Genomic DNA, 71,523 nt, shown 5'->3' with positions numbered 1-71,523 from the left:
TTCGCCACTTTACAAACCAGACACATCACTCACCCTTAGCCACACTACTGTAGAGGTCCCGGGATGTTAGTTAAAACCTCCACACCATCTATAAAGTAAGTAGGAAATGGCATTAAAAATATTCACCCTTAAGTGGTGCCAGTGGTTCACACCTATAATCCTAGCTACTCAGGAGGCCGAGATCTGAGGATCTCAGCTTGAAGCCATCACCGGCAGGCAAGTACATGAGACTTTTTTTCTCTAGTTAAGCACCAAAAAATAAATAAATAAATAAATCTGGAATTGAAGGTGTGGGTTAAGTGATTCAATACCAGCTTTGAGTAGAAAAGCTAAGGGAGAGTGCCCCGGCAGTAAGTTCAAGTCCCAGTTCTGACACAAACCATCCCTACTGCCCATGAGCCCAAAATAGGGCTTTGTACCTATTCCTTTCTTACACATATTTCTGTGATGAGGAGTGTGAAACTGTGATGGATTCTTTGACTCCAGTCAAAATGTTCAGAATTCAAGCATATGGTGGAATGGAGGAGCAGGAAGCATGGCAATTACTGTTGAATAACCTCCCCTCTTCCATTCCCCAACTTCTATGAAAGATGGCCACCTTTAGAGAAGGTTGCAAAAGAACTAAGCAAAAACATCTGGGAGAAGCAATGGAGGTTGCTTATTTTTTCAATGTCCAGGCTGCATCCCTTATCTAACATTCCAGGTTGTAATCAAGCATGCTGATTTTGAACTTATCCTCTGTGCTTTTTTACCATGTTCAGGGAAAAGAGCGTCAAAAGTTTTCTTCTCCACCTTCACCTTGGACTATGTCATTCAGACACATAAGGGTATTGCTGGGAGGAGAGCAGGAAGTTCCCTGTTTACTCTGTGTGTGTGTGTGTGTGTGTGTGTGTGTGTGTGTGTGTGTGTGTGTGTGTGTGTGTGTGTGTGTGTGTGTGTGTGTGTGTGTGTGTGTGTGTGCAGGTACTGGGACTTGAATTCCAGGCTTGGATGTGCAATCCATTAGCATTTTCATTTAAGGCTGGAGCTATACCACTTGAGTCACAGATCCACTTCCAGCTTTTTGGTGTTTAATTGTAGGTCAGAGTCTCAGACTTTCCTGCTCAGGCTGGCTTTAAACCTCAATCATCACTTATCGGCCTCCAAAGTAACTGGGATTACAAGTGTAAGACATAGATGCCCTGCTTCCCATATACTACTGATTAGTGAATACTAAGCTACCCTTTCCAATAAAAGAAACATCGTAAAAGGTACAGTAGCATTTAGCATTTTCTTGGACATTAATCACAATTTTTAACAGCTTTATAGAGGTGAAATATAGATGACATACAGATAACCTCCCATGCTTAAAAGTGTGAAGTAATTTTTTTTTTGTCAGTCATGGAGCTTGAACTCTGGGCTTGAGCATTTTCCCTGCACTCTTCAGCTCAAGGCAAGCGCTCTACCACTTGAGCCACAGCACCACTTCCGGTTTTCTAGTGGTTTATTGGAGATAAGAGGCTCACAGACTTTACTGCCCGGGCTGGCTTTGAACCATGATTCTCAGATCTCAGCCTCCTGAGTAGCTAGGATGAAATAATTTTTGACAACACATACACACCCATGACCACTATCAAAATACTGAACACATCCATCACCCTTATTAAAGCCTCTTTCTCCCTTCTCCTCTTTTGCCTCCGTCCTCCATCCCCAGGCAAACATAATTTGCTCTCTGTCACTACAGATTGCTTCCCATTTTCTGAAATTGGATATAAATGGAATCCTACAGTATAGACTATTTATTTTTGTCTGGCTTCTTTCATTCAACATAAATGTTTTTATATCCATTCATGATGCTGCATATATCAGTAGTTTGTTCCTTTTTATTGCTTAGTTTATTTCATTTATGAATGTAAGACAATTTATCTATCCACTCACCTGTTGATGGATATTTACACTGCTGTGAACCTTGTGTAAAAATCTTTGTGTATACATAGACTTTAATCTTAGTTACTGTGGGATCCAACCAAAGAAAATATTTCTTCAGCATTTTTCTAGATGGCTATTCTGAGAAACTGAAGACAATACCAACTCTGAAAAACTGCCTTTGTGGGGCTGGGAAGGTGGCTCAGTGGTAGAGTGCTTGCCTTGCATGCATGAGGCCCTGGGTTTGATTCCTCAGCACTGTATAAGCAGAAAAAAGCCAGAGGTGGTGTTATGGCTCAACTGGTAGAGTGCTAGCTTTAAGCTGAAGAGCTGAGGGACAATGTCCAGGTCAGAGTTAGGCCCCACAACCGACAAAAAACAACACAACAACAAAACAAAACTGCCTTTGTGTGCAAGAAATTCACATCTCTTTCCAGGTGCTAGTAACTCAATCCTAGCTACTTAGGAGGCTGAGATCTAAGGATCAAGGTTCAAAGCCAGCATGAGCAGACTAAGTTCATGAGATTCTTATCTCCAGTTAACCAACAAAAAGCTGGAACTGGAGGTGTAGTTCAAGTGGTAGAGTACCAGTCTTGAGCAAAAGAGCCAGGCAGGAGCATGAGGCATTAAATTCAAACTCCAGTACTGTCCCTCCGTGAAAAAAAGGAAATCCACCTCTATAAGGAAATCTACTATTTGTGAAGTACACAGCCAGAGGATATGTCCCAAGGCTTTTCACTCTGCTAGCCTCCTTTCTGCAAAAGAAAGCTCTTTTCACAGAAAAAGGCTGTTGTGGGATCTGACAGCTGGCCCAGACAGAAGTTACCACAAGAAGCTGTTACCTGGAGGCTTCATCCACATAACATAACAGCTCTTGTTCTCCTCATACCTGTTCCCCTTTCCTTCCCTTGAGAAGCCCAAGCACCTATCCCTTTGCTTTGTTTTATATAAGCTTCAACTGTATAGCCCTCCTCCTTGGAGTATTTTTCTTTTCTTTCTTTTTATTTTTTGTGGACAGGGCCTTGCTATGAAGACCAGGTTGCCCTCCAACTCAAGATCTTCCTGCCTCAGTCTCCTGAGTGCTAGAATTACAAGCATGTGCCACCATGCCCAGCTTCCTTTGAGTCTTACTTTGTGCCTGGCTCTTGGATTTCTGCACACTAATAAATCTGTTATTCTTCCTCTATTACACTGTTGACCAATTATTTTAAATTTCATATACTGAACGTTGAAGCTTGTGAGTGAAAAGGATAAACTTAAAACTTCCCATGCTGACCATCATATTGAGTGTAGGCTTACCTAGTCAAGAAATTGCCATACTTTTCCCAAAATGGTTGTTGCATTTTGTAATAGGAACTCAAAGGCCATACTAACTGTTCTCATAACGTGCAGATACCCAATGGATAACTGAGAGCTAGATAAGAACTCAGCATTCTGCCTTCATTTCTTCATTTCTCCTTGGTTATCTTAAACTTTGGAATTAATTCCTGCTCAGTTTTATATGTAGGCATATTAATCACTTTAAAAGTATATTAAAAACTGGTAATACAAGGTTGATTAGCCCTAGATTTGCCTAACTTTTTTGATCCTTTTCCAAAACTGAGGGCCAAGGGAAGATAACTAAAGTATTTTGAAGAGGTGCATAAGCATCATAAAACAACAGACTACCATCCGCCAGCTTTTGCAGTCTCCTGTTCTAGGCCTCTAGAGCAGCACCTTGAAATCTCAGGTCATTGCTTTAAACCTGCCAGGACAGCCAGCTTGCAGGAATCACTCCATGATGAACTGACTCCCCACAATGAGAACTATTACCCCAAGACTGGAGCTGAGGCTTCCCTCAAAGAGGCAGCAACCAGATCAGACCCTCTTAGTGATGACAGCTTCTCTGGTGCCATCACCTTGCAGACTTGAGATAATAATCAGCTAGTCCACAATTCAACCAAAATGACTTAATTATGCACATCTCTTGTCCCTGCCCTAATTCTTCCTCTAGGTAAGCATGAAGCCTCAAGTACAGTGCTGAGTATATTGGTTCTCTTGTCTTCCTGGAATTCACTACACCGAAAAGGGTTTCTTTCCTGTTTTTTTTCTGCTGTCTTTTTCATTGGCGACTTGGGATGGACAGAACCTAATCTATTGGGACCCCCAAAGTTTGGACCTTTGTCCTAAAAACCTTTGCAAGTGCAAAATCATTCCTTACTTGAGTCTATGAATTAGCTGAAAGCAGATTAAAAACTTGGTATCCCAACCTCTTTTTAATTTTTTTAAATTGCTTTTATGATTTTGGACAGAAGGGTTACCAGTTACAGAAGGGTTACCAGTTCATAACTCAGGTAATGAGTAATGTTTCCTCCTCCTGTCCCTCCTGCCATCCTGCATTTTGTATGTGTATCCTTTGCTCTGAACCATTTTCTCTGGCAGCCATCTTGGAATCCAGGAAAAGCAGGACTGATGGGTAAGCTTGCTGAGATAGGAGACAAAGCTATACCCTACAAAGCAGTAATGACTGTAACAACCAATACCCCACAATCCTGCAACAATGAGAAATTAGACCAACTGTGACTACCACCTATGACCATCAGACATACACCTGCGATTGAGACTGTTTAATAATTTTCCTCCCTTGCTCCTAATGCCTTCTAATATTTAGATCTAAAGCAAATGCCTGCATGAGGAAGATTAGTTGAAATATATGCCTTCCTTTCCTCTTCCCCTGGTGCTGCATCAAGTAAGTCTTTGTCTCACCTTCACCATTATTTGTCTTTTTATTTGCCTTTTGGGGGGAATAACCAGACCTGCCATATGAAACATTGGAGTTGAGGCCAGTGACCTAAAACATCTATAAAAATTTTACATTTTCACATACAAGGTAGGAGAGTTTCATTGATTCTATAACCTCATTACCATTGGTATGATCAGGTTTTTATTGTTGTGATTGTTTGTTGGTCTAGTTTTGCTTTGCTGGGGATTGAACCCAGTGCCTTGTGCATGCAAATTGTGCATTTTATGGTACTGCTGAGCTATATCCTCAACCTCTGCCTTTTGAATTCTAGACATTTTAACAGTGCACTGTAGTGTCTTCTGGTTGTAATTAGTGTTTTCCTAATGACTAATGGATCATCATCTTTCCACATGTTTATTTGCCATCATAAATCTTCTCTGTAAAGGATTCTTCAAACCTTTCTCTCATTTTTTTATTGGCTTGTTTTCCTTTGAAATTTTGATAGTTCTTTACAAATACTGGGTTTGCAAGTATTTTCTCCTAGTCTATGACTTGACTTTTTGCTCTTTTATCAGTGACTTTCTTTCTTTTTCTTTTTCTTTTTTTTTTTTTTTTTGTCAGTAGTGGGGCATGAACTCTGGGCCTGGGTGCTGTCCCACGGCTCTTCAGCTCAAGGCTCAAGCGGTAGAGCATCACTTCCGGTTTTTCTAGTGGTTATTGGAGATAAGAATTTCATGAACTTTCCTGCCCAGGCTGGCTTTGAACCTCAGATCTCAGCCTCCTGAGTAGCTAGGATTACAGGCATAAACCACCGGCGCCTGGCTAGTGTCTTTCTTTTAAGAATAAAAGCTTTCAATTTTGATAAAGTCTAAGTTCTTAATATTATCTTTTATATAAATTGTACCTTTGGAATCATACCAAGTCCTTGCCCAAACTAACCTGTTGAAGATTTTTTTCAACTATTTTTCTCTTTTAGAAATTTTTATAACTTTTATTGTTTACCCAAAGATTGTTGAATACTACACATGAAAATATATTTTGTATTTAGACTCTCAAATATCTCTGTCTCTGTGGATGGATGGATAGGTAGGTATAATCCCCTTAGGTAAGCCTTCTATTCTGAGCCATACTTCCAGCCAAATTATTATCATGGCCAACTTCTGTATTTCTCCTCCCCAAACCTCTGCTATTAGATTTAAGTATCAACATCCTGGTAGAACAATGGAAATTCTTCCATAAATATTTCATTTGGCAACAATCATTAATATGTGGTTTGTAAGTCCCAAACTTTATTGGTGTTCTAAGTCACTTAAATGCTGCTGCTCTCTTTCGCCCTCTCTCTTTTTAGCTTCACTCTACCCTTGGCTAATTCTTCTCATTCTAGTAATAGGTGACATTTATCCTAAATCCGTACTCTTTCAAATTTGGTTTGCTATTTAATAATTGTCAACGTTCAAATGTCTCTACAATGTTTGATGTCAGTAATCACCATGATATCTATGTCAAATTTCCTAACTAAAATATTCTAGTCACAGGAAATCTTAAAAATTAAAATTACAACGTCTTCATATATTTTAGTTGCAGAGAAACATGGTGGAGTGAAGAACAAAAGAATTTCAAACTTAAAGACATATTGTGTCAGGAGGGCAAAGTAGAATGATCCACGAGTTCAGAGTGAATGAAACAGTATGCATTTTTACAATTGTTTGAAGAATTCATTCTGTATTTTTTCAGTGCTGTGCCTTTTCTATTCTATTGGCCTCATTTAAAAGAACAATTTTGGTTTTTTTTAATGTCGGTATTTACAATATGCCAGAAATTACATCATTTGCAGCTCTTTCAACTATGATGAAAATATGCAGATGTCAACGTAAAAATAGGGTATAACTTCAAAATCTGAAACGATTTCTTTAATCTTTTCAGAAAATGTGTGGTAAAAAGCATGTAACAATAACAATAATAAAAGCCACTGCTCTGCTGCACAGTCTTCCTATAAAAGAATGAGCAGAAATATGTATGGTGCTGGCTGAGAGCTGAGGACCTCTTCTGTAGGAGGCAGGATTTCAGGGGACTGGCTTTATCTTAGCACCATAGACTGCTTTTTTCTGTATGGGGTTCAGGTAGGCCGACAAATGTGTCAGACTCCTCCCTAAGAGGAAGTGGAGAGGTAAAGATCTTAGCTTGAGCCAACCTTGCACACTCTGCTTGAACAGGGTATTGATGTGGAGGAAGAAGTTGGAAGAGAAAACATAGGTTGCTTAGGTTGCTTCCTTCTCTCTTTCTCTCTCTTTCTCTCTCTCTCTCTGTCTCTCTGTGTCTCTTTCTGTGTCTCTCTGTCTACCTCTGTCTGTCTGTCTGTCTCTGTCTCTGTCTCTGTCTCTCTGTCTCTGTCTCTGTCTCTGTCTCTGTCTCTGTCTCTGTCTCTGTCTCTGTCTCTGTCTCTGTCTCTGTCTCTGTCTCTGTCTCTGTCTCTCTCTCTCTCTCTCTCTCTCTCTCTCTCTCTCTCTCTCTCTCTCTCTCTCTCTCTCTCTCTCTTTCTCCTCCTCTCCTCTTTGTGTGCATTTTTCAGTCCAAATCTCACAAAGAACCAATCTGATTGGCCAAGCTAATTTTGTACTAGCTTTTGAGTAGAGTCTGTTATTCATACCAGGCAGATTTGTTCATTGTAATTTTTGCTGGTGGAGGAGGGCTGAGCCTGCAGTGGTAGTGGGAAGACTGTTTCAGAAATGTGGAAATGTAAGACTTGACTGTGACTGAAAGGTTTCCCTCCCCCGCCCCCAAGTGTCTTCTGGGCTGAGTAGAAGTCTGGTCTTCCCCTTGCTTGCTTGTCTCAAACTCCTCCCATTAATCTAGTAGAAATAGCAGCTTCTATACCATATATAGGGACCATGTTCCCATAGAGACATTAAAGTCAAGATCAAGAGAGCACAAGAGACATCTTCTTCCAAAAAGATGCCTTAAACAGGAGAAGGGACCGATTGCCTTTGCTTGGACTACTGATGCTGGTAGCATCTGGACCCAGAGGGGGTCATAGAGGAATTCCTCAAACCCTGGGCCTTTCTCTAACACCTGAGCTAGGGAAAGGATGGAAAAAAGGAGGGTTTTGTGTGCATCCCAGGATTCCAATTGGTAATCATGTCCTAATTGCCTGTATCACTCTCCAGGTTCAAATCTCAAAGGTCCTAGTATCCCTGACTTCTTAAAGTCAAACCCTTTAAGTCTGTACTCTTATGCAGCCAAGCAGTTGCACTTTAGCTGAAATCCGGGCTATCCAATTGGTATTTTAAAGAACAGAGACCAAAAACAAAAACAAAAACTAAACCTAAGGCATCAAACCAGACACGATTTTTTGGTAAGAAGTAGAGGAGTAGTGAGAGCCTCAAGGGACATTTAACCATGTGCCTAGGGATCAGAGAGATTGGGGAAAAAAGGAGTTCCTGGAGAGGAAGGAACCAAAGTCACCTCTGATGATACTTGCTCTTGTTTTCCTAGAATGAGTGGCTCTGCCATTAGGAAAAGATCAAACTCTAAAAAAGAAGATAAAGCTACAAGATGCAATGTGATATGACAATATCACATTGACAATATGGGCAAAGCTAGCAAATTTTGAACTATGGCCAGGCACCGGTGGCTCACGCCTATAATCCTGGCTGCACAAGAGGCTGAGGATCAAAGTTCAAAGTCAACCTGGGCAGGAAAATCTGTGAGACCCTTATCTCCAATTAACCAGCAAAAAGATAGAAATGGAACTGTGACTCAAGTGGTAGAGCACCAACCTTGAATGAAAAAACTAAGGGACAGCCCAGGCTCTGAATTCAAACCCCAGCTCTGGCACACACACACACACACACACACACACACACACACACACACACACACACACACACACACACACACACACACACACACAATTAAAATATGTATACTTTGAATAACTTTACTTTTCAGAATTTATTTGGCCATTATGGATGTATATAGAACAGTCTTTCCAACATCACTTATAATGTGAGATTGAAAACAACCTACAGGTTTATCATTAGGGATTTGGTTAAGTAAATGGTGGGGTAATGTTCCGGGAAAAGACAGTTATAGAACACTCTAAGGACAAATTGGGAAGAGGAAAAGCAGATGTGGAACAGCGGCATAGTGAACATGCTCAGAATACACACTTGGGCAAAGTTAAAACTCAGTGTGGCTGGGCACCTGTGGCTCATGCCTTTAATTTTAGCTACGCAGGAGGCTGAGATCTGAGGACCATGGTTCATAGCCAGCCCTGGCAGGAAAGCCTGTGAGACTCTAATCTCTAATTAACCACTGAAAAGCTGGAAGTGAAGCTGTGGTTCAAGTGATAGAGTGCTAGCCTTGAGAAAACAAACAACTATCACCTCACAGACAGAGCCAGGATTGGAGTTCAAGCTCCAGCCTCAGCACGCATGAGCACACCCTCCCTCCTGCACCCCCAGCCCCAACACACACAAATCAATGTGGGGTTAAAGCTGAGGCCAAGTAGCACCATATCAGAATAAAAGTTCTGGAATGTAAGAATGAACCTAAAATTGATCCCAATGTAATGGAATGATTCTTATAACTTTATTATTAAGATTGCTAAGGGTCTAAGTTTTAGTTGGACATTATTGTACAGCAGTATAATTGTTGGTGGTCTGCTGTAAGATAGCTCTTGTGGTCACCAACTACATAAGAAACAGATCCCTTCCACTGCAAACAGAGAGGAAGCCACATGTTCTTTGCATATTACATTGTCTTATACTTTTTTCTGTTCTGTATTCTTGTACATTCTTTATGATGGATGGATCAAAAGCAATTTAATCATGGATATTGTACATGATTTTGTAATTTTTTTCTACTTATGAAATATTGAAGTAGAAATGCTGATATTCTGTCTTTAATTCATTTTCATAAGATATGAATTCTCAAATATGAAAGGCTCATAACACAAATGGAATTAACCATCCCAAATTAAACGTAATTCTTGAAAGTTATCTTACTTGGCATAATGAATGTAAGATAGACAACAGCTCAGTTGGCAAATATTAGAATTATGATTTAATCAAATCACTATTGTTCTGCCTTGGATAATTGAAAATTATTTAACATATTGACTCACAAAGATTACAGTGTTCTTTCTGAAGTTATCTAGGTAACATTCTTTTAATATTATTTTCCCCAATTCATTTGCTATTTAAAAGTGCTTAATTAGTTGTTTTCTTTTTTCTTGGTGCCAGTCTTATGGCTTGAACTCAGGGCTTTGTCACTGTCTCTGAGCTTTTGTGCACAAGACTAACACTCTACCAGTTGAGCCACAGCTACACTTCCTGCTTTGGGGTGGTTAATTGAAGATGAAAGTCTCCCAGACTTTCCAGCCTAGGCTGACTTCAAACTTTGATCCGCAGATCTCAGCCTCCTGAGTAGCTAGAATTATGTGTTGTGAGCCACAGATACCTAGCTCCTTAATTAGATTTTGGCATTAAAAATAGATAGCTTCATAATCATCATATTGTGGCATTTTCTCTACAGTACTAAACATACATCTGTAGTTTGACTGACTGGTAGAATGTTAACATATGAAGCATAAAAGATTTTCTTTTCAAGATTTGCCAAGACATTTATAGTGAGTATCATTTATTATTATATCTAGGTAGCATGACTTGCTCATATAACTAATGCTGATGTGCTAATTAGATACAAGGATAACCTTTATAACTGTGACTGTAGATTGGGCACAAGCTGAGGGTAGGCATTCAGCTATTTGGACTTCCAAAAGCTGAGAGTGAAGATCAATTTGCAGATTTGGAGCTGAATATCAAGGCCAAAGTGAAACTCTATGGAATCCGATGTATATGTGTACCTCAACACAGATGGTCCCATGATATATCATGGTTTAACTGACAGTGTATTAATATTACAGTGGTATTAGGCAATATAGATTTTGATTCTTCTCCCTGGCTAATGATGAGCAGTATGAGACTCTCAAAATACAGGCAATGATAGCAAGCCACAGCTCCAGACATCCATTCACATGAGATTCTCAGGGCTTCATTAGAAACAAAGCTTTGTGCTAATAGTGTTGCCTGCATGCTTAAGGTAAGTAGGCTAAGCTATGATATTCAGTAAGATACATCATACATGGAGAAGCAACTTGACATATAGAGCTGTAGGCATATGTTCCCTTATCTACCCCAGCTGCCCCAAGGAATGGAGACTTGAGGTTAGGAATAAAAAATGGGAGATTCATATAATGACAATGTCATATATATATATATATATATATATATATATATATATATATGTGCACATGTATAAAAAAGCACATGGCACTCCATAATATACACACTTTGTACATATCAATAAAATAAATTTTAAACATAAGAGACTCAAGGCAGGTACCAGAAGTTCATACTTGTAGGTAAACCTAGCTGCTTTGGAGGCTGAGTTTGGGTCAGTCGCGGTTCAAGGCCAAGCCTGGGCAGAAAAGTTCACAGGACCCCTTTCTCAACTCACAGCTAGGTACACTGGTGTGCCTCTGTCATCCCAAACTACATAGAGGCTGAAATTGGGAAAATCACAGTTCCAGACCAACCAGGGCTGAAGAGTACTCAAGACTCCATCTCCACAAAAAACAAAACAACGACTACAAAAAAAAAAAAAAACCCTGGATGTCCACCTGTGAATCCAGCAACTACAAGAAACCTAAAATTGGCAGGTAGTAGTCCAGGATCCTAGCCTAAGCATAACCAGTGAAAAAGGACTGGAGGTGTGTCTCTGCAGTAGAACTCCTGCCTAGAAATAGCAAGAACAAAGACTGAGTTCCAATTTCCCAGGACTGTGAGAAAAAAAAAACTTTTGCTGTATACATTATGTGTTTATATATATATATATATATATATATATATATATATATATACATATATAACTGTTTACTGTATATTATATACTATTTGATTTTTAGTCTCAGGCGTGCATTTTAAATACTCAGCATTTTCTCATAAGTCCCCTACACCCTAAAAGAGTAAATACAATTATGTTCACTTAAGGATTAGCAGAATACAAATTGAACAGATGAACCAATGTTCTAGGAGGGCGATGCTCAAGGCTGAAACTGTTGTTATGCAGGACTTGGGAGCTACCTGGTCACATTTAGGAGACCTGTGAGCCATGAGCCAACTCCTAGGTGCCTAGATCTCTGTGTCTGTACTTTATTTCACATAAAAAAGAAAACATCTAGATAAATCATGCAACAAACCCCAAAAGGGTTAGCTGAAACTTACACCTAGGTTTTCTAGTCCCCAACTTTTGCACATCTGGTTTCTCCAATTTCTGATTCTTTGTGAAACTTTGAGTACAGGAGGTTTAACCCATATCCACCTACCACAGGACTGTTATTATTTCATCTCTTTATGTCTTCAAGGACAAGTGGTTCTGTCTGTAGGCTGCACATCTACAGACTCAACCAACCAAGGATGGAGAATATTTTAGGGAAAATTATATTTCTCCTGAACATGTAGAGACTTTTTCCCTTGTCATTATTCCCTTAACAATGCAGAACAACACCACTATTCCCAAAGCATCCACAATGCATGAAGTATTTTAGGTTATCTAGAGATTGTTTAAAGCAAACAAGAGGATATGCCTGACTTACATGCAAAAAAAAAACAAAAAAACAAAAACAAAAACCAAAAAACCCCCTTCATTTTATATAAGGGACTTTAAAATCCAGCCTGTGGAATTCACAAGGTGGGGTGGGGAATGGGTCCTAGAACCAATTCCTCAAGAATACTGAGGCACAGTGGCACTATGACTTGGGATTATAGCTACATCCTAGTTTTATTGAAAACAGTGACAGAGCTTTTGTTTTCTATTCCCTTTGCTTTGGGGATGATTTTGAGATAAAGCAAAGAAATATCTTCACCCTGCATCCTGGTCTCTGCCTTATAATCATGGTAATATTATAATGCATGGTAAGACTATAAGATATTTGACTTCCTCTATCTTCTAAATTCTTTGCAATGAATATGTATAATTTAAAAAAAAATAAGAAAGCACAGCCAGGAGCCAGTGGCTTATGCCTTTAATCTTAGCTACTCAAGAGGCTGAGATCTGAGGACTGTAGTTTAAAGCCAACCCTGGCAGGAAAAATTCACGAGACTCTAAAGTCAAATCAACCAGCAAAAATCTGGAAGTAGAGCTGTGGTTCAAGTGGTAGAGCACCAGCTCTAAGTGAAAAAAACTGAAGAACAATGCGTAGGCCTTGAGTTCAAGCCTCAGTACTGGTACACACAGGCACACACACTCCCACACATCCCTACAGACATTATTTAAGTACAAAAGAGTTCAAGAAGACCTGGAGCTTCCGTTCCCACGTTGTCTACCCTCACTAAGCCATCTGCACGGAGGAAGCCTCCTCCCTTTCCATACATACTCTCTGACGCACCATACCCTCCTTGTCAGTGGAGCAGTTTTAGGGTCCTCAGCTCTGGGCTAGAGCTAGTCAACAGTCCTCACCATGCCTGCTCCTGGTGTGCAGTGTGGCACCTTCTGTGCATTCTGAATGTTTACCTCCAAAGCCACACATTTTTTATAAAAAGAGAAGTGTCGGGGGAGGTGTTGAGAAACCAAGGATCTCATTTCTGGTGATACCATTACCTGGGATTCCCCATGACCACTTGCCTTAGACCTGTCCACTCCTTCCACTTAGACATAACCAATGACCTTCAAGAGGTTGAGGCAGACACCCTGTGTGTCCTGGAACACTCTTGAACTTCATTGGTTCCATGAGGCTCAAGGGAATCTGAGACTCCAGGATTTAAAACGCCTCACTGGCCTCCATGAGCTCTAGACTTGAGAAGCTGATGGGAACCAATCAGGAATCCCAGACTACAAATATTCACATTTGAGCTCTGATTGGACTCTACCTTGGCCTAGGGACACTGACATTTTAGTTGTCTCAAGCCAAGATTCCAGGCCGGTTCTGTTCCTCCTTCTCCTCCTTCCTTCCAGGCATCTTCAGGTTTCAAGTACTTCTTCCACTCCTCAAGATCCTCTTCTTCCTCTACCACTCAGATCATACAGGCCTTATAGCCTAACTACAATTAAACTCTGCTGGTAATCTTACAAAAATTGATCCACCCAATTACATTAGGAAATTGCTCTCTCAGTTTAACATGTCTATCAATCTTGTCTAAAATGGCAGCATTGATTTCATGGGCTAAAGCTTTGAGGTTATTTTTATTTAATTCAGCAGAAACCACATTAGGCCTCCCCCACCTCACACGTTCACTCATTTTTCAATCTGGGTTTTATTAAACAGCATCCAAAATATCTCATAAATTACTCTCATCAATACTCTTCTGCTACATTCTTCCGTCTTCACCCTAAAGTTGTTGCCAAGACCCACTGCTCTGGAAACAGGTACAAATCTCTCCTGTTGTGTTGCTGTTGGTATACCTTGGGTCTCCACTTACAAATCTGTTTATCCCCAACTTTTCAGAAAAGGGACTAGGGCAAAATGTGTATACATGCATATAAACCCACACATGGGATGAAATCCTCTATTAAAGTCAGACTCAACTTGGATCATTTCCTCCACCTTGAGAAACCATCTGTTACCCCAGGGTATTGCTCAGATGGACTACATTGTGCCAAGAGGGGCCCACACACATATGCACCAAGACAGTTACATTTGGAGACTCGATATCATCTTTAATTAATAATGCCACAGCTTAACATCCTTTCTGTTGCTGCAGCAGATGGTGTGTGTGTGTGTGTGTGTGTGTGTGTGTGTTTGTGTGTGTGTGTGTGTGTGTGTGTGTGTGTGTGTGTGTTTGTGTCTTCCTGAATAGATGAGGGGCCAGCAAAAACTCCCAGGCAGGTCTCAGCCAACAACTCTGGTGAGCAGCAACTGGAATAGAGTCTCCATTGAGAAATGGAGGCCAGACTCTGCCTCCTATGGTCTTAGCCTTCCTGGGTTACCTTTCAAGCATTTGGAGCATGAGGCTAATGTTTGTTCCAGGTCAGATTAAAGGGCTTCTTGGCAAAGATGAGTCTTATCTCCAGTTCCCAATACTCACTTCCTCTGACCAGAGGAAAATCCTTGGGTGACATACAGATTACTAGGAAGAGGTGGACAATCTGGACCCGCATTGGTCCCCTATGCCACATGGCTCAGCACCACAATGGTCCATCCCTGGGCAGAGGTCCAGAGTTACTGAGCCGTTTATTTAGTTCCATCAGAGACCAGCTGGATCCATCTCAGGCCTTTCTTGGGGTCAGCCAGAGGGGGGGGGGTATTTGGCTGATGATGCCCCTGGAAGTCATTTCCAACCTCAATCTAAGAGGCTGCTCTCCTGTCAACTCTATTCTCCAATTCTTCACAGGCCCAGAAAGTCCACAGCTCAGATGTGGCAGGGGAGGGTGAGCCTGATGGTGGGTCTCAACGAGGCCATGAGAGACCTGGGCTGAGCTGGGTCCACAGCCATATGCCAGCCTGAAGTCAGTCCTCTCCCCCATGGTCACCAACAGCCAGAGCTCTCTGATGCTGATGGGATCTCCACAGGCCAGGCAACAAGTTTTTGGCCCAGTACAGAGGGAGAAAACCAAAGTGACTCCACTGTCCGATCTCCACTGCTCTGTGCCTTGGAAAGGCAAGGAGCCCAAGTCCCAGGATGGTGGGATCAGCTGTTGGGGAAGCACCGCTGTCCAGGTGAGGCCTCGGACCGAAAGCTGGGCTTGTTCAGCGGGCTGGGGTAGTAGGTGGTCGTGTATACATTGGTCTGCTGCAATGGGTAGAAGTTGGCTCTGTCATCAGGAATCAGGTTATTCTTATTCAGGGTCTGTGTGAGGAAGAAGAAACCAGAGAGAAAGGAATGAAGGGAGAGATAGGAAAGGGGGTTAGCCTAGCCAGCTTGTGAAGGAACATTCCAGATGCCATTCCATTATGCCACGACTCTTCACCCTGCTCTGTGCTAAAGTAAGAGGATTCCCACCTTGAACTCCATGGGTGTGTACTTCTCATTCTTAGGGGTGCCTCCGCCCTTATAGTGCAGGTGGTTGGGGGTGGCAGGATGGACAACGGTGGACTCCTGGGACTGGCGCTGGCAGTGATGGCAAGACAGGTACACTGCCAAGGTCAGGAGTCCCGAGCCGAGGAAGCAGGAGACGCCTGTGGCCACCAGGTGGATAAGATTGAACCCTGCAAGACAACAGATATCTGGTAACAAAGAGCCACTGTGAAGAAGGTGGGTTCTTGACTGCCTCCTTGGGAACACAGACAGCAAGAGGAGAGTCTGGGACATGAAGAAAAGACAGGGCTTTGGGCCAGCCAAAAGAAACAGGGAAGGCAGGCAGTCTGTCACTAAGGCCTCTCTCAGCCTGTGGCTTGAGTCAGAGGGAGCAATCTTAGGTACAGACTGCTGATGGCTCAGCTGGAGGACCCGGATAGAATTGCCAAGATCTCCCTGCACACAGCCCAAAGCAGGTGAAGACCCCTACCTCCCACCAAGGTTTGGCTGCTTGAAGCGGAAGTGAGAAGAATCCGGACATGGGAGTGGGTGGAGAAACGGTAGAAGGACAGTCTCAGGAGTGGCTCTTTTTACCTGCACAGCTGGTGGCCTCTTCCATGCTGGAGGCAGGCAGGATGACTGCAGGAAGACAAGTGCATTGAGTGTTAGGGTAGCATGGAGAGGGAACAGCTCTCTCCTGGGCTGCTGTGGTCTGCAGGACCCCTGGGTCAAGCAGTGAGTTGCATGTGGGTCTGGGGCCTTTCCTCTCCTATGTCTACTGGCAGACCTCTTTTATGAGGGGCCCTTCCTCCATGAAGAACAGCCCTTTCATGAGGTAGGGCCCCAAAGCCCTAAGTGTGTGCCAGGGGTAAAGGTGTGGCTTTTGTCCGTCATTCTGCACTAGGACCCTAGCCCCAGGGACACAAGTTTCCAGAAGGGAAGGATACTAAAGGCAGAGCACGTTGGTGAACAGCTATTACCATAAGAACCTACCAGGAATCTCACTGTATGGGCAGGGGCGACTCTGGCTGCTGTTGCCAGCACAGGCCCCGGGTCCTGGGACCAGCTCTTCACAGTGCCGGCTCCGGCTTTGGGTTCCATCCTCAGTGCAGACACCCCACTCAGACCACGGTGACCAGCCTTCTGTGGGTGGGAGGTGGAATGAGGTGGAGTGCCTCAGGCTCTCTCCTGGGGACCAGAGGCTCCACGATGCTCCCCGGCCCTAATGGACGCACTCAGTACCTGGGCAGGCCTGTGTGGCACATAATGCTTCCTCCGTGTGCAGCCCCAGACAGATGTCCTCACCTGGGGAGGGCGCCGGGCTGGTGCAGGAACGAGTGCGTTGATAGTGGCCCCCACCGCAGGAGGCTGAGCACTGGGACCACGCGGTCCAGCAGGACCAAGCACCCCGCACTGCAAGTGGATGGCATGAGGAGGGACCCCATCTCCACTCAACAGACCACAAGAAGGGAGGGTCCCCAGGGGAAGCCAGGGAAATACAGGCAGCAGCTGAGACCAGGAGGGAGAGGAACTGAGAAACCAAGTTCTTTCTTTAACCCACTAGGGGAGAGAAAACAGTGAGGCAGGCTTAAGAAATGGCCACCAGAGTAGCCACGTCCTCCACGGTCAGGGTAAGGAACTGCTCTGGCTAGCCAGGCTCTGGTGGCTCACGCCTGTAATCCTGACTACTGGGGAGGCTGAGATTTGAGGATGGAGGCTCTCAAGGCAGTGCGGGCAGGGAGGGGAGGTGCTGGGGCCAGGCCTGTGCGCCCCTGGGGCACAGGGTTACCTGGGCAGGCCTGGGGGTTGCAGTCCTGGTAGTCAGCGGCGTCGCCCACGCAGGGCAAACCCCCGTTTCGGGGCTCGGGGTTGGTGCACGTTCTCTTGCGGACGCGGAAGCCCAGTTCGCAGTCCCGGGAGCAGGCCGACCAGGGACCCCAGGCGGCCCAGCCTCCGCTCAGCGTGTGCGGGGAGGTGTTCCCGCTGCGCAGGAGATCCTCCACCAGGCCTGGGGAGGTCGGTGGGGACGGTGGAGCTCAGCGATGGGGGGGGGGGCAGGAGGCCCAGCCCGCCCGGGGTGGGGGGTCTCACCTGGGGATCCCGCGCCACCCCTCACCCCCTCCCTCGCTTCCCACCCGCGCCCCCAGGCCCGCAGCGCCGGCAGTCAGGGAGGGAGGGTCCTGCGGGGTACCATCGGTGTCGCAGGCCCCGGAGCCATCGGGCGGGCAGGTTCGGGTCTCCGTCCTCCTCTTTCCAAACTGCAGGCCGTGGGGGTCGGGCAGGGGCGCGCGGCAGGTGAAGCGGAAGCGCTGCTCCTGCCGCGCGCCGCCCCGCGTCACGTTCACCGGCAGCCACGGGGTCCAGGGCGTGTTGCGCCGCACCTCGGGGCAGCCCTCGGGGTTGCACGTCTTGAACTCCTTGGGAGGGGGGGGTGGGGGTGTCAGAGCCCCAGGGCCTGCAGGCCTGCCCCTGCCCGCGGGGGGGAGGTCTCCACACTCCCCCCCGCACGGCCGCACTCCCCCCTCCCGGGACCCTCACCACGCCGCAGCCTGGGCACGAGTTGCCATTCTCACAAGCCCGACGCCGCGATTGCACGCCACCCCCACAGTTGCTGCTGCACTTGCTCCAGGAACCCCACGTGGCCCAGAAGATGGGCACGGGGCAAGGCGTGTTCTCATTGCAGAACCTGGGGGGGGGGGGGAAGAGCAGGAGCGTCACTCTAGGGAGGGGTAGATCCCTGGGGGGGGGGGTCACAGGGTCAGCTGGTCCAGCAAGGACAAGTCCCCTGGGTCACCCTGAGAATTCATTTCGAGGAGGTTCTGGAAGTCTGGGATCCCGCCCCCCCACACCGCACCACACACACACACACACACACACACACGCACGCATGCACGCACGCACGCACGCACAGCCACGCGCTAGCTCACCGCTCCTCCCTGCTCTTGCCCACGCAGATGCGGCCCCCGTGGCGGGGCACAGGGTTACTGCAGCTTCGCTGGCGGACCTGGAAGCCAATCCCACAGGATGTACTGCACTGTGCCCACGATGACCACGAGGTCCACGCCCCATTCCTGGTGGGGTGGGAGGGGACGGAGACACAGATGTCCCTCTGAGCCCTAGCTCCTTAGATCTGGTCTGCATCTGGGCAGATGGCTTTTTGGATTGTTTTCAGGAAGGAGCAGATAGTGACAGAAAAGAGCAGCTCCTAACCAGGTCATCATCTCAACCATACTTGGGATTCATCCGTTTGTTCATTCATGCCTCGAATCTGTACTGAGAGCCTCCTCCATACATCAGGCTGTGTCCAGGGCAAAGAACACACTCTTTAGATGAGGAGGGTCTGGGCACCTTGCCAACTTGCCACCTGTCTTTTCCCTCTTTTTCGTTAGCCAGTACTTAACATGCAACCTTGAACTGGCACGAGCAAATGCTACACTCTCTTGTCCACTTTGTCTCAAGGGATCAGAATTGGGCTCTATAACTTACTTTAAGACAAATGACTGCATTCCTACCCCTTGAGGTGGTTGTGAACATTACATTAGGGAACATATATGACATCAAAGATGCTTTAAAAGTATGGGTTGGTTGCTCTGACCATTGAGCAGTATGCAAGCACTCTGCACACCTATCTCCTTTCATCTCAATCACTCTCTGGTTGGTATTATAATCCACACTTAGAGAAATGCAGAATGGGTAGGTGCTGGCCAAGGTCACGCTTATAGGCTGTGTAATAGAGGACTGCCACCATCCCATGCGGAACCTCAAGTCTGGACAACCAGGCTGATTGTAGCTAGTCATTGGAAGTGATTACCATGCCTGCTTAACCTTTCTTCTTTGCATCAGTGCATTGCATCAATGGCCTGTGAGGCAGAAAGTTCTCTCCCCCTTGTGTGAAAACTCTCCTAGGGTACATGTTTCCTGCCTTAGACATCAGCCACTTGTCTAGTCCCCAGCACTTCCCAGGGGCAGTTTTCTAGTCCTCAATTTAAACACCTGGGTGGGGATGCCCTATTTCTCCAATTCTCCCTCTACACCCTAGAAACACACCCATCCAAGCCCTGTCCTCACCTACCTGGAGCAGTTGGCTATGTGGATGGCTGGCCCCAGGCACTCCAGGCCCCCACAGCGGGGCCGGGGAGAGTCACAGGATCGGGCTCGGCATAGACAAGAGCCTGAGTTGTCTCCATCTAAGTGCTCACATGGTTGCCATGAGGACCATGGGCCAAAGCCTCCATCCTGGGTCACATTCCGAACCTGCAGGCCCACATACAGGGAAAGGCCTCTGTCATATGGGGCAGGGACAGGGGTAGAAAGAGACCCAGAGGGGGACTTGGGGAATTATGCTAGGATTGAAGGGAAGGGCTGAAGAGGAAAGGGACATGAAGGGTTTCTCACAGGACAGGCTGTGATGTTCTGGGTCCAGAGGCTCATGTTGGTACTGTCCTCAAGTGTGCTGCAACGCTGCTGCTTCCCATCCCAGCCGCAGTATGGGTCTCGTGCCCCTAGGCATGTCCTGCCAAGATGGAGGTCCTGAGACTTAACCAAGCCCATTGGCTTACCAGTCTCAGCTTCATCTCAACAACATACCTGAACATACCCCTCCAGGTACCCCTTCCCGTCCAGTTGCCCCCCCCATAACTTGCTGTGTGTCCAGTATCATTTTAAGCACTTTACAAGCATGAATTAATGAATGTAGCATCCAGTGAAGTGTGTGCATCATCATCTCCAGATTTATAGAGGAAACCAAAGAGCCACCAAGGTCTACAAACCCTCCAGAAACTGTAACTTAACCAAGAGACTGACCTGCTTTCCCCGAGAATGAGTACTTCGTAGTCCTTATACAGGGCCACAGGAAATATGGGCCATAGAAAAATTCAAAGAGCTCCTGATTGTCAGATTCTCTGATTACATATGGAGAACACCTTAAAAGTGGTTCTCAGCTTGGTGCTGGTGGCTCACGCCTGTAATCCTAGTACTCAGGAGGCTGAGATCTGACGATCATGGTCTGAAGCCAGCCCAGGCTGAAAAGTCTATGAGACCCTTACCTCCAGTTACACACACACACACACACACACACACACACACACACACACACACACACACACACACACACACACACACACACACACACAGAAGTGGAGCTATAGCTAAAGTGGTAAATCACTAGCCTTGAGCACAAAAGTTTAGGGACAGTGCCCAGACCTCGAGTTCAAGACCCATGACTGACACCAAAAAATGGGGGAGAGGGGAGAATTCTTGACTCTGGCTCACATGAGAATCTCCAGAAAAGCCTTTAAAAATCCATACCTGGACAAGAATGGTAGGGTGATTTTTAAAACTCTGGGCGATTCAAAAGGGAGCCAAGGTGAGAGTCACTGGTATTTGTAATGCAGGCTTTTTATTGTATAAAGGAGAGGAGAGACTAGTTTTCCTCTGCGATCACACAAACTGTACTAGATAGAGCTGGGGCCAGACCTAAGCTTCTCTCACCATCTGCCTTACAGCTGGCGTCATATCTAACTTCACACCATAAGTGAATGTGGGCCCATCCTGCAAAACCCAGGTCAGATGTGAGGCTTGGGTACAGTGTAAGGTACACAGTGCAAGCTGTTCAGTAGGGAAAAAAAGCAGAGTCCAGTGCCTTAGTAGCATATGAATAAGCTCAGCTGCCAGAAGAAGGTCACATCCCAGGTCCCCCATTTCCTGATCTCACAGTTGGTTTCTCTATAGTGGCCAACAAAAGATAATGGTTCACACATCAATGCATGCCCCAGATGCCCTCACTTCTCATGTTCCAGGATTCCTTTCTTCCTTCACTTCTTTTGATTTAATCATATAATGTGTCCTTTACATTTTGAAATAAGAAATATTAATTTCCCCTAGCAGGACTTTAAGGCAGACTATTGTGGGGATTATGGAGTTAAGATTGGCTGTCCCTTGTTAAATAAAGAAGGGTATCCAAACCTGGAGATGGAACAAGGGACATTCCAACCCTTAGAGAACCCCCTGCCCGTCCCACAGGATGCCTGATCTCTTCTACCCCTTCCTTCAGCTTTCCCCTCCGTGACCAGATCTCCTGGAGAGGATATAGAAAGCAAGGGGGCAGGTGTGAAAATACACCTGAGAAGATAGTCTGGACTGAAAAGAAGGTAGGGGTGACCATTAGGAGAGTCCATGTCATTAAGTAACCATGCTGAGGGATTTTCCCCTGGCCAAAGGGGCCTAAGATGCTGGCAAATATGGGGATAGAGACAAGAGCCCCAGGTTTAGCTTTGCATGGCTCCAGGATGGATGCTGACTTTTCTCTTGAGACTTCAATATAGTCTCCTGTCAGATGAGTTCTTTATTTTCAGTATGCTCAACAGGTTATGGGCCCTAGAGATAAAAGAATTTCAGTGAGAAGCCTTATGATGTCTTGAAGGGACTGAAGAAAACAATATTGCCCTCTGTACTAGGCTAACTCATGATCTTTTTTCCTCTACCTCTAGCTCCACCACCCATTCCGTGTTGCTTTTAGTTTGTGTTTCAGACAGGGTGTCTCATTGAACTAACTTTGCCAAGGCTGGCCTCAAACCATAATCCTCCTGCCTCTGCCTCCTGCTGGGCACCACATGTGAGGCACGGAGCCACCATTGAAAGCTTCTTTTTGAGGTAGAATCTAGCTAAATTTTCCCCTCCCCTGATGCTAGCCTGGAATAGTGATCCTCCTATTTCTGCCTTTTGAGTGGCTGGCATTGAAGGCATGTGCCACTGAGTAGCTTAGACCAATGATCTTATATAAGTGAAGTGATGCTTGGCACCCTTAGCGAACCTCAATAACAATACTCTGGTCTACCAAGGAATCCAAAACACCTGTTGCTGTTTCTATATTACTCACTCAAAGGACAATTTGCGTGAGCCATACAATGAAAGTGTGCTTCCATTTTCCTCCGGGGTTAACAGTTTGATCCAATGGTGTTTCAACAGCAGAAGCTATCAAAGCAGACATCATGGGGCTCAATATAATCCATGTGCACAGAAGTTCCAGCCAGCATGGCTTTGAGATTCTGCTGAACGGCAGATGTTTAGACCAAGAAGACTGCTATCATAGTCAACTGAGCAGAAATCAAAGCCCATACCTGAGTTTATTTCTCCCTACCCTCCAAAAAGGGACATCAAAATTCAAGAGGCAACTGATAGGGTATTGATAAATGCAGTAAATTCACTAGGCAAGAAAGAATTAACCATGACTTCTAATGGATAATAATGAGATATGACTCTACCCACCAAAAACAAGTGCTGGCCAGTAAATAGTTAAGGACAGAAAATTTGCCTCTGCTTCTATAAGACTAAAGCAGAAAAAAAAGATTCTGGAGGAAGCCAGGCTGCTTTGTGCTACTTACTCCTCAGGGCCTAACTAGTTCTAGAGAAGTTGTTCAAGGTCTTCACTGCAAATCAGAATTTCCTGGGCACCTTTCAAAACTCTTAAGCTAACAGAACAAACAGCTTACCTACCTTTGGGCCTTTGGGGACTAGAAGAGGCCCAGACACTAGAATTTGTAAATAGTACCCCACCCTCATGCTCCGTGACTCCAGTGATGAGCCACAGTTGGGAACTGCTGTTCCAGGGCCACTTTTGTCAGGAACCCGAGCCAAGTGACAAAATGCCTTGTTTTTCCAATCAGTGAGAGAATAGGAAAAGAAGGAAGAAAGATTGGAGGCTGGCCCCAGCCTCCCCTTTAAGGCCCCTTCATTCTCTCCTGTGTCGTTTAAGCCCCAAAGAAGGAAGAGGAGATCGGATTCTCCTGCCCTGCTGCTCCTGCCCCTGTCTCTGCCCCTGTCAGCCTGAGACTCCCTATAGTGTCTATGCTTTCTTGCTGTTACCAACTAAAGGGGATCACTGTTATCCTGGTTCAAGTGGATCACTCTCTCATCTGCCAAAAGGTGCTTCAAAGATAACAGAACAGGGGAACACGCTTAAGAAAATGAAAGCTCCAGGCTGAACAGAGTTACAGTTTGCTTTTGACTATAGAAGCTGGAGTTCTTTTCATAAAAGGAGCCATCCAGACAAGAATAAATCACCTTTTTTTTTTTTTTACTGTATTGTCTCAAGCAGCCATTACAAAAGTGAACAGGTTTATCCCATGGGCTTGCAGGTAGAATGGAGATGGATGGTAGAGATGTGAGCAGACAGATTCCAGCTCCTTGCAGTGACCACCTCACCATAGGAGCTATCCATCCAGTATGGAAAGGCCACCCTGGTGCTTGAGAGAAAATGGTGATTACTTAACCCTGAGGAAGTATCAGGGGCTTGACTGAGAGGAGATGCTAAATAAGCATGGACCTTTCTGCTCTTTCAGGACAAGCAAGAGGACCTGTGAATGAGCTGATGTTCAGGACACCCTCTGAACGACAGGGCAAAAGGCCTGCTAGACAGAAAAATGAGATGATTCATGCACTGAGCAACTGCTTCATGGAACCCAACAATGGTTCGTTCTCTTGGCTGTTCCTCATGTGTGCCCTGCTTGTCTTTGGCCAGACCAGAGTCTTGGCTAGGCCCTATAGTGCTGAGATTTGCCTGAGTGGAAGAAGACAGCTGGAAATAACTCCCTGATCAGAAGAGGAAACCTAATGGCTGCTCTCTGCTCATCCATCCTTCTCCTCATGCCAGCTTTGGCGAGGATGAAGACATATGCATGAAATGTCTCTCTCAGGACACAATAATACCCTGTGGCACACATCTCACGATAGTACAAATTCTTATATATTATGATTGGCAGTTAGCTTTCAGACACCTGGAATGAATGCTGGCTGCGCATACCTGCTTGTGTCATTTTATTAACCTTGTAATAATGTGACTTTGCGTTTTTATAAATTTTAGATCCACCTGGCAAGGATTTCATTATCCATTCCAAGCTCCTATCCCAAACTCATGAAACAAGAAAGGACAAAAGTGTCAGAATACAACCAACTTCCTGACACCTTACTCCATGGTACGTGTGCACTGAACACAATACCAACCTCCTTGTCCCCTCTGCAGAACTGTGTTGGGAGTCAGCTGCCCACATCAAGACTGCTAGCCACTGTCCAACCGGTCATAGTAAAACACCATTCCATGCAGCCTGAGACTTCACCTCACTGCTTCACAAGCACTTTGCACCCACAGCCACAGAATTAAAGTCAAATTCTTCTCTTAGCTTTCTTAGCTGGCCTTCCATCTATTTTCCAAGCCCATTCCCTATGCCATGCCAAGTATGATGGTGCACACCTGTAATTCCAGCAGTGAAGAGACTGAGGTAAGAGGATTGCAAGATTGAGGCCAGCCTGGGCTACATAGCAAGACCTTGTCATGAAAAATAAAAATAGAAATAGCCAGCCATTCCCCAGACCTCTTCTTTACTAACCTCCTTCTGAGCTAAATAATTAGTCAACTGAAGGATCGGTCCTGTGCGGCAGACCACTTTGTACTTTGAGCTGGGTAAGACTCCCTGATGGGGTATAAATAATCTTGGGCCACTGGGTTTGCCTTTAAGGATTTATGACATCTTTGAGAACAAGGCATATGTGAAATGTTTAATAACAACACAAATGTTAAAGAAGAACACAAGAGATGAGGGAAAAGCTGTCAGCAGCTACTAGCCCCATGATTCATTGCCAGGCAGTGCTATCTGCATTCAACATCACAGATCCTGAGACTCCACAGAACCCAGGAGGCTGGGCTGCTCCTAAATGTGATTGGAAATTTTTTTAAAAAGGAATAAAGACACTAGCTACTGCTTATGATTTGCTAGACTAGGCATGTCACAAATACCATCCTCAATCCTTACAAACTCTGCCTAAACGCAACATCATTTGTTCCACCAATTTCCCCCTATTTTTCTGTTAAGAGAACTGAGGCTCAAAAAGGTTAAGTAATATGCTCAAGATAATACAGCTGGGGGGATGATGGAATGGAGATGGATCCCAAGGTATGCTTAATTTCAGTACATGAATCCTTCCCACTATACACATTGGTCTCTCCCCACATGGTAGCTACAGGTTACCAGACATCCAAGCTCTGTGGCTTGTTCATCTTGCCTCCTTTTACATCAACAACCCTGCAAAAGTGCCCTGAACATAGTAGGGCTTTGTAAATATTGTTTCATTGGCAGAACCATGAGTCCAGGCTGATGGATATTTAAGTGTCAACCCTCTGCCCTGCCCTGCCTGGGCTGCCATACTACCTCCATGCAGCCTCCATCCAGCCCTCCTCCCTGCCCAGCTCCCAGCACACTGGCTAAAGAACAACCCTTGGCAGAGTGGGTAACATTTGTCTCTCAGATCTCTCAGACAGACAGATGGCACAGCCAGAAGTCTCTGTGGCAAAGACTGCAGAAGTCTGCGTGGCTGTGACCGTGCCAGCTTTTGATGATCATGAGGACAGGATGCAGCCTGGGCAATCTCAAGGGCTAGGAATCTGGAATACAGCTTTGCTTCCCCTGCCCCCTAAATAGTGGTGTCACTGGTGCCAAACTGATGTCTCCATTTGACCGTGTGGTATGGATTCTTTATCTCAGAAGCAATGTGAAGCCAGTGCACCTCCTCCACGTGGCGTTGCCACCCAGATTTCTTTGCCTCTAAAAAGAGACAAAAGTTTAGAGTTGACTCAAAGCACACCTGGGCAACAAGGGCTTGCTGTGTCAAAGACAAGGACTTCTCCCTAAACGCAGGGAGCAGAGTCAATCAAATAAGCTAGAAACGGCTGACAGGCGTGAACCACGGGATTGCCACCACCACGATGCCCCCAACCCGGGCCGTGTAAAGTGTTGCAGGTTAAGACATTCGGCGAGGAGGAACCCACGGTTCCGAGAGGTTAAATGACTTGTCCAAAGGCATGCAACTGCAGGCTGTGCAGGGTGACCACCCCGGATGGCCCTGACTCCAAAGCTGCGTCACACCTCCAGGTGTGACTGGCAGGACGCACCTGCCAATCACGGGCGGGCCACGCCCTCGGTGCCGGCCCGGGTGGCTTACCCCTGGCTGCGGTAGGCGGCGCACCTCTCCAGCGGGACGCGCAGGACGCCGTCGCTGAGCCCCACGAAGAGCGCACGCGCGCTGTGCAGGATGCGCAGGCTGCGCAGGGGCTCGCGGCGCGCGGGCGGCAGCACGTGCAGCTCCTCCAGGTAGCAGCCGCGGAGGTGGCGGCTGGCGGTGGACAGCGCCTTTAGGATAGTGCCGGATTCTAGGGGTGGGGTGGTGGAGTGGGCGGGGGGAGGGGGGCACACAGAAGGTGGTCTTGAACCCGTGGAACCTGGAAGCCCCGCTCTGCCCCACCCGGCAATCGCTTCCCCACCTGCAGCCCAGGGCGGGCCGGGGCGGGCTCACCCGTGCCGATGTAGAGCACATGGTAGAGCGTGTCCTTGGCCTGCACCAGGTCCACCACCAGGTGTGAGAAGCGCACGCTGTCCTGCGTGACGCACGGCTCGGGGGTCACCGGCTGCACGGCCTCGCTCATCAGGAACAGGCGCTGCGCATCCTGCAGACTGCGCTCCGTCAGGTTCTCGTTGGGGCCGGTCTCGGGCAGGGTGCCGCACTGCCGCGGGCGGGGGAGCGGCGTCACCCAGCGCCTCCCGTGTGCCCACTTCCACCACGCCGCACCTGCTGCCCTCCCCTCCCACCCGCTGGCCTGGACGGGGTGGGGGGATGCCAGTTCTCCAACACCCTCTCCCCCCTACCCCCAACATCCCTGCCTGGTCCCCTGAACCCTTTCCGTGGGAAAGGATGGCCCTTCTTTGGAAGTGGGACATACAGGAGGGACATGGGGAACAGAGACCTGCCAAGGCTGGGAAAGAAGCGGCAGAAGAGAAGAGGTCTGGACTATCTCCAGTTGAGGGTGAACAGTGCCCTGTAATCAGTCAATCCTTCTCTCCCTCCCTCCTTTCTTCCCTCCCTCTCCCTCTGCCTTTTCTTCCTTCCTTCCTCCTTCCTTCCCTCGTTCCCTCCTTCCTTCCTTCCTCCCTTCCTTCCTCCCTCCCTTCCTTCCTTCCTTCCTTCCTTCCTTCCTTCCTTCCTTCCTTCCTTCCTTCCTTCCTTCCTTCTTCCCCTCTTTCTTTCTCTCTTTCTTTGTCTTGTGCTGATACTGGGGCTTGAATTTGGGGTCCCCAGCTTTCACTTGACTTTTTCACTCAATGTTGGCACTCATCACTTGAGCCATACCTCCAATTCCACCTGGTTAACTGGAGATAAGAGTCTCGTGGACATTCCTGCCCAGGTTGGCTTTGAATCTCAACCCTCAGATCTCAGCCTCCTGAGTAGCTAGGATTACAGGCATGAGCCTATAATCACCTTGGGCTAATCTCTGTTTTCTCTCTCCTGTATCTGTACACCTCAAAGATTTTATGTCTCCTAATCCAAAACTGTAAGGCAATCAATCACTTTTTCTTGGGCACCTAGGACATTCTAAGCATACCAATCTTCGTACATATGTATGCAATATTATCTGTTTGGTATTTCCTTATCTGTTCCAGATAAGGAAAAAGAGACTCAAGGAGATTGGGTGACCACATTCGCACAAAGTCAGGCTAGATGTAGATCAGGATCGCTGGACTGCAAAGCCTTTCACAGCTCCAGACTACTAGTGTACCCAGAGACCATCTAGGCATTCATGCCCATGCTGGACACACTGTGAGAAAACCTTGGCTAAAACTCCTAAATCTGGCCAGAACTTGCTTATGTAGTGCTCCCCTGGTTCCCTAAACTTCATAGAACTGAGGTTCAAACTCTCCACCCTTCTAGAGATAGCTCAGAACTGGTGGACTAGCTCTCTCACCACTATCCCCTCTCACTCATACTCTGAGAGATTATCACACTCTCATGGACCCAGAAGTTAGGCCTGAGAGCAGCAGGCCAGGCCTGATATTCATCTGTGTTGAGCAGTGGGGGATCCGTTTGTGGCTGGTAACCTAGGGATGGGGGCAGAGGAAGAGAAGCTATACCTGGAAATTGGGGATGGGGTTGGCGATGGGGAGCCAGGTGGCCCTGGGATTCTCCTGGTAACGAAATGGGCCGTTGAAAGCCCGGGAGATGGCACTGAGGTTGAAAGCGCAGACAGCTGAAGCAGCAATGCTATTTCTGAAAGGTAAAAGGTGGTGGGTGTCTGCTCTCCCTGGGGTTCAACTCCCTCCTCTGACACCCGCTAACAGGCCTGCCCTTCAATGTAAGATCTCCAGGAAGGAGATTCCCCAGCCTGTGTTTTCCAGGGCAGTCAAGTGGGATGAGGTGGCAGGTTTGCCAGAACAGCCTGCTGGCTTCATTCAGGAGTCATGAAGTACTGAGTTGGGACAGGACTACAGAGAATCCCCAAGCCTCTCAGAGGTGCTGCTGTGGGCTTCTTCCAGGGCCACCACCCCTTCATGCAAGGCACGCTGCTTCCCATTAATAGAACCATAACCCATTCCAGAATGGTAAGCCCCCCAGTACAGGAGGCATAGCAATGCAGACATGAAGAAACAAGGGCTCACCAGGCTGCAACGTCAAGCTAGCATAAGCTCTGCCATGGCAGGAAAGGGAAAGGAATGACAGAGGGCCTGGACTCACACGTTGGTAGTGAAGACACCATAGATGAGGTCCTGCTCAGGCAGGTGGAAGGCACTCTGCAGCTCATTGTAGTAGAAAGGGACCTCGCCGGGGCGGGAGCAGTTGAGTCGAGCCTTCATGAAAGTGGTCCATGTGTCCTCCAGCAGAAAGCGGCCTCCCACATCATTCTTGCACACGCGGGCCACCCGAGAGTACACAGTGCGCCCACAGTCATGCTCCACCGCGTTCTCCCGCAGGAAGAAGTATGCAAACAGCCCGATGTCATAGGCTGCCACAAAGTTTGGCTCTTGAGATGGAGATGCAGAAGAGGAGCAAGGTGTGTGTCAGGCCAGCAAGGAAGAATAGAGGACAGTCAGGAGGATTTGACTCATTCAGTTCTCAAATGTACATCCTACCGCCCCCAACTTGGCAGCCCAGGGGCTTTAATCCTGTTCCCGCCTCCACTACTAAGTGCAGCAATAATAATTCATACCCATTACTCACTATGTACCAGATATGATCATAAGTACTTGAACCCCCACTTAATTCTCACTACAATGTATGAGATATGTGCTAGGACTGACACCACATTACAGATGAGAACATCACAGCCCAGAGAGATTTAAGTGCTTACTCAAGGCCACAGAGCTAGTTAGTGATGAGTAGGGGATTCTCCAAAGGGGGAGGGAGGGAGAGGCAGAGCATTCATATCACTCTCCTAATTTCTTTCCCCTAACCACTTTTTCTAACCAATCTCTATTTCATTTTCTCCAAATATCCTGCCCTTCATATGTCCTGGACATCTGTAATTTCATCTGGGGCCCACCCAACATGCTCCGGTCTTTCAACAGACATCTGCCCTACCTTGGCCCCTTTCGTGACTAAACAAGCCTGAGCCCCATATATAGATGGAGCAGGAACGAACACTGGCGGGGGTCAGAAGGAGGGGAGAACCATCTCGGGCTGTGCCAACTTACCATTGAGCCACTTGGAGTTATACTGGGCAGTACGGAGTGGTGGCCCACTGCCCAGGCTACGATAGATGGCAGGGTCCCGACCTGAGAAGTCGATGACCGTGGCTGCATAAAGCTCCCCTTGGGAGGAGATAACAGCTGTGGAGTTGTGTCTCGGGTCGTAGGGACAGCGAGCCACACCATTGATCTTCTCGATGGTCCGGCTGAGGTTCCCCACCTGTTCATGATGGGAGAAGGGAATGCTTTTCCATGCCTTTTTCACCCCAGAGTTGTTTCCTCTAGTCTCCTTCCCCCCCGCCCCCAGTATCCTCCCCACTGCCCACACACAAAGGGAACTGCCATCATGGAGGAGGAAGCCCTGTACCAACAGATGGACCCTCAAAGCGGACTCATAAAATATAGAGGGCCCCCAAACTCAAATTCCAGATGGAAAATAGTGTTGTTGTTGTTTTTTTAAAAAAATAAGTATGCCTCAAATATTTCATGGACACACTTATATTAAGATACCATTTATTGGCTGGACACGTGGCTCATGCTTATACTTCTACTCAGAAGGCTCAGATCTGAGAATCAGGATTTGAAGCCAGCCCAGGAAGGAAAATCTGTGACTTTTATCCCTAATTAACCAGCAAAAAACCAGAAGTGGTAGTATAGCTTAGAGTAGAGTGCCAACCTTGACCAAAAAAGTCAACCAGGAGCGTGAGACCCCTAGTTGAAGCCCCAGTACCAACCAACACACACACACACACACACACACACACACACACACACAAACACACACACACACACACACACACACACACACACACAGAGATACCATTAATTGTTCACCTGGAATTCAGAGCTAACTGGTCATACTTTTTGTTTTTGTTTTTGTTTTTTCGGTCCCACTCCAACAGGCAAGAGACCTCGTCTTGTGTCCTCTCTAGCTTACCTGCCCTTTTGCCCACTCACCTGTCTGCTGGAGCACACTGGGGAAAAGGCATTGGTGCCACACATAAACACCTTCCGGCCGGCGACAATCAACACTCGCACATAGTTCTGACACTCTTCCTGAGGAGGAAGAAAAGAGAGAGGGGTGGGAGAGAACAGAGAAAGAAAGAGAGAGGGAGACTCTGCAGGTAAAGTGCTGGAGTCTGTCCCCTACAACTCCATGCTAAGGTCCTACAACACCCCTTTGCGGATCTGTGGTGGGGGTGTCTCTTTTCCTCCCTCATCTAGGCCATGCCACTGGGGTAGGTGACCTCACACTCCTCTATCCCACAAACCTAGTGCAATCTGCAACAGGGCCTCCAGGACAGAAAGACACATACCTCAGTCTTCCCTTTGCTCTGGCACGAGCGACGCGTGTCCTCATTGGAGGCCCACTCTGTGGCCTGTGGGAGAAACACAGACATCACATGGCTTTTTCCTGACACTCCCCTCTAAGACAGGATGTGGTTGGCTTCTGGAGTGGATGGGATGCTGAGAGGTAGCAGCAGAAGACTGCGGAGTGTGGTTTCTGCTTACTACATCAGAGGACCAGGAAGGCCTGCCAGATACCCTCACCCCAGAGACTTTTAACAAGAAGATGCTCTTTCAGTCCAGTGCTTTGGCATCTCTACTTGGGGCCAGAGGCCCAGAGTACCCACTCTTGTAAGCTCCATTATCCCACACAGCTGCCCTAGAGAGCTGCAGGTGGCCAAGAAAGTCCTTTTATACTACCCCAGATCCTTTGGTGGGGGCCAGGAAATGTGTTGACATTAAAGTCAGATGTCCCTCATATGAGTACCCAATGGGGAAGGGTGTCTGTAAAGGCTATAGTTTTTAAAACCTTAGAAATAGGAGATTTAGGCCAGGTGCCAGTGGTTCATGACTGTGATCATAGTTATGTGGGAGTCTGAGACCAAGATGATTGTGGTTGGAGACCAGCATGGTCAGAAAACTGCACAAGACCCCATCTCAACCCATAGTGGTATGTGTCTGTCATTCCAAGGTAGGTGGGAGGATGAGATTGGGAGGATCAGGGTTCTAGGCCAGCCTAAGCAGAAAAGTCCTCGACATTCCATCTCCATAGAGAAGCTGGATGCAATGGTGACGGCCTGTGAACCCTATGACAATGGGTAGCCTCAAGTAGGCAGATGCTCAGGTGTATACCTGTTCAGGAAGTGAGACCTTATCCTAAAATAATCAGTAAAAACACGTCTGGGGGCATGGCTCAGTGGTATCTCACCAGCCTAGCTAGTGTGAGGCCCTGAGTTCAAACCTAAATACTGCCACAAAAGAAAAAATGAATGAAGTGAAATGGGAAATTTAATCTTCCCACTACAACCTTGCCAGGTATTGTTTCTCTCCTCCTCTTAATCTCTGAAGAAACTAGGCTTGAGTGGCCATCATGCAGATGGTTCATGGGAGAGCCAGGGCAATGGCTACATGATTTTATTCTTTACTCTACTGCCCTGAGGGGTGAGGATTTCCCTTTCCTCAATAACTTCCCTTCCCATGGCATCTCTGCTTCCCCTGTAGCATCTAGGCTGTCAGTATAGTTTTTGGGATACAACTTGTCTGTGCCCAGGACATTAGGAGATGGCTGTTTGCCATCCAGGTTCCCTGTCCCTTCAGTCTATTCTCTCTTTACCTTCTGAGTAGCTCTGAAGAGAAGCAATGTCTTATCTAAGCAATGTCAACAGCCCTGCTGTTCTATATGTCTGGGTCACATACATAACTATGAGTCTTTAACCTGTTCTGGAGACAAAGCCTGGAGCAAGCAGTTCTCCCAGCCACACCTGTTTTGAATTTCTAACAAAGCTGCTCCCAGCTGTGCAGATGCTGCCAGCACAGGGTAGAGGGAAGCTGGCCCCTGCTATCTCTGGGTTCAGGAGATGCAGGATAGCTTTGGTCAGACCTCCCTTGAGTGGACTAGGTTCGTCCTGCCCTGCTAGCTTGGGGCTCAAGGCCCTGCTTCTCAGCCTTAGAAAAAGGAAGATGACTTATGGCATCTATTACGTTTCATCTGATTGGAAATGACTCAGAACTGCTCAGAAATGGGACTGGGAAGGTATCTCAGTGGTAGAGTGCTTGCCTTGCATGCAGGAGGCCCTGATTCCTTAGCACCACATAAGCAGGAAAAGCCAGAAGTAGTGCTATAGCTCAAGTGGTACAGCGCTAGCCTTGAGCTGAAGAGCTGAAAGACAGTGCCAAGGCCCAGAGTTCATGCCCCACGACTGACAAAAAAAGAAAAAAGAAAAGAAAAGAACTGCTCAGAAATGACTGAATACTGTCATACCCATGAAAGGGAATCTATTAAGAATCCTCATAACCTCTGAGGGCAACAAAGAGCAATAACTCTGTCCTTTCTCACCCTTTGGCCTCCTTGGGATCCCTGAGCATAGGGACACATGGAAGGGCAGCTGTTCCTGAAGGGACAGGAATCCTATGGGAGCAGCGTGTTGCACACTAAAAAAGTCACATTGAGTGCAACAATAGGACAGGCATAGTGCCAGGGACCAGAGACAAGTTCTTTCTTTAATTCTTGAAACAGCCAGTAAAACATACAGCCTTTTTCTCTGTTTAAAGATGAGGAATCAGCAGAACACCACTGGCTCACCCCTATAAGCATAGCTACTTAGAAGGCGGAGATCTGAGGATTATGGTTCAAAGATATATGGCAGGAAAGTCCATGAGACTCTTATCTCCAATTAACCCACCCAAAAGCCAGATGTGAAGCTGTGGCTCAAGTGCTGGAGTGGTAGCCTTGAGCTAAAAAGCTAACAGACAGCACCTAGGCCCTAAGTTGAAGACCCAGGTTGGGGCGCGCGCATGTGCGCGCGCGCACACACACACACACACACTAATAATAGAAGATAAAGTTTATTGCTGGGCACCAGTGTCTCGTGCCTCCAATCCCATCTACTCAGGTAGCTGAGATATGAGGATCTCGGTTCTAAGCTAGCCCAAGCAGGTTATTTTAATTGGCTAGACTAGTTAATTGGTTATCTCCAATTAACCACCAAAAAGCCAGAAGTAGAGATGTAGCTCAAGTGGTAGAGTGCCAGCCATGAGCAACAAAAAAGCTCAGGGACAGGCCAAGCCCCAGGACTGGTACTACACACACACACACACACACACACACACACACACACGCATGCATGCATACACACATGAATGAATACATAAAGTTAAGGAATCTAAGCCCAGAAAGACTAAGCAATTTGCCCAGGGTTACTCACCTAGTAAGCAACAACCCTAGAGGCAAACCCAGACCACTAACATGAGCGCTGAACAGCTCTTTCTGCAGCATCTTGCAGCCTGTCACAGTGAACAGATTCTCTGAACAACAATTAACACCATATGGCCCCCCAAAGAGTATGGGTGTTTGTAATGATAACAGCACAGAATGGGCTTTTGGGAGTCATTTTATTTGAAAACTTATTTTTGTCATGGTAATGATGCACAGAGTTTTTTCAAAATATATGAAAAAAACAGAACCAAAAAAGCTAGAAACCTATTCTTTTTATAACCTAACCCCTTTCCTTTGGACAATGACTTCCACCTCTTTCAGCTGTTTTTCAGTTTCCTTTAATCCAATGTCCCAAAACTAGGCGCCCATCTCAGACCTCATCTGAGTCCTTGTCAGAGATGAAGATTTTCCCCATGTGCCGCTCTTCATTCAACCAGTCTAAAGAACACTCACGTCTCCCTTTTTCCTATTCTCCCATTATAATAATCTCATATTTTTAACTAAAGTCAACATCAGTATCTACATGATTGTAAATATGCAAAAATTGTTCACTGCTACAAGCTAGTACCCCAGATTTCACTGAATGTAAGTTACCATCAAGTTGTAATATGAGCCACAAAGAAAGAAAAGATGCTGTCAATTTTTTATCTAAGTTTTTGATGTAAAGTTATTGAAAGCTTATTTGGACATATTTTTATGACACACAGGTAGTTCTTGTAAATTAACAAGGTAAACAAAATTAAGTATCATTAACCTTCCTTAAATTAAGTGTTCATCTTCTCAGGAACATTTTCCTATTCAGAGCCATCAGTGCCAGCTTTTGTTATTGTCTTTATGTTTGTTTGCTGGTTTATTTAGAATATCTCTTTTTTAATTTCCCAAGTGTCAGACAAGCAGGATTTTTCTTCTTTTTTTCATATTTTTGTGCCAGGTGAGGGGTGTTTGAACTCAGGGGCTGGGCACTGTCCTTGAGCTTCATTTGCTTCTTTTGCTCAAAGCTAGTGCTCTAGACTTGATCCACAGTTCCATTTCCTTTTTTTTTTTTTTAAGTAGTTTACTGAAGATAAGAGTCTTACAGACTTTCCTGCCCAGGCTGGCTTCAAGCAGTAATCCTGAGATCTCAGCCTACTGAGTAGGTAGGATTACAAGTCTGAGTTACTAGAACCTGGCAGGCAGGATTCTTAGAGTGATCCACTCTAGTCTCTAGGACTTTCTTCCAAGCTACTGATCCCACTCTTCAACTTTGGATACAGGAACTTTGCTCTCACCTGAATATTCCCACAGAAGGTGTTCTGACAAACTAGAATTCTTGTTCCTTCTTTATATGATGCTACAATGACTATAAGGTCAAGGGGTTGCTGTGGTCCACTCAGAACAATAGGATTAACCACTAACATCACACCTGACCCAACCATGACAACTTCAACAGGACCAAAGTTGGATCAATAGTGGCTGGAAGATGTTTCCAATAGTACATTATCTGATTTCAGATTCATTAACATGTGCAAATAAAGCTGGGTGATGGTGACTCATGCCTGTAATCCTAGCTACTTAAGAGGCTGAGATATGAGTATCACAGTTCAAAGCCACTGGGGCAGGAAAGTCTGTGAGACTCTTAGCTTCAATAAATTACTCAGAAAAAGCTGGAAGTAGTGCTGTGGCTCCAGTGGTAGAGAGCTAGCCATGAGTACAAAGAGGTTCAGGGACAGTGTTCAGGCCCTGAGTTCAAGCCCCAGGACCAGCAAAAAAAATGTGTAAATGGTCATCCGAGAATCAACAAAATTCATATAATCTTGGGAGATTTCCTTTCTTGGAAAACTTTCTTTTTTTTCTTGTTACTAACAATTGCCTTGCTTTTTTTCATTTGTGTGTACCCATCACTGATTCTTTCTGAATGTCATAAAGATCTTACAAATCTATTCAATGTCTAATTATATGCATGAATGATTCAAATTACCTGTTTTCATTTGTGTTTTCATTCCCCAACCTCCATCTTTCTGTGTCAGTGGACCAGATGCTCTCGGGGCCTTCTGTTGGCTGTTAACTGGGATTTACCTTCTCTTTTCCATCTTTCTTGATTTACTGACTAATTTTAGTAGAATACCTTTCTGGTATCTACGTGAAAATGGTAAATCAAGAAATGTATGCATTATCCTGCCCATGTAATTGTAGCCCCTCTGTACAGTATGTTCTCAAATAAAATAAAATAATATTAAAAAAAAAAGAAAATGGTAAATCAATTTGTGTGTGTGTGTGTGTATGTGTGTGTGTGTTTGTGTGACAGAGAGAGAGAGAGAGAGAGAGAGAGAGAGAGAGAGAGAGAGAGAGAGAGAGAGAGAGAGAGAGAGAGAGAGAAAGAGAGAGAGAGAGAGAATGAGAAAGAGGGGGGTGGGAATATGCCATAAATTCGGGACCTGGGCATTGTCCCTTAGCTTTTATTCTCAAGACTGCACTACACTACTTGTGCTACAACTCCATTTCTGACCTCTTGGTGGTTAACTAGAGATAAAGAGTCTGATAGACTTTACTATCTTGGATGGCTTTGAACCACAATTCTCAGATCTCAGCTTCCTGAGTAGCTAGGATTACAGGTATAAGCCACTGGCTCCCAGATGGATCAATTTTTGATTACATGGCTAATTCTCTCTTTACATCTGATTGTTTTGGTACAGAATTATAGGTTGAAAATAATCTTTACTTAAATTTCCTTAAAATTTTAATATTTTATGCAAGAAGTAATATCCAACCTATATTATTGCAGTACATTTCACTGAAAAAGTATTGAAAATGTGTTATTCTATAGATGTAGAATTCTATATTCTTTTGGCATTACAATTCTGCACCCAATTTTGTTATTGCAGCACATCTCTAATTGATTCTGTATTAACCCTCACGTGGCCCCTTCCCTGAAACCAGCGGGTTGTTGGATGTCCCTAGCGTTTGAAGCACCTCCCAGCAGCCTCTGCTTTATCTGGCCTACAGTTACTCATTTCCTGCTTTCCATTCTACAGTAATTGGGCCTGGAAGAATGGTACCCAATTGTCATGCCTCAAAGTCTGTTTTAGAGGATAGTAGCTAGGTTTTTAGATATTATTATCCCAAATGCATCTTTTGTATCAGTCTGGTAGAAGGAAGGGAGGCAGGACTTGCCCAAGCCTTCAGGCTCTTCATGGGCTGGATTCCAGGCAGCAGCAGCACAATAGGCTCTGCAGTGGGGTTGTCCAGGGATCCAGGCACCCCAGCCTCTCCATGAACAGGTTTCAAGTTTTCTTCAGGTTGCAAGTCTTCAAAACATTGCTGTTCCTCCATGACTTCCATTTTCATGGGTCCAGAAAGGTGTGAGGTATCCTCAGCAGCAGGGGTCTGGGCGGCTGCCAGCATCTTGTTCTGGCATCCTGTGCCTTCACCTGCAAGGCACAGCAGAAGCTCCTTCAGCTCCTCCTTCTTCTTCTCCTTCTTCTCCAGGGACAGTTGGCTGACACACTCGTCTTTCTCCCGATACAGTTTATCCAGGACTTCCATCTGTTCTTTATAGAAAACAATGTTCTTTTCAGTGGCAGTCATGTGTTCTGACAGCTGGCTGCATCAAAGTTGGAGGTCATCCACTTGACTATGGTAGTCCACCTTGTCAGGCAGGTCATTGGTGAAGCAGATTTTCAGCTTCTTCTTGGGTGCCGGTGTGCCCTGCTTCCTCTTCTCAAAAAGGCTATAGGCCCAGCTGTTAGAGAAGAGGGTCTGGTGTTCCAGCTTTCTCTGGCACTGGACTGCCAGGTTCTTCAAGCATTTCATAGAGGGCCTACTGTTCCTGCAGTTGCCGGCTGCACTTCACCTTCTTTGTTTCAGCAATGGATAGAGCTTCTAGATAAAATTTCCACCTGGTTTGTGAGTTGTTTGTGTCCTCTGGGACAGTCATATTAGGGGGAGTTGCCTCCTCACCTCTTCTTTACCTTCCCTAGGGAAGACTAGGAAGCTCAGCTGGGCCCACAGCTGCTTATTCTCATGTCTTGTTGCCTCCAGGCACTTCATAGTGTCCGGTAACTTTTTACTTTCCATCTGGGCCTCCAATTTGCTCTGCACCTGTTCCTGCTTCAACTGCTCCAGCAGCTGGGTCTGCCTCAGCAGGTGCTGCTGCAGGGACTCCTTCTCTGAGGTCAGCTGCTGACTGGAGGTCATGTGCTGTTCACAGGTGGCTCAGAGCTCTTGCAGCTGGGCTAGGTACTGATCATTATGCTCCTGCAGATTCTGAGCTGTTTGGCTCTTTAACTCAGCGATCTCTTTTCTCCTCATTTCTTCTCTAGCTCCATCCAGCTTCTCTTGCGTATCTGTCTTCACCTGCTGCTTAGAGTGTAGAACACTAGCAAGCTCCTCCTCCTTCTCAGCCTATTGAAGGTATCCTGCAGCTGGGTCAGCTGATCTTTCAGCTCTCAGTTATGCATGAATGTGCATTTCACAGTCACATGTTCCTATTCCATTGTCTTGAGGATCTTGTGCTGATCCTCAGCATGCTGATCCCAATCCTCAGCCTTCTTCTCCAGTATCCACAGCCGCTGCTCCTGCTCCAGGTTCTGGAGATTGAGGCTCTGGTTTTCCTGTATCTGGATGTGAAGTTGTTCCTCCGGGTTCTTGAACTCTTTCTGCAACTGGAAGGCCTGGGCCTGCAGCTGCTGCTCAGCCTGAGGTGGCCCTGCAATGCAGGGGGCTGCAGAGGCGGCGGCTCTGCCAGCTACTTTCTCAGTTCCAACAGCTCTAGGTCCAACAGCTGCCTCACCCCTTGCTCTTTCTCCTCTCTCAGTTGCTCATCTGCTCCAAGAGCTGCTGGACCTTCTCCTGCCACCTGGAGCTCTCCACCCTCAGGTCTTCCACCAAGTTCTCTCTCTCCAACTTTAATGTTGTCAACAACTCATTCAGATTGTCCATTTGTCTTTCCAACTCTGCCTGCTCCACTAGTGCTTGTTGAAACCCGTGAACTGTGATCTTCATGTCTGCCTTCTGTGTCAGAAACACTTCCAGCCTCTCCTGCAGCTCAGTGTTCTCTTCCTCCAGGCCATCACAGCTTCTGCCCTTTTCCTAGAGCTGCAGCTTCGCGTTATTCAGGGATTTCATGAATTCTAGGTTGTTCTTTTTTTCTTTTCTTTTCTTTTCTTTTTTTGTCAATCGTGGGGCTTGAACTCTGGGCTTGGGTACTGTTCCTGCCCTCTTCAGCTCAAGGTGAGTGCTCTACTGCTTGAGCCACAGCACCACTTCCGGTTTTCTAGTGGTTTATTGGCGATAAAAGTCTCATGGAGTATGCTGCTCGGGCTGGCTTTGAACCGCAATCCTCAGATCTCAGCCTCCTGAGTAGCTAGGATTACAGGCGTGAGCCATTGGCACTCAGCTCTAGATTGTTCTTGTTGGTCTCATTCTGCGTGGTGGAGACTGCAGTCAGTGTCATCTCTAGCAGTGTGACCCACTGCTCTGAAACCTGCAGGCAGCTTTCAAGATCTTGGTGTTCCAGGTCTCTTTCATTGGCCACCTGCTGCATGTGGGCCAGGGCAGATTGTAAGTCAAATTTTTCTAAAACCAACATCTGTATTGATAGCTTGTGGAGCTCCAGCTCTGTTTTCAGAGCTTCCTGCACACAGGCCATCTTTTCATTTTCTTTTACCTGTTGTTCCTGCAGGTCTTTATTTTCCTCTTCAGTTGTTCGACCTCATTCCACAGCTGTTGGCTTCTTATTCTGCTAGAGTCCAGGGCAAGCACCAGGTGTTGGTGCGCCTTTCCAGGCCCTCAGTGTTAATGGGACCCGTGATACTCTTGACCCTGGCAGCTCTGGCAGTGCCCAGTGGAGGGATAGAATCAGGGTCTGCATGGTCTTTGGTCACACCCTCAGTTCAATTACAGTCCCTAGGGGTGTTTGTCTTGGGATTACCTGCCTTCGAATATTCTTTTTCTTGGAGTCTGCATTAGTATTCCAGGACAATTCTGTTGTAGGAATTCTTGCAGTAGTTTCTTTCCAGCAGCTAATTTTTTCTGTCTTGTTTGCACTGGGATGGGGAAGCGGGGCACATTCCCAGGCTCTGAAACTATCTCTAGTCTCACAATTACCACCTTAAATCACCTTGATTCTCTTTATTACCGTGTATCACTTTTACTTCTCTCAACTGCTGGTAGTCATATAAACCAATAGAGGAGAATGCCAGTGCTACTAGGAAGCATGGGATGTGGGCATGGCCTCAATTCTTGTATCCTATTGGCTAGAATGAAAGATGAAAAAAATAGGAAGTGTGGCCAGGATCTTGTGATCCAGGTTCAATGACAGCTGCACCTGCAGCCCCTTCCCTATCCACACCACCCACATGAGGGACAGTTAGGGACCAAACTCTACCTGGGTGCCTGCACAACTCTACTGGAGACCATGACCATGACCATGTAGCAATCCTGCTACAAACTTTCATGACCAGGGTTGGGGATATAAGATCCCAGAATTCAGGTGGGTGAATAAAAAAGGGACAACAGGGACAGTGCATCATGGTACAGTCCCTTTCCTCATTTCACAACCTGGCCCCAAATATTTGTGTCTTAGAAATCCCTCCATCAGAGGTAATTGAATTGGACTAGTTCATCTTTCCCTGTGAGTTCATGTCCTGTATCACCTGATAACTGGCTCTCTGGAGTTCAGCCCATCCTTGCTCTAATCCTTTGCTGCATATGGGAAAGCACCTTCTTGTGGTTCTCAATATGGCTTTGAACATGGCCACCTGGAAAACAGGTAGAGAGGTCTCACAGAAGGCATCCAGACACTAATTTTTCTTTAAAATTCTATTTTGCTTTCTCTCACTAAGATTTCTAAATGATGCACCAGCCTCTAAGGCTACTACCTGTATTTCTAACTACTTGGGAGGCTGAGATCAGGAGGATCTTAGTTCAAAGCCAGGTCTTATCATTCAATATTTGCACTTAGCCTGGCTGCTGGAAGTTGAGATGAGGATTTCACTTCTTTATGCCTGAGTCACCCAGGGCAGAAAGACTCCATTTTAACAGAAGCTTGATACGGTGATTCACACCTGTAATCTTAACTGCTTCCTGCCATTCTTCCAAGATCTTTCAGCCTCCCGCAGCAGTGGTCAACTTCTTCTGACTATGATCAAGATTTTTTGGAAAGTCAATCACAAACTGATCCCAGATCCATCCGGACAGAGGAATGTGATTCTGTAGTCGGTAACTCCTTCCTTTCTCTACCAAAGATAAAATTACTTTCATGTAGGACGGCCTTGCTATCTTCCCAATACTCCCTACTAGTTCCTGAAGCTAGAAATTGCATGTCAGATGGTCAGTCCAAAAACTGAATCACTGTCCAGATCTGCCAATGTCTTTAACAACTGTAGTGTGTCTAAGTCATAGCTCTGCCTTCCATAAAATCTGGGAGGCTGGAGAGCAGCAAGAAAAGATACAGTACCAGGTTGCAATGCTGAGACTTGTCAGTCTCTGGTCTCATTATGACATTTAGGTTCCTCAGCCAGAGTTGATCCACATGCTGGGGCATGAATAGGAGCTAGGCTTCAGTGGGCTGCTTCTGGTCTTCCTTCAGAGCAGACTTTCACCTGTCTCCTTGTGTTCAACCTGGTGGCTGCAGTCCCTGCTGCTCAGGCCACAGACTACCCACTTGTTTGTGTTTTTCATCATTGATAGGAAAGTAGCAGCGGTGGCAGTAATAGTGATTCATAGCAGTGAAAGCTCTAGGATTTTTTTATGCCAGACCTGGGGCTTGAAATCAGGGCCTGGGTGCTGCTGAGCATTTTTGCCAAAGGCTAGCACTCTACCACTTGAACCACTTTCAGTTCTTTTGGTGCCTCATGGAGTTGAGTCTTGGACTTTCCTGCTGGGACTAGCTTTGGGCTTTCATCCTCAGATATCAGCCTCCTGAGTAGCTATGATTACAGGCATGAGTCACTGGCATCTGGCTTTTATTTAGAATTTTCAGAGTATTTATTCTTCTATGGTTTTCTAGGTTCTGACATTGCTCTGAAGAATTCTGATATGATGCTGACTCTCCGTCTTTTGTAGTAGCTTTTTTGGTTTCTGGAAGTCTTTTAGGATCTTCTATTTATGAACAGTGGCCTGAATTTCACACTGGGTGTTTATTGTCTTTTGAGAACTAAGTCAGCCTTTTCTATTTGAAGATTCATTTTAACAAAGTTTTTTTTAAATGTTATTTCAGTCTTAATTTCTACTTCACCTTTTTGCCTTTTTCTTTCTGTGTTTCTGTTTTTGTGTGTTTGTGAGTGTGTGTGTACAACTATTACAAATCCAATCCACTGTTGGCTCTTGTGCAATGATCTCCTAGTTTTCTGTTAGTTCTCTCTTATTTTTGATTTATTGTTTGTTTTTTAAATTTCTTGTACATTTTTCTTCAACTTAATCTTTTAATCCTATAATTCAATTCTTCTTTTCCCAATTGCATTTCTAATTTGAAATTTATTGGTTATACACAAAATGCTTTCATATTTCAGAAGATACTAATTTTTTGTAATTAAATTTTAAAACATTTTCTTATATTGCTTACATTATCTCTGTTACAGCTTCCTTCATTTCTTTATTTGCTTATTTTGGTCTTCACTTTCATTTATTTCCTCAAATGTCTGATGATTATTGACTATTCATACATATTTAAAAATAAATCACTAACCCTTTCCCACTGAAAGGAACCAATGCTTCTTGAAGAAATGGCTGATTTCAGCAAATGTCTGGGCCAGCAAATGCTCAATTCCACAATATCCCACACTCCAATTTCTGAGCCTATCTAAGGCTTCAGCTTGCCTCTGTAAGGCATTCTGCTCTACTAAGTCAGGATGATCACTCCATCCACTTTCCACTTCCAGAAGGCACCGAATCTCTTCTCCGATGATGTCTCATATTTCATACTACAATATGAATATATGCCTATTGAAATTTCTCACTTTTGATGGCTATCAATCAAGGAGTGTAATTTGACATATACTATCAACTTTCCATGCAGAAACTCCAGGGTGATGATCTCTAGTAGCTGTGTGGTTCAAGTTTTTTAAGAATAGATGAGATACCCAGAGACATGAATCAGAGAGTTTCCTTGTGAATTCAGCAACTTTCCTGGACACATAGAAGCCAGACAGAGATAATGGCTGAGCATCAGCACATCTGAGCACCATTCAGTAGAGTTTAAACTTCCAACAAATCTATGTTGTGGCCATCATCCAAGCTTAGAGAACGCAGAGAACTCAGGAATCACCCCAATGACAACCCAGGTCCTAACAAAACTTATCATGGAATCCTGAGATCATGAATCTGTTACAACTGCCCTGCATCCACATCATCCTCTAGACCTACTCTGGCAAAGATTGCTCCTGAGCTCCTAATTGCTGAACCAAGATAGCTCATCATTCTGGCTTCTCAGCCCCCTGACACAATGTCACTGATCACTGGCCTCCTTTTCAAAATTTTCCAAGACTAATTGATTGGGTTAAGCTGGTAACAACAATGCAAGTGAGCTGATTTAAGCTGACTTAATTCCCCTACTCATCCCCTACTTCTCTAATCCCTCCTCCACCTTAACACACACAACTGCTCGGTTTCAGGCTGCCCCTCCTGCCTATGATTTCGATTTTCCTTAAGGAATAGCAGTTTACATTAATTGTTTAATAGAGGTCAGGTACTTAGAATCCCTTTAATGGATACCGGTTTGCATAAACTGTTTGCATTTAGATTTTACTTTAAGGAATGTTAATTATTTAAGCTATCAATAAAACATCGGGTTTTACGTTTGCTTAAGTCATACCCTGGAACCAAGTGGGAGGCTCAATTGGCTCTCTAATGAAACCTTAAAACCCATGTGCATCCTTGCCCTTGACAGGGCAGTCCTTGGTCAGTTGCTTATAATTAGACTGAAAGCTTAGAGCAGGGGCTAGACACCTCCAGTGAAGGCAATGGCAGGATCCTTACTGGCGCGACACTTTTACAGTCAAAACTCAAAAGCTAGGATTTTCTCCCCAGGCCAGACAGCAGACACAAAGGAGCCACTCTGAGAATCAGAAGCCAAGGTCTCCAGTCTTGTTGAGAGGGCATTGGATGGCCTGTCCCAACCTCTTGTTTATTTTTTCTCCTCTGTGGCCACAATGTGAACACAAAGTATATTTATTTTTCTCCTTGCATTTCTTAGGAGAATCCAGGCTGTACTTTGAGGATAGGTCCCTAAGTGACATCCCGGGAAAGGTGGTAAACCCAGTTCCTGATCCTCTTGAGGCTGTTTTTCTGAGAATACCCCTGAAGCTGAATCTCTGCCTCTAGAATCCAGGAGAAAGTAAGCCAGAATCTAAGAGGCAACAGTGTTTTTCAGAACCTGGTGATTCTGTTATATAGCCATCAGTGGCCAAGAAAGCACCATTCCCCTCCTAATTCACAACATCCAGCTGTGCATGTCAGAAACCCAGCTTCATCTCTGTGGTCTAAACACTGTTAATTTGTTAATTTGACCCACACCGAGGGTCACCTTACACAGAGCTAGCATATCTGAAGATCCTGGAGCTGTGTGATGTTGTGGGCCTGTGTGATCTGCTACCTGAAGATCCCTTCCTATTTTCACCCCCATGTCTTCCAGTAAAGTCTCCCCATGACTTGCCAGGACAACTCAATGGTCTCCCAATTAGCTTCTCCACCCTTAGTCTCTTTCTTGGCCCAGGTGATCAAATGGTGAAGCCTGTTCATGCCACTTCTCTGCTTAAGTCACTAGTGGATTCCCATTGCCCTTCAGAATAAAATTTGGCCCCCCTCATTTCAGCAATGAAGCACCTCACAGCGAGGCTGCTCTGTCTCTTCCAGGCCTCATCTCCTATCCTTACCCCACTGCCATCCTCTGATCCTGACCCTCAATGCTGTGTGCTATTTTACACCTCTCTTATCCCCTTCCCCGCCTGGAAAACACATCCTTTGAGCTCCAGTTCAAAGGCAGCAACTCTGGGAAGCCTTTGCAGGTCCTGCTGGGCCCAGAGGGTTCCTTGTGCATCCAGGCCACCGCTCCCACAGCACTGCCATTATTTCTCTCTCTTCCATCCTTGGCCCCTCTACACAGAGGGTCTTCATTGACAGACCTTAGGAATCCAATAAAGTCAAATGCCTGGTGCTTAGGGAAGCCCTCCTGGACTTGTGGCCTCCCCTTCCCCCCACCCTACTTTGAACCTTCTCTGCCCTGACTTCCTCGGTCCCTGACCTGCTGGGTTAAGTTTCTATAGATTCCACTTAGAAACTAGGTTCTATACTAGCTACTGGCTACTAGCAATGCCACAGAATGACCAAACTAGCAAACCACAGAATGTTGTCTCTGGGAACCAGCCCAGGCCTCAGGAACATATCATACGGTCCACCTCTAAAAAAGGGAATTTACATATGATCTGTTTTTTTGGGGGGGAGGGAGTGTCTGATTGTGAGGCCTGAACTCTGGGCCTGGGTGCTGTCCCTCAGCTCTTCAGCTCAAGGCTAGCGCTTTACCACTGAGCCACCTTCCCAGCTCCTTACATATGATCCTGAGTCCAAGGGATAGACTTTACCTTTGAAACTCAAATGCCTACTACCATAATCTAATACCAGACTTGGGTTTTAGTGAGCATTCACTAAATGTTTATTGGAGGGATGGTTGGATGGACAGATAAGCAGATAGGCAGATTGCCCAGTAAAGGGATAAATAGAAGGATAAATGTATTTTTCTTGCAACTTTTCCTTATTCCTCCTGACCCCTCCCTTTCCACGAAAATAACTTCATACGGTCCTTTGATAGCCATCCCAGAGTTGCAGTGATCGCATAGAGTGTGGACTCAGGTTGGAAAAAAGGAGACCAAAATGTCACACTAGCTTATCCTTCCCTATCTGCCCACTGTGGTGAAACTCAATGCCAAATAGTCCAGCACTGGATAACCTTTTGAATTCTAATTAGATTGCATGCACCACTTATCACTTTTCCTGGAGGTCAAAGACTGTCCTTCCTGTACCTCCAGTCCCCAGTTCGGTTTTGATGTCCAGTCAGTGCTCAATGAGTGCTCGAAAGTTGGGAGATGAAGCCTTCTAAACATGATAAGTGAAGCTCTTCTCTCACTGAGGAAGAGATGATTGTCCTTTGGAATGTTCAGCCTCTGCGGAGATGGTTTGGCATCTGTTTCTCAATCTGGGATAACTGTTCTGGATCAGGGAGTCCCATTAAAAAGTCTCTCAGAGCACTTAGGGAATTATGCTTGGGGAGTCTTTCTTGGCAACAGATAATAAATCAATCACAGCTCAGTGAAAATGAATTAGAACGGAATCACTTAGGCCAAGCTAAGAAGGGAACCAGGGATACCCTTTTCCTAGAGGCCCAAACTCAAGAGAGCTTCCTGTGGACTTAGAATTCCCAATAGTCCCAGTTTTCTCAGTACAACTCCAGTTTTAACTCAGAAATGGATGGATCTCAGAGGCAAACAGGGTCAGGTGAATTTTGTGCATCTGTCCAGTCAAAGAGACAGTTGTTCATCCTGACCTGGTGCTCATTTTCTCACCAGCAGCTTCTCTGAATTATGCAAGAGCCTTGTATGCAGCACCCCTATGTGTATGTAGGCTGCACCCCACTCCCAAGTATATCCCCAGCAGTGACTTTAATAACAGGCTCTGAGGCCATGGCCAGATGGGAAAGGGCAGATGTCACCTGCTGTGAATATTAGGGGCTGAATTCTGAATATCACATCTCAGGTTGCTACCCTCCCGTCTCCTTGCCCTAACTTCCAAATACAGGAAATTTCAGGAAGAAAACTAAATGTACCTGAAGGAGGGAGACATTGGCAAGGCTGAGTCTGAAGAGGTAGTTCCTGTAAAAAGAGAAACAGAAAACATAAGGCACGCTAGGTTTGTAGGCAGGACCCTACCCCAGGAAGAAGTCTCCTGGTTCAGGATTCATGGGGTGCCAAGACTATGTTGACTGCAGAGGACCTATGGTAGGCCACTGTCCAGGGAGAACATCACTTCTTGTTAGTATATTAAAATGTCTTGTAGCTCTAGCAATAGATAGAGAAAATCCCATTTTATAGATGAGGAAACAAGTTGCATCAATGGTCTGGGTCACATAGACAGTAACTCTCAGATTTGTCTACCCCCTCGAGTCCTGTGCTATATCTGGTCCTAGCTAACCCAGCAAGCATAGGGAGGAAACTCCTCATTCTACTGTTAAATAAGTTACAGGAGACCATTGTTTAGATTAAGCTCCTAGGTCCCAAAAGTACTAGGTCCCCAAAGAGCAGACAGAGAATCGGTCATGCTAAAGTTTCCAAAACTGATCTTCAAAGAAATCAGGAAAGAGAGAGAAGAGCCAAAATTTCCAAATGGACTAGTTTCAACTGGCACAATAGTTACATTCTGTCTGCCTTGATCTGACACCAAAGCAGGTACTGATGTCACCTGATGTTAGCCACAGTTATTTTTCTGTTGTTCTGTCTCCACTCTACAAGAAGAACTTTGAAATGGCCAATCTGTTTTTAGTTCTTTGTTTCTGCTTTCTTTAAGAGCCATTTTTTGTCTATAAAATGAATGTCTTTGGCTCAGCCCCATCAGAACCTGTGTGTGTGTGTGTGTGTGTGTGTGTGTGTGTGTGTGTGTGTGTGTGTGTGTGTGAGACAGAGAGAGTGAGAGAGACAAAGAGACAGAGAGACAGACAGAGAGAGTACTGGGGCTTAAACTCAAGAATTGGGCACTGTCCTTTAGCTTTTCCCCTCAAGGCTGACACTCTACCGCTACATCTCCACTTCTGGTGTAGTTCAAGTGGAAGTAAGGTTCTCATAGACTTTCCTGGCTTGGAACTTTGATCCTCGGATCTCAGTCTCCTGAGATCTAGGACGACAGGCATGAGCCATGGGTACCTAATCCCAAACACTTATTTTGTTTTATGGAATAAAGTGTTGCATAATTCCAGTTAATATCCAAAAACTGAACTTGTAACTTTCTTCTGACTTCATCTTTTCCAACCTTGGAGCCTGTTTCTGTTCACATGTAACCCCAGGAGCTCTTTCTTGAAGGGACTCAAACCAGCTTCCTCCTTGCTGGCCCCCACCCTGAGCACTATGCCTCACTATACAGGCCCCCAGAATCCCGTTTGCTTTCTTATTGCCTGTAGTCAGTGACTCCTCTAGATCTGACTTCTCCATGGCTCTCTTCCTGGACCACCTACCTTGTCTCCTGAAGTCCAGTTACCTCCCTCCTCTGCCTCACCTCCAGCCTCTACAGCACTGCCAGTAACATCTTCCTCAAACACTTTTTATCCAGCAGCTGGCTGCTCACGTGCTTTAAATAGCAATGGTTATTTAAATATTAAATATTTAATAGTGTTAATAGTGGGAGCCGGTGGCTCATGCCTGTAATCCTAGCCACTCAAGAGACTGAGATCTGAGGATCATGGCTCAGGAAAGTCCGTGAGATTCTTATCTCCAATTAACTACAAAAAAATATAAGTAAGCTGGAAGTGGAGCTGTGGGTCAAGTAGTAGAGTGCTAGCCTTGAGTGAAAAAGCAAAGGGACAGTACCCAGGCCCTGAGTTCAAACCCCAGGACCAGCAGGAAAAAAAGTTTAGACACTGAGAATTCATAAGGATCAGGCATTGCTCAAACCACTTTGTGTGGACTTTAGAGCCAGAGGGCTACTCACAGGGACTCAGAACTCAAGGAGTCATAAGGGTGGCATACCCGCTGGGTCAAAGTGCCACAGAAAAGTGATTTTTAAACTCAAGGTTCAGACCCTATGACAGACAGGCAGAATTCCAGCTGAGCCACTTGCGAGGGCTGTCTATGGATCTCAGTGCCCACATCTGGAAAATGGAGGAGTCAATGCCTGGCTTTCTTATTTCAGAGGCTGATGAAGACTCATTAAAAGTCTTTATTGTCAGGTACCAGTAGCTTACACCTGTAAGCCTAACTATTCAGGTGGTTGGGATTTGAGGATTACAGTTCAAAATCAATCTGGGCAGAAAAAATAAGAGACTCTTATCTCCTATTAATCATCAAAAAGCTAGAAGTGGTAGTGTGGCTCAAGTGGTAGAGAGCTAACCTTTAGCAAAAAACTAAATAAGAGCACAAGGTTCTGAGTTTCAAGCCTCAGTATCAGCACAAAAAATAAATAAATAAAGGAAAAGAAAAAAAGAAAAAAAGTGTTAATAACAAACAGAATTAAAAATCTTGGTCCCCCTCCAAAGACTTTCTTCCTCTTCTTTTTCTTTTTTTTTTTTTCTCTTCTAAGCCATTCCTCTTTGGGTTCCAGAACTTTTTAGGAATAATTACTTTAGAAAGTTCTGGCTCACCTTAGCTGTGCTGAGAAATGAGGAGAAAGTTGTGAAGTGGGCCAAAATGGGAAGGAGGGGCCCTGCTGAAGGAAGCCAGGGCTGCAATTGGACACCTCTGATAGGGAGATCCTCTCCCAGTTCTGGTTGTTGGCCCAGGTCCCATTCAGCTTCTCTGCTGTCCTGGGGCTGGGCAGCCTCACGGATGACCTTGGCTCCAGGCCTCAGCTGCTCCCCCCAAATCCCCTCCCCAGCTCCTTGGCAGGGCTTCCCTGTGCCACACTCCTGGACTGGGGACAGATGGGCTCCAGCTTATGGCTCTGCCCCAGCTGTGCGCTCAGGTAACACTGGCATCTGCTCACAGCTTTAACAAATTAGGGGAAACATTCCATCACTTGGTTCATCTTTATCCCATCAAAAATCATTCATCACAACATCCCAGCCGGCGCTTCTGAGAGCAAAGAAATCTCTCCAGCCTATCTCATCCTCCAGTCTGTAGGGAACAAAGCAGGATTATAAATTGATTTTTTTAATTAAAAAAAAAAGAAATCCCTAACCTGAATTCTTGAGGTTCATGAGGTTTGGGAAGAAGGAGAAAAAAAAAGTCAGGTAGAGAAGAAGGAAAACAAGAGGAAAAATTTACAAGGATCCATAACAAATCATAAGACACCAGCCCAGAGTGGACTTTTTCTCTGTCTAGGCTCAAAGACCCAGGACAAAGTATGCTTTCCAGCTGTGGAAGGGAAGCTTTCAAACATACCTACCCATAAAAAAAAAAAAAACAACAACAAAAACCCCACCATTTACAGGGTATGCCTGCAGTGTGACTACAGGCAGGACTCTTAAACTCTGTTAAGTGCTGGTTCCTAAAATAGGGGCCTCACAGAATTCACTTTCTAAGACAATGGTAAAGACTGGATAATTTTCTGCATGCACGGTTTACGATACGTACTGGATTATTTGGTTCACATATGCTCTGCGATGTGTATTAGCTGATTTACCACATAAAAGTACATAAAATAATAACATTGCTGGGCACATGGCAGGTGCAGAATGAAAGATAGCTTTCAAAATGCTTCCACAAGGTTCAGAGAGGAGTCTCTAGATGCTACTCTTTGGGTTTGAAAAGTGCATATGCAAACGTGAAATCCCAGCTGGGCAGAAGGATGACATGAATGTCAGCTTCTGAATTATAATGTGGCACTACAGTTATATAAGATGATACCACTGGGGGACCCTGGGCAAAGGGTACATGGGATCTCTCTCTATTATTTCTTATAACTGAATGTAAACTCATGTTAAAGTACAAAAGAAAAATGATTATTTCTCTGTCAGAAATTAAGGTCCATTGCCTTGTGTGCCTACATCTGTAGAAACAATGAGGGAAGGCCTCTCCAATCTGTGTTTCAGTGTTCTATTAAGAAGGTCCACCTAGGTGGAGCTAGGTTACACCCCCAGGAGGGATCCTACTGGTGTGAGGGGGGTGTGTGTGTGTGAGCCTTGCTTTTCACTGAATAATCTTTTTCTCATTCTTTCTTTTTCTTTTTGTGCTAGTCCTGGGGCTTGAACTCAGGGCTTGGTGTTGACCTTGAGCTTTTTTTTTTTTTTAAGGCTAGTGCTCTAACACGAGCCATAGCTCCACTTTCAGCTCCTCGGAGCCTTCCCCTCTCCTTGCCCCGTTTTGGTGGCTAATTGGAGATAAAAGTCTCCTGAGCTTTCCTGCTTAGGCTGGCTTCAAAATGAGACCCTCGGATCTCAGCATCCTGAGTAGCTAGGATGACAAGCATGAACCACCAGCACCCAGCCTGGGTATCCTTTTGTAACTCTTGCATGTTAATACCATAACACATAATGCTGGTGCAAAATAATTTTAGAGCTTTGTTTAAATGAAAAGAAAATACATTCAACCCCAACTTTTCACTAGTCCTGTATAGTGGGCTGCACTAAGACTGTAACTCAGACTTCATAGATGAAGAAATTGAGACTCAAAGTTCAAGTTCTCCCTAGGATAAGAATGCAGCTTGTTTGATCCTAGTCCAGAGTTTATTCATGACTTGCTTCCTTTTCATACAGAAAATGAGGCAAAGACACAGAAGACCAGGAGTCAAGTATGACCAGCCAGAGTAGCCCAGAAGTGACCCACCCAATGGCTACCTCTGTCCATCCCTCCTGCCTCTAGACCTGCTGAACCACACAGAACATCTGGCACCAAGAGTGAAAAATTCAGTGCATGTAACACAGACCTACCAGCAGAAACAAACAAACAAAAAATAGCCCTGCGGTTAGGAGATCTAGACTTACCCCCATGCCTTTGCCATCTTGGGAAGGTCTCTTTTCCCTCTCAAGCCCTGTACTTCCTCATGTTTAAAATGAGGGCTTTGGATCAGACTAGCCATTCTCCAAGTTGGAGGGGTCTACCCCCAGAGTTTCTGACTCTAGAGTCAGAAAGCTGCTTTTGAGCCTGGGGAATTTCCACTTGCAACCAGCTCCTAGGTGCTGCAGGAGTTGCTGGCCCAGGAACAGCCTGAAACCTATGTGATAGGCCATCTCTAAGCGCCTTCCTTACCAGGACCAGCAGTTGAACAATTGGTGAGAAATTAGTTCCTCCTACTCCACCCCAGAAAGTCTCATGAGCCTCCCTAGGGAGCTTTATCTCTAGTGAGCAATGGGGCTCAGGGGAACAGGCCACAGGGAAGAGAGGCCCTTCATAAAAGAAGGCACGTGGCCTGTGCCAGCACCCCAGGTGCAGGCTGCCAGCTGGCCAGCAGGGGGCTCCTGGGCACCTTTTCTTTGAGAGCTCTGAGAGAATTTGCCAACTGGACAGGTCCTGGCATCAGGGAGGGACTGGGGCAGAAGGTAACCAGCAGACATCTCTGCCAACCCCTGAAAAACACCCTGGCTGAGATCAGGAACTGTTAGGGGGGCATCTCCCTGCCTCCAGCCTCTATCTGCTACCTTCCGTGAGGACAGACATTTAAATACAAGAGTCTGGCAGAAGAGACCAGGACTCAGGATAAGGGTTTGTCCACAGTGCCTTCATCCAAAACAATATTCCCTCCGTCCAATTCCAGCCCCCTTCAACTTCCATCCAAGTCTCTCCTGCATCTCATTACCTGGCTCCCACGATAAGCTGGTTCCTGGAGGGATCCAGAGCGAGCTGGGAGAAATCTCGGGCTCCAGGGTAGGTGAAGTTAGATACCCATGGCTTCAGATCTGGTAGGAGAAAAGGCAACCCTGTGGTTACTGTTCGACCAGAGTTCCCAGCTGCCCACCTTGGAGCAGCCAGCTGTGTGGCCTTGGGGAAGATCAGAGTGCTGTTTCTGCAATTGGAAGAAGATTTTACCCTGTACACAGGGGAACTTTGAATCATCCCTGACTTTCCTCCAGATCTCCAGCAGCCATATCAGTACACATCCTGTTTGTTTTTATCTCCAAACGGTTTCTCAAATCCACACACACACATCTTTCACTCCATTCCCATCTCCTATCATGCACCCTCATCTCTTGTCCTGGATTGGTGCCAAGAGCCTCCCAACCTGCCTGATGCACTCACTCCAGTCCATTAACACAAGGCCACCAGAGCCATTTTTCTAGAATACAAATGTGGCTATGTCACTCTGAAGCTTTAGAACCCTTCCCAGCTCTCCAGGGAAAGTTTCAAGTCCTATCACCTCTGGGTTTCTGGCCTCACTGTTCTCCCAAGCTATCTGCCTGGCAATCATTTGACTAAATGAAAGAATGATGCTTCATCCTTACATTCCCTCCAACCCTCTGCCCCCGCCACACTAAACTAAAACATACTTCTCAAACTCATAGAGCCTGAAAACCTTTGTGCCTCTGCACAATGGCACAGTCCCTGTCACCCCCAATTCCCTGACCCCCACAAACAGGATTTAGAGCTCCCAGCCTTCTGCTTTACTGACATCAGAATTCTACCACAATATGCTTCTGGCCAATGGTTTGTCTTGAAGACCAAGAACCATCAATCTTTTCCTTTTTTCCTTCCTTCCTTCCTTCCTTCCTTCCTTCCTTCCTTCCTTCCTTCCTTCCTTCCTTCCTTCCTTTCTTCCTTCCTTCCTTCCTTCCTTCCTTCCTTCCTTCCTTCCTTCCTTCCCACCCCCCCTCTCTGTTTTGTCAGTTATAGGGCTTGAACTCAAGACCTGGGTGCTGCCCCTGAGCTTTTACCTCTCAAGGCTAGCACTTTACCACTTTGGTCCACAGCTCCACTTCCAGTTTTCTGGTGGTTCACTGGAGATAAGAGTCTCACAGACTTTTCTGCTCAGGCTGGCTCCGAATCACAATCCTCAGATCTCAGCTTCCTGAGTAGCTAGGATTGTAGGCATGTGCTACTGGTTCTTGGCAGAAAGATCTTTCTTGGATCCTGGGCAACTATAAATATTGCATGAATTTAACCAGGAGAATCAGGTCTTAGATAAGATTCCATAGAGGTGGAAGGGACAGAGTCTGAGAGGTCAGAGTCCACCCTATCTTTAAGAAGGTTCTTCCAGACAAAGCCAGTCAGAAGGACTGAGTGGGCAGAAAGGGTACCATGCAGCCATCTGGATAAATGGGGAATGGTCTGGAACTGTGCTGGCTGACTTTCTCTTGTTCTTTTCCATGGGAGACCCACTGTTCCTATCGTGGCCCATAGCTCCTTAACAGATCTCACTCCATCTATGCCTCCCAGCAGGGAGGGAACTAACACCAGTAAGGATGGAGCTGTAGACAGAAGAACTTTTACACTGATGGGATAAAGAAGGTGAATGGGAGGCCCTGTGCTCTCTCTCTTCAGTACATTAGTGACTGGCTCACATAAGTCCCAGAAGTGTGTGTGTGTGTGTGTGTGTGTGTGTGTGTGTGTGTGTGTGTAATCCAAGGGAAATAAATCATTGCTCATTATCCCTCCACTACAGAGTAAAAGCAGCCCTTCATTTCTGCACGACAGGCAAACACTTAATCGCTCCCTGGAGAACTGGAGGTTTTTTTTTTTAAGTTGGATGTTTTTCAGAAAATTGTGATATGCATGATTAAAAAAAGAAATTCTGCAGCAAAATGGAACAGACTCCTTGGGCCCACCCCTGCCCCCAGCAGGTGACAAGTTGCTGGCAAAAATTGTCACAGTACCTTAATGGTATTTGGACATATAGGTATAATCAATGGATCTAAACCCCAGTGAGCTGGTTTTTTTGTTTTGTTTTGTTTTTTTGCTGACCTCAGCCCCACTCTTGAAAATCTTGGTAGGATGTTGGACAACCTTAGAGACTAAACCAAGGGCTCTCCTGTCCAGGAAAGACCTGGATGCTAACCTCTGCACATTCTCTTTATCTTTCTGTTCTGTTCACATTGTCTGTCCCTGGCACTCAGAATGTGCTCAGCCTTTTCCCTGTGTGTGTGGTCCTCTTCAGACCAGATGCTTTCTAACAGCAGCAAACAGGCTGTACTGCAGTCCCTCCTTTCCTGCAGACAGGGGCATTCCACATGTGGGCAGCTGAATGGGAGAGCAATGCATGTGGCCTGACTGGTCCATGCAGGGACTTCATTCCATCTCCATTCAAGGCCTTTATCTCAGGAAGGATGACAATGGAAGCTGAGGGTGGGAGGTCCTTGCAGCGTCTGCTCCTCTCTTCCAGCCCCAAAGGAGCCTACATGGGTAAGTGGCGAAGGGCAAGGAGAGAGGTGGCTGGGCACGGTGCCTTGGTGCTGGGGAGCCTTGGGAAGGGAGCCAACTTCCTCTTATTAAACAGGCAAAGGGGACCAGAGGGAAGGCTGTCTTTAAAACACCAAGCACGTTCTGAGATCTGTGTGCAGCAAAGGCTTTGGACAGGGACTTTAAGAGAAAAATGACATTCTCCATGACGCGCCTGTGATTTTAATTATAGCCAATTCAATTACCCACTTTGTGGATTAACCACTGCTGGTGTTAACTCCAGGCTGGTTTCTCCCCGCTGTCGAGAAAGGGCATGCTGTGGCCAACAACAATGTGAAGGCTGAGAAGAAACCCAGGTGGCCCCCTTCAAAGAAACCCCAGGAGAAGATTGAACCTTACAAAACATAAAACCTCCCATCAGCTTTTGCAACTGGCAGCTGCTCTAGGATATTTAGGGGTTGTTCACAGATCTGTCAGGTGGCAGAAGAGAGGAGAACTACAGCTACAAGGTAGGAGGCCCGCACATTAGCCAGAAATGCAGCATGCTGTCTGAGGGGGTCTTGGAAGCCAGGGGGTTGAATGTGCTAGAATAAGGCAGTTTCTCTGAAACATGTCATCAGTCCCTTGCCCAAGGGAAACCAAGTTGCTACTGTGTGTTCGGCTGTACCAGAAATGTAGGGAGACCAGGGAAACAGTTGAGGTTGTGACTAGCTGGGCCAGGAATGAAAGGCAGTGGCCTTTGAGAAATAAATATAAGATGTCTGAGCACCCAAAAGAAATGTTTGTTGCCAGGCCCTGGTGGCTCACGCCTGTAATCCTAGCTACTCAGGAGGCTGAGATCTGAGCATCGAAATTCAAAGCCAGCCGGGGCAGGAAAGTCCGTGAGACTCTTATCTCCAATAAACCACCAGAAAACCGGAAGTGGTGCTGTGGCTCAAGTGGTAGAGCACTTGCCTTGAGCTGAAGAGCGCCAGGACAGGGCTCAAGCCCAGAGTTCAGGCCCCACGACCGACAATAAATAAATAAGAAATGTTTGTTTACCTCTGGCGCACAATTGTGCCTTCTCCGTGCTGGCACCAACAGGGCTTATAGAAAGTTGGTGATTGCTCGACATGGTGCCTCATACCTGTAATCCTAGCTCCTCAAGAAGCCGAGATCTGAAGATCATGGATCAAAACCAGCCTGGGCAGGAAACCCTGTGAAACTCATCTCCAATGAACCAACAACAACAAAAAACCAATACTGGAGCTATGGGCTCAAGTGGTAGTGTGCCAGCCTGGAGTGAAAAACTTAAGGGACAGCATCCAGGTCCTGATTTCATGCCTTAGTACTGCCACCAAAAAAAGCAAGAAAGAGAGAAGGAGAGAGAGAGAGAGAAGAAGAAGTTATTGATCTCAATATGCCTCACACATACACACACACAAACACACACACATACATTGGCAAATAGGAAAACTCAAAGCTGTAGGGATGAAGAGGGGGTGGCAGGTTCCTTCATTCCTTCATTTTGTAAGCAGGTGGGTGGGACATCATGTTCATTTAACTCACGCTGAAGATCAAAGATGGTCTTAGGAGACCCAGACACTAAGGACCCCATCTCTCTCCTTGCTTGTCCTTCTCCTACCCCTGTGTGCCTCCATACAGACCAACTACAAGAAGCGGAAGGTAAAAAAGGATTCCTCTGAATCAGTAGGGCCAATCATACCCCAAACCCTCCAAGAGGAAATGTCTATGAGGAGCTGTCACAGAGTCCTGCAATCTCAACCCACCCTAGGAATTCTGCTCCTCTGTTTCCCCAGTTGGTCTTTCCCTGCAGAGACAACCACCAAAGCTAGGGGATCCCAGCTCAAATAAGGCAACAGCAAGAAAATAGCTGGGAATCTTCCTCCTGGAGATAGGAACCCACACTCCCAGCATGCCCTTAGCGTCCCATTCTAGCAGCTCCCACACCTCTCATTCATGTGGCTCCTTAAGTCCCCATGCCAGCCTTGGACTTGATGATTGATTTTCTGCTCTGGTTTCCATCTTTTCTGACCCTGCTGGCCATGTGGCCACCCAGAGGACAGGGATTTGTGTTTTCCTATCTAGACTATGTGATTGCTCTGCAGTGAGCAAGCAGCAGTATTAGGAGACTGACCTTGAGGTGTGATTTTGAAAAGTCTCCCCAGCATCCAAGGCTTGCTTTTCCTATTTGTAAAAGGAGGAGGCAATCTCGTGTCCCTGCCCACCTTCCCCAACCAGGTGTTTCTGAAGAAGGAGTAGCCCAGTGTTAATTGGACTCAAGGACCAAGGATTCTGGAGATTACACCACAACATATGTGGTGGCATGTGAAATGTGAATGTGATTGTGAGTCAAGCAAAGACCCTCAAACTGGTTAATAGGCCATGGGAGAACTTTTGGGCCTCTCTAGAATTTGCATTTTATTTCATTTTTTGGATTATCGTCAAATGTATATACTAATTTTAGACATCGTGGAGAATTTATGGACCCTTTGGAATATGTCCAGAGATTCACAAATTCCAGTTTGGGAAACACTTTAATACAACACTCCCAGGCTCTCCGTTGACACAGAGAGGAATAATGAGTCAACCTTTCAACTGAGGGCTCCCAGAACTCTAAAGACAGGCATTCCTGCAGCAGCAGATTTAGACCAAGAAGGAAGCCTTCTAGAGATCGCCAGGGACTTCCTAATGCAAGAGGCCCCTTGCTCCTTCCTTAGAAGAAGCTAAGAAATGGAGCCTAGCCTTACAGAACAGATAGAACTGAGGCCACCAACCAAATCCTGACCACTCTCAGGCAAATTCATTCTCTAGAAAGATGTCCACTTCTCCCCATACATATGAACGACGGACCTGAATAAATGATTCAGAGACAAAAATTAGATCCAGCCCACTATTACCTGTTCTTAAAATATCTATCCTTACAGGAAGAAGTCTCAGAACCTACAAGAAGTGAACAATCCAAGGGCTTCTAACACCTAAGAAGACCCTACTCAGGTCTGATCTAGGTCTTTCAGGACAACCAAGTGGGATGCTCTCACCTTCAAAGGCCACGATGGGGTGCTCCCTCCGGGCGCACAGCAGCTCACTGTTGGGCTCATTGGAGACATCCTGAGAGCTGCAGAGGTGGGACACCAGCAGGGTGAGGCTAGGCAGGAACAGTGAGATAGCCAGGGGTCCTGGGCCCACCATGATTGGCCCCTCTGCAGTCCTAGCTCCTGGAGGCAAGCTGGGAAGAAGACCTGCAATGCAAAACTCAATCTCACTAAGCATTCCCTCCATCATGGCTCATATCTCAGTTTCCTCATGACTGTCAGTGGTCCCTTGGGGTTTTAAAAGATACATTTATATTGCATCTATGTTACTCAGAGTTTACTCTGCCCTGGTAATGCAAAGTTATAGATCATATCTTGAAAGCTAATTTCCCTTGTAATGGTGTTCTGGACAAAACTGACAAATTACAGAGCCTTTTCTATTATGATCCCAAATGCTTTCAAATTCATTTTAATGATAAAGGTGGTATATCCATTTAATAACTGGAGCTGGGGCAATGGGGAATCATTTGCAGAAAGAAAAACTTGGACCCAAGTCTAACACCTTACAAGGAAGAATTCCAATTGGATGAAAGATATAAATATTAAAGATAAAATAATAAACAAAATAAGAAAATTTAGATAGAATCTTCATGTCATGGAGTGGAATACTATGACTCAAAACCCAGAAGTCATCAAAGAAAAGACTGATTAAATTTGACTATATTTAAAGTACAAACTTCTACATGCCCTCCTCACCCAATGAGATGATCAAGACACTATGTTGAAAACAAACTTTACAACTTGGGGGTGGGGAGGGAGGAGTTGGGGAGGTGGGGAAGGAAGGGATTGTAGGAGAAAAACAAAGGAAGGGGTAACAATGCTCAATAGGAAATATACTCATTTTCTTACTCATGTAACTGTAACCCCTCTGTACAGAATTTTTACAATAAAAATATATATTAATTTTTTAAAGAATCAAAAGTCAAATACAAACTTGAAACAAATATTTGCAATTCAAATCACGACAAGGACTTTTATTCATAAACACATAAGAACTATTAGGAGTTGGTCTCAGGCCAGCTGAGATAAAAGTTAGTGAAACCCTATTTCACAAACAAACTAGATGTAGTAGTAAATATCTATAACCCTAGGCACTCAGGAGGTAGAGGTAGGAAGACCGACTAAACCTTATCTGAACAAAACAAAAGTTCTTGAGGTTACAGCTCAAGTGGTAATGGGCTTGCCCAGCAAGCATGAAACATGAGTTCAATTCCACAAAAAAATACCACCAAAAGGAAGGAAGGAAGGAAGGAAGGAAGGAAGTTAGGAAGGAAGGAAGGAAGGAAGGAAGGAAGGAAGGAAGGAAGGAGAAAGAAAGATGGGGCTGGGAAGGTAGCTCAGCGGTAGAGTGCATGCCTTGCAAGCATGAGGCCCTGGGTTCAATTCCTTAGCACCACATAAACAGAAAAAGCCGGAAGTGGTGCTGTGGCTCCAGTGGTAGAGCCCTAGCCTTGAGCCGAAGATCTGAGCGACAGCACCCAGGCCCAGAGTTCAGGCCCCATGACCGGCAAAAAAAAAAAAAAAAATTAAAAAAGAAAGAAAGACGGAAGGAAGGAGGGAAGGAAGGGAGGAAAGGAAGAAGGGAGGAAGGGAGGGAGAAAGAAAAGCAGAAGACCAGCAATCCAGTAGAAATGGATAAAGAACAGAGAAACAAACAGGGATTTAAATATCTTGATATTCTCACCCCCTACCAAGAGCAATGCAAATTTACACTTAGAATGGGATCCTACTTATCATCTATCAAGTTAGCAAAAATTCAAGGTAGACAGCACCAATACTGGGGCTTGAACCCACAGCCTCATATTTTCCCTCAGCTCCTTGCTCACAGCTGATGCTCTACCACTTGTGCCCCACCACCAGTCCAGTATTTTGCTGGTTAATTGGAGGTGAAGTCTCCCAGACTTTTCTGCTCAAGCTGACTTCCAACTGCGATCCTCCAGGTCTCAGCCTCCTGAGAATCTAGGATTACAGGCATGAGCCACTAGCACCCACACAAAACAACACACTTTTGGTGAGGCTGTGTGGAGAAGGGTCCTGTCACATACTACTAAAATTTGCAAAATGGGCACACGCTCTGTGAAGCTGGGAGTACCTAGCAAAACTACCTACGCAGTTATTACCCTTTGACCCAGTAGCCTAATTGATGCTTGTACACCAGCACCAGTTTATAAGCTATACAACTGTATTATAAGATAATGCACAATTTGAGTGTCTATAACAGAGTAATTGTTATGTACATTGAATTTAATAACGAAGTTTTGGGGTTCTGGGGTGGGTAGCTCAGCAGTACAGCTTTTGCCTCATATGTGCAAGCTGCAGGGTTCTATCCACAAAGAGAAAAGAGAGGGAGGGAGGAAGAGAAAAAGAGAGAGCACAACATATTTAGACCTGTGTTTTACGTGTTGTTTTTCGATTCATTTCTCTAGTAATTTACTTTTATTGAATTTTGTGTAAGTATCCATCTGCAACCGACTGTAAATTGAATCATCAAACCTGTTCCTCCACTACAGATAGTTGAGAAGCAAAAATAGACTGCAGAGGCACCTGCATGGCACAAAATGACTTGCGTATGAGGTTTTTCACCATTACATTCTTTGAAATAACAGAAGGATAAAAACAAACCAAACATCCAGAAATAGGAGACTGCTTACAAAAGTCAGGGTGTTTATCTCTGTAATGGAATACTATGCAGCTGTGAAAATAATGCTATTTTCTTCTATGAAGTGAAAGGTAGTGCTAAATCAGGGACTTCCATCATCCCCTGGAGCAGGTGAAGGGGTTTCAAAGCTTCTGGACAAGTGAGAGCCAGAGGGGAAGCATGGGGCTTCTCCTCCCTCTGAGACCTTTGTTCCTGAGTCGTCTTCTTCCCTCTTTCCTCCATTGTGATGATTTCCTTCCTGCCTGTTTCCTCTCGGGTGTGAATGGGATGATACCCCTTCACTAAACTGCTGCCTGGCTTCAAGGAACTGATACACAGACAACAGCAGACACAGCCAGCCTACACCCTTTCTCCCCCCAGGGAATGTGTTGATTCCCAGTTTTGATTCCCTTGTCCTCTGGCACAGGTTAAGTGTGTACATACTCAGCCCTTCTAGAAGAGCCTGGACATACCTCTTCGGCAGAGACCCTCTGGGAGGCAGGATGGACCCAGACTTTTCTCACACAGCCTCTGGAGTTTCCCTCCAAGCTAGGTTTGGCTTTTCTGCTGCAGGCGGGCTTGGCTGTAATGTCCTATCCTTGGTGCTCACTAGACCCCTTTCCTGGCACATGTCTGTGACCCTCCTCAAACAAGGTCATGGGGGGTGGGAGAGGGGCATTAAGGAGCTGGCCCAGCCTCTGGAGCCAGACAACATGAGGTCAAACTGATCTCTAATTATGAGCTGTGACACTGTAGGAAAAACAATTTCTCCCTGCCTTGATTTCCCTAACATCAATTTCAGTGGCAGAAGTTAGTTCCTTTAAAACAGTGCCTTCTGGGGTGGCACTGTGGTATCCTTTGTCCTTTGACCCTAGGCCTTCCATGGGTACCTCCCTCGACTCTCTGGCTCTGTTTCTGCCAGGTAGATCCACTAGACTGTGTGCAGGGCTTCCGTTCCTTCCTCTGAGTCTGGCCAATGGAAGGAAAGAAGAAATCAGTGGGAGCGTGTCCTGTTCCTGCTTCTAAAATTGTTCCCCAGTCTTGCCTTTGAACCCAGGGTGGTACCAGCCCCAACGTGCTGCTCATGATCCCACCTGGCTCCCAAACCCCTTCCCACAACACTGCATACACTTCCTATATTAAGTTGCCCTTACATTTCCCAATTTGAGAGTGTCATCTGTTTCCTAAGGGGACTCTTGACTGAAAGAACACCTAATTAAGGAGACTGAACACACATGCAAACATCCTGCTAGGCTCTCTTCATCAGCCCCTGGGGGCATCTCAGATGGCATGACAATGCCCTTCCTTCCAATGTGGCCCCTCCCCAGCCTTCCTGCCAAGTCATCCAGGTAGGACTGCCACCCTCAAAGGACTCAGGCCTGGCGGCTCTGCCCTTTGTGTGGCCAGATCCTGATCCCCAGGGGCCTGAATCAAGGATACAACCCAGATCCCTTCTCCTCTCCCAGTCCTTAGCCTTTACAGTTCCTCATTGCTACAGCAGAAGTCCCATTCCCATTATGGATTTTATGTAAATATGTTCTCCAGGTCCCTCTTGAATCAATCATTGCTAGATTAATATCAATGCATACATCTGGGCCCCAACATAGCACACTTGTCTGTGATTCAGGGGACAGGAAGAGACATTCAAGATGTATGAGGGGCCAGGGAAGGATGAAGGCAGGGCCTGGATTTGGGATCTTCTTTACTCAAATACCTTTCCTCTAAGCCACGGAGAAGAGAGATTGAGAAAGATGCCAGTGGATGTGCATACAGTACATGGGGGTCACCCAGAGGCAAGTGACATCACAGGACAGCTGGGGGAAATCCTTCTATCAGATCAGTGTAGTGTCCCAGGCCTTGGGAGCTGACTCCAGGTGCTCCACAGGGCTTCTACACAGTCCTGTATTGCCACCAGCTTCCAGGAACCTCCATCTTTCTTGACATGGAAGCTAGTAAGTAGGTCCTCAGGGGGAACAAAGCAGCGTCTGAGCAGCAGGACAGTGAATATGGTCTGGAGTTTGGAATGTCAATAGCCAGGGCAGAGTCTGATGAACCAGAACTTGCAACATTGCACATTTTGGAAGACAGAGCAGAGGTACCACAAGAAAAATGAAAGGGGTGGTAGATCCTCTGGTCACTGAACATCACAAAATCTGACCTTTACAACCGGGTTCTAGATACTTTGGGAGGTAGGGGCTCCAATTTCTAAGAATTCCTCATTATCTCCCCTTCACCCACAGCCAAAGGTGTAAGTCCCAACACACAGTAATCCTCAACCCAGTCAAAGCCGCATGTGCCAGGGCAGTCACATGACCAAAACAGACCAACCAGGAGTTCTTTCATAGCAATTTGGCCCCAAGAGTCAAACCAGCCTTTGCAGATGAACCTAAAACATATACTATAAGCCCTGGGGAGGGGTTGGTTATCTTCCCCTGTCATTATGGATTAGAACAACCTAAAGACAGAGCCCAATAACAGGAGGTGGGGAATAGAAGTTCACAGAATGCTGACAGATCATCTGTCCTGAGGTCTGGCTACATCTTATGTTGATGAACTACTCCTCTCCAGATCCCAGTTAACTGGGGCCACCTGTCTAGAGGGCTGAGAAGTTTCTGAACATGGCATGTTGCCTCTGGCCCTCGATAATGTAGAATCTGTGCTGGAAATGAGGAAGGCCAGGACAGACATCAGCAGGTAATGATGTGGACAACTCCTTGTCTGACACATGCCAGGTGGCTTCAACAGGTGGCCCATGTGTTGTGTGATTGAGTCATTGATAGGCATGCAAGAAGGACATTTCTTCTTCCTACCCAGTCCACAGATAGGGTGGGTGGTGTCCTGTTAACTGCTTGCCTTTGTTCAATGTTCTTTACCCTTGTGCTAAGCATAGTGGCATGAGAAGACAGATAGAAGCTGGGATGTTGACCCAGGATCAGGTCTGCTCCACCAAACTCCAGACTCCTTTCCTACTTCTGAACCTGGAACACACCTTACTTGTTTCTTATTTATTTACTTATTTTCTTTTAGACTGAGGATTAAGCCCAGGACCTCAGGTGGGCCATGCACTCTACCCTAACCCTGAACTTCTATATCTCTGGTTTCTCTTAGGGTTGTCTCATTGACTAAATAAACTATTTTGCTGGAGGTATGGCTTAGCTGTAGAGCACCTACTGAATAAGCATGAGGTTCTGAGTTCAAACCCCAGTACTGCCAATAAGTAAATTCCTCAAATGGTTTAGAACAGCACTTTCTGCTCTAAAGTGCCAACTATTAGTATTAGAAATGTATTAAGAGATTAGAGGTCTAATCCTTTTTTTGGCCAAATACCATTATTATCCAAATACAATTTGGCTTCTTATACTTAAATGCAAATATTTCTAAGACAAATAGGAATTTCTGTTTCTATATGTGTGATCTGATGCTGAAACAATCTCAGAATTTCTCCACCAGCAGAAATCAGAGGCCATCTAATTTTTCTTAGGGTTACATGGTATCCTGGAAAGTGCTGAGCTTGAGAGGCTGCTGTTTTTGGTGCAAATCTCAGATTTTTCATTCATAAATAAGACCAACAATTCCTTGTCTTAGAGGGAAGGCCTTGCCGCACCCAGAACTAAGGCAGGCACAGAGTAGGCCTTTTGTAAACACATTTGTATAGGTTGGTAGGTATAAACAATGCATTCAGCTGGTTTATATGTTTATATTCAGCTATTTACATGAAACTTCACTGAGTGCTTACTGATCATGTTTTATGTGCCAAGCTCTGCATAGATAGGGATGTGTGGGTTGGGGAGTCTCACATGATAAAAGCTTGGTCCCTATCTCAAGGACCTTATAGCCTAATGGAGGACAGGAGATGTGTTCCTGAAAGGCAGAGGCAGCGATCCAGGCCAGGAGTCTGAATAGGGAAGGGGCCTTGGAAAGCCAGTCTGTACCCTGTCTCTGGGCTGCTTGTCATGGGCATGGTGGCAGGGTGCTCTAGGAGTGGGGGAAGGGAGGTGAGGCACCAGCTGACTCCTGCTATTTTGGGAAACCCTGAGCCAGGGTTTCCTCCTGAGCCAGGAGGAAAGCATTTTCCTAAACCTTCATCCAGAGCTTCTCTTGCATTTGCTCACATTGCTGCCCCAATTCCCTGTGGGCCCTTGCTATGGGGTCACTCTAAAAGGGCCTGGAGGTGTGTGAAGGCATGTGCGTGTATGGAAGAATGCGCATGCACGCGCGCGCGCACACACACACACACACACACACTCACACCAGGAATCATTCCCTGGGACTTCTCCAGGGTTTATTTTCCCAGCACAGACAGTAGGCAGATTAGCTGTAACCACAGAGGGGATAAATCTCAGGGTGATGCTGGGGGGGGGGGAAGGGCAGAAGGCCAGGACCCAAGTGGTCCAGAGGCCCACAGGACAGGGACCTTGCTGGGGCAAAAGAGAAAGGAAAATGTGTATGTGTTAATGCTGAATCCCCCACAAAGCCCAGACTGCCTTCTTCCTATACAACTGTGCCCTCCCCTGCTTGCAGGAGAGCCAACTATCCAGATCATCTGAGAACACCAATTCATCCATCACTTTGTTCAGGAGGAGGAGACAGGAGGGGTCCCAGCTCTTACAGTTTCACAGCCTAAGAGGAGGCCAAAATACAGGTAGCACATGATCAGGAAGAAGGTGCTATGAGTGTCTTATAAGGTATAAAGTACCCTGGGAAAACAGGGAGGGTTGCCCATGGGATGAGCCATGATGACATCTGTCAAGCAAGGCCTGACAGAAAATGAAGTGGAACTGTCCCAGCCATTGACGCCAAGAGCACTCCAGACGGAGGGACAGCATAGGCAAAGACTTGGCTCTAGATTTCCTCAGCTAAGATGCTGAGATGTAGACAGAGAGAGGTACAGAAGGAGAGGAGTCTGGAAAAGAAGATGGAGGCCAGATCAAATCTAAATCTCCTACAGGCTTTTTTCTGCTCATAGGAGGACTCAGCAATAGTTGGGACAGTCCATCAGTGCTTTGAAAAGTCAAGTGACAGGCGGCAGGTGGAAGGAGGGATTTAACATATTTACATGTCATGGCAACTCTGAGCATTGGAATCGAGTACCTCTTTGTGCAGGACAGCCCAGTCTTACATCTGGAACCTAGTTGGACCTCTGCTCCTAGATCATCCTTATGGAGATCATACCAGCTCCATTGCAGGACTGGGCCCCATATAAAGACAGGAAGAAAGAAACTAGAAATCTAGAAACTAGTTTCTAGAAACTAGAAACCCAGGATAGAAGCCATGTGTACCTAGGCAGAAACACTAAGACTTCTGAAATTGCTGCTGACAAGAAAAGCAGCAGGCAAGACTCTTTTCATTTTTATTGAAAAAGAAAAAAAGGCATGTGGCTGGGTACCAGTGACTCAGACCTGTAATCCTTGCAACTTAGTAGGTAGAGATCAGGAGAACCCGGTTTCCAGACCAGCCCAGGCAAGAAAATTCTTGAGGCCTCATCTTAACAGAAAAGGCTGGGCACAGTGGTTCAAATCTGTCATCTAAGCTCTATGGAAAGGTAAATACAAGGATCAAAGTCCAGACCAGCCTGGGTAAAAAGCAAGATCCTAACTCAAAAGTAGGCAACGCAAACGTGAGCAGTAGAGCAGGAGACCCTTCGTTCCTTCCCAAGTGCTGTTTTTGTGTGTGTGTGTGTGTGTGTGTGTGTGTGTGTTTAAGTATAATGAAAAAGGATAACTACTGACCCTAAAGGTAAAAGTGGCTGGAGCAGAGTGAGTATGTGCAAGGCACATCTTTGGGCTGCCAAATCTCCTGGTAACTTGGTATGAAAGCTGAAAGATATCCTCAAAATCATCATTCTCATTTAACCAGTGGGAAAGAGAGGTTATCAGGTCAGAGGAACTGGCCCAAGATCCCCGCACTGGTTAACAATGGAGTTGAGCTGTGACCTGGGGACTGTGAGCACTGCCCTCACCATCCTTCCTGGAGGACTCACCGGCCCAGACCTGTGGCATCCTTCCTGGAGGACTCACCAGCCCAGACCTGTGGCATCCTTCCTGGAGGACTCACCAGCCCAGACCTGTGGCATCCTTCCTGGAGGACTCACCGGCCCAGACCCATGGACGCATTCCACGGCACTGGCTCCACACCCTCCAAGCCGTTTGCAGAGTCTAATTTAGTTTCCTGAGTTGGCTTTTTTTTTTTAACCCAAGGAGAGCACTTTCTAGCTATAAATTATTAAGCTGACTTTCTGCTGCAAATCAGCCTCCTGTGAGTTGGGCTGCAGGAGCCAGTTTCCCAGGTTCTGAATGGCTCTGGAGAAATCAATTCCAGGGGTTCCAGATGGACAGGGCAGAGTCAAGAGCTGGAGTCACCCACTGACAGCTGCCTGGCAGCTTCTCCCAGCCCAGGGCCTTGCAGCCAGGGGCGAGCATTAGCGAGGAAGCAAAGATTCTTCCCCCAGTCCTCACCTCAGGGGAAGGGGTTCAGGCTGGTCCATCTCCAAACCCCTCCCTCCTTGCCTCCTTTCAAAGTCTCCACTTGGCTATCTGCCTGAAAAAGAGAAAGGAAAAGAAAAGCAAAAGAAACAGAGGAGAAAACAAGAGCAGGAAAGAATGTTTTCCAGCTACAATTCGGCATAGAAAGTCATGGGGGGTGCCCTTTCACCCCCAATGCTCAGCCCAGGCCATCAAATACGCAGCAGTAGGCTTCTCTATGGAGGCAGAGGTATCTTCCCACCACCCAGCACTCACCACCTGGGGGGGCTGAGCCCAGCCAAACTCAGCACAAAGATAAGATTGAGATGCAGATCCCTCCCAGTGCTCTCAATAGAGCAGACTGGACACAGATTTTCTTCTTTTCTTCACAGTTAGACTGATCTGAGGAAGAGATAGGGGCCCAGAGACAGATGGGGACCAGATGCAGGGGCAGAGGGCAAGGGCTGAGTGGGGGCAGCCTGGAAACACTTTTGAGCTCTGGAACCTTGTGAGTGTAAGAGAAGCCACACCTTCTCACCCTGCCCTTTCCCAGAGTAAGCTCATTCCTTGCCTCTGCATTTTTCAGACCGTGTGTGTATGTATGTGTGTGTGTATGTGTGTGTGTTCTTCACTCTTCCATGTAGCCCTAGAGCTCCAAGCCATGCATTTTGTCTCATCAAGGTTAGGAAGTCCTTCCTAAAGTCCCATGCACATCCCTCCAACTGCAACTATACCCATGGAGAAGATAAAAGGAAAATATGATCACAAAAGGTTTAACAAGAGGACCCATTTGCTTCAATCATGAATGTGTACTCATTGGCAGAATCAAGACTAAGTAATTAAACAAGAATAGCCATGTTATCATATACCAGGCAGGCTCTGTGCTTAGTATACTCCCTAATCCACACATTAGCTTTGTGGGTTAGGCACATACTGTAAGTAAGGAACTTGAAAAAGTCAAATCTGTAGAAGCTACATCTAAACTCTGACATCTGGGCTCTGGGAACTGGCCCCATACCTGGTCTCAGCATATCATACAGAACTTAGCCAGGCACGTGTGTGTGTGTGTATGTGTGTGTGTGTGTGTGTGTGTGTGTGTGTGTGTGTGTGTGTGTGTGTGTGTGTGTGTGTGTGTGTGTGTGTGTGTGTGTGTGTGTGTGTGTCTGCATGCACGCATATATGTGTACCAGTACTTGTACTCAAACTCAGACTCTGGTACTCAAACTCAGACTCTGGTCATATTCTATCACTTGAATCATACCTCCACTTCCAGCTTTTTGTTGGTTAATCAGAGGTAAGAGTCTCATAGACTGCCCTGTCTGAGTTGGCTTCAAACCATAATCCTCAGAGGCATCCTGAAATAGCTAGGATTACATGCACGAACCAGGGGCAGCCAGTTAGAAACAACACTTTTTCACACAGTCCGATGAGAGGAGTTCAGACCATTGCAGGGAAACCTCCCAAGCGCCATCTGCAATCACTGTCATTGTGGTTGTAGTGCCTGGCCTTATTCCTTTGAACATAGTGTGTCAACTAGCAAGAATATACAGGCATACTCACATCACTGGGAAAAGCAAGTGTGAACATATTGAGGGAAGATTGAGAGAGAACATAACTCTTTAGAGGAAGTAGACCAAACTCACAGGGAAAGAGTCCATCACAGGAAAGAGGTAGCTGCAGGTCCTCATGAGGTCCCTGCTTCATGGAGCTGCAGTGTGCCTTAAAGACACAGAGTCAAGAATGTGTTTGGTTTATGCCTTGCCAAGATCAGTAGAGGCCATGATAATGGCACTAATATGATGATGGGTAGGGTTTTAGTTCCTGATTCTCCAATATTCTGCAATACTTTATTGCTTTTGTAAGGAAAGAGAAAACAAAGGAGACTGGCCTACTTTAATTACTGGAATTAAATGCTAAGGATGTTGCCAAACACATCTCCTGCTTATCTATTCATTAGAGCAGCCTCATGTCCCCTCCCCACGGGCAGGTGCACTGTGAAAACATCTTGCTATCAGATATTCTGTGGCTGGCTTTATAAAAAGGAAACTACATTTGAAAACATGCCTATAGCTCAAAAGCAGATGCATAAGCCAGAAAAATGTCTGGATTTTCTTGGGTTTTCCAGCACAGACTCATTTGTTTAGCACAAACTTTTGCAGGGAAGGTCAATTACTCCATATTCTCCTAAGCATGGCTCTCTATATCTTTAGATAGTTATCACTGAAGAGATAGATGGTGGTGGTCTCATAACAATGTGAATGTGCTGAGTGCTGCTGAAGTGTACCCTTGATGGTGGTTAAAATGAATTGGTAGGAATATAAGATGGTATGGCCAACTATGGAAAGCACTATGGCAGTTCCTCAAATATTAATGTGTGTGTGTGTGTGTGTGTGTGTGTGTGTGTGTGTGTGTGTGTGTGTATAGTGTACTACCACTTTTTTGCTAAAGGCAGGTACTCTTACCCCTTGAATTACACCACCACTTCTCACCTTTTGCTGACTAATGGAGATAAGGGTCTCATGGACTTTCTTGCTCCATCTGGCTTTGAATCAGATTCTCACATCTCATCCTCTTGAATAGCTAAGATTAGAGGCATGTGCCATTGGTGCCCACCTTCAAATAGTAAATATTTGATCCAAAACTTGATCTAGCAATTCTACTTTTTGGGGCTATCTGCATAAATGGATTGAAAACATGAGGCTGGGAAGGTAGCTCAATGGTAGAATGCTTGCCTTGCAAGCATGAGGCCCTGGGTTCAATTCCTCAGCACCACATAAGCAGAAAAGGTGAGAAGTGGTGCTGTGGCTCAAGTGGTAGAGTGCTAGCCTTGAGCTGAAGAGCTGAGGGACAGCGCCCAGGCCCAGAGTTCAGGCCCCACGACCAACCAAAAAAAGGATTGAAAGCACGCTGTGGAGGAGATAGTTGTGCCCCCTTTAGCTGTTTGCCTGGGGCAACATGTTCAAAAGCAGTATTAGTACAATGACCAGAAGGTGGAGGCAACCTAAGTGCCCATCAATGGATGAATTATAGACAAAATGTGGCATATGGAAACAAGTGGAATATTATTTCAGCCTTATAAAAGAAAAGAATGCTGACATGTTACAACATGGATAAGACTATGCAAAGAGAAATAAGTCAGCTTTTTTAAAGTATGATTCCATTTAAATGAAGTAGACAGAAAAGTCAAATGGTTTCCAAGAGCTAAGGGGAAAGGGGACCTACTGTGTCATGGGTAGAGTTTGAGCTGTACAAGATGAAAGAGTTCTGAAGATAGTGGTTACAATGGGAACACAGCCATTGGAGCCACCTTAATACCTCTGAACCCTACACTCAAAAAATAGTTAAGATGGTAAATTTTATGTTACTATAAACTTTAAAAAAATAGTTCCTAAAACATTCTAGAATGAGGTCCCTGGGAGAGTGCTGGTAACACTCCCAGATGAGGATCTTCCTCTGCTCATCCCTCAGTCTGAAACTCAGTGGCAGCATCTCCCTCTTCTCTATGGCACATTTACACTTGACCAGTGAGTGAAGCAAATTTCTCTACTGTTCATCCCTACCTTGGGACAACAGGTACTTGAATGGCTTGGGGACCAGCTAAAGTGTCAGCCGCCACTATCCATCTCCCTTAGGGAAGAGAGAGAACCTGAAGTCTATAGCTGCATGGTGAATCAGGCAAAAGAGATGAGATTAGGCATGAGGCCAAATTGCCCAGTGGACAGTGAGGCTGTCCACTGGATGATTTTTGTTGCTGCTGTAACAAATAACCATGGAATGCACATCTGCTGTATAATAGTTCTATGGGTCCATCTTGGGCCTCACAGGGCTGAAACCAAGATTGGCAGGTTGTGCTGTATTCTAGAGGCTCTGGGGGAGAATCCTTGCCTTTTCCAAGTCCAAGAGGCCACCCACATTGCATTTTCAAAGCCAGAGGATCATCTCTCTAACAATTCTTCCACAGTACTGCTCTGTCTACCCCTGGACAACAGCCAGAAAGATTGGACACTTTTAAAGACCTGCCC

General features: G+C 45.9%; 1 protein-coding gene across 2 annotated transcripts; it reads right to left on the bottom strand.

Annotated features, from left to right (window-relative positions):
• Positions 1–13,634: 13,634 nt before the first annotated feature.
• On the bottom strand, positions 13,635–58,531 carry Sema5b (semaphorin 5B). Of its 2 annotated transcripts, XM_070030066.1 has the most exons (21): positions 58,349–58,531; positions 52,774–52,873; positions 47,162–47,207; positions 31,463–31,525; positions 31,104–31,202; positions 30,153–30,366; positions 29,197–29,482; positions 28,596–28,731; positions 26,986–27,193; positions 26,635–26,842; positions 20,038–20,155; positions 19,715–19,896; positions 18,570–18,713; positions 18,181–18,328; positions 17,834–18,059; positions 17,432–17,650; positions 16,885–17,055; positions 16,636–16,785; positions 16,237–16,281; positions 15,628–15,833; positions 13,635–15,474 (listed from the first exon to the last, which is right to left on the bottom strand). In XM_070030066.1, the coding sequence occupies exons 1-21, from the start codon at positions 58,497–58,499 to the stop codon at positions 15,316–15,318; spliced, it is 3,279 nt and encodes a 1,092-aa protein (XP_069886167.1). In that variant the 5' UTR covers positions 58,500–58,531; the 3' UTR covers positions 13,635–15,315. The 2 variants fall into 2 exon arrangements, with proteins under 2 accessions (XP_069886167.1, XP_069886166.1); XM_070030065.1 differs by lacking the exon at positions 13,635–15,474 and having other exon boundaries at positions 15,690–15,833; positions 16,885–16,964; positions 58,349–58,499.
• Positions 58,532–71,523: the final 12,992 nt, after the last annotated feature.

The sequence above is a fragment of the Dipodomys merriami genome, unplaced genomic scaffold, assembly GCF_024711535.1.
Source record: "Dipodomys merriami isolate MVZ:Mamm:240054 unplaced genomic scaffold, mDipMer1.0.p SCAF_2, whole genome shotgun sequence".
NCBI lineage: Eukaryota > Metazoa > Chordata > Mammalia > Rodentia > Heteromyidae > Dipodomys > Dipodomys merriami.
The sequence above is the reverse complement of the archived record's forward strand: the minus strand, read 5'-3'. Positions and strand labels throughout refer to the sequence as shown.

What these genes read in the sequence shown, in the direction of transcription:
- Sema5b (XM_070030066.1), bottom strand. Translation starts at nt 58,499, where the DNA reads ATGGTGGGCCCAGGACCCCTGGCTATCTCACTGTTCCTGCCTAGCCTC. An exon ending in ACCCCATCCCCAATTTCCAG is followed by an intron (nt 27,194 to 28,595) that starts GTATAGCTTCTC and finishes CGCCCGCGGCAG; the next exon opens with TGCGGCACCCTGCCCGAGAC. An exon ending in CAACCCCCAGGCCTGCCCAG is followed by an intron (nt 17,056 to 17,431) that starts GTAACCCTGTGC and finishes ATCCACTTGCAG; the next exon opens with TGCGGGGTGCTTGGTCCTGC.